Source organism: Diuraphis noxia, unplaced genomic scaffold (genome assembly GCF_037042655.1).
Source record: "Diuraphis noxia isolate RWA-SAM2 unplaced genomic scaffold, SU_Dnox_SAM2 contig0001, whole genome shotgun sequence".
NCBI classification, from domain to species: Eukaryota; Metazoa; Arthropoda; class Insecta; order Hemiptera; family Aphididae; genus Diuraphis; species Diuraphis noxia.
In genome coordinates this window covers 8662599-8734687 of record NW_028301711.1, presented here as the reverse complement: position 1 = coordinate 8734687, position 72089 = coordinate 8662599, and the positions used below count along the sequence as shown (strand labels likewise).

Here is a 72089-nt window from a genome sequence, read left to right as displayed (position 1 = left end):
TCAACGAAAATATTGATATTTAAAAAAATTGGAAAAAATCAGCCATTTGACTTAAATAAGTGTTTTTACCATATGAATTTTTCTAAAAATCAGATTTACAAATTGGTTATATTGAATATATCGACAACATTTTTTATCAATTTTTAAGTTTTAGATTCTGAACGAAGTGATGAATGTATTGAATTTACAATGATGTGTGTTTTTTTTTTTGTGTCTGTGTACAGCATAACTAGTCGAAATAATGTTTCAATTTCAAATTTTGGGGGTGGATGTAAAATTGAAGATCCTTGGTGCATTAAAAAGGTAAAAAGTATACATTTTTCAACAGTTTTCAAAAAAATCAAGAAAATCAAAAGGAAAAATGGGAATTTTTACGCAAAATCAGTTTTCGACTAAATCGATTTTTTTATATGGTTTTAATTCAAAAACTAATCACTGAAAATACTTGAAATTTTGACTCTTTTTGAGTTATTTAAAGACCACTGAAATTTTCAACTTTTTTGAGAATTTTTTTTTGAAGTGCCCGTAAAAAATATTGGACGACCAAAAAAACTTGAAAATTTAATACAAGGTTCCTTATGAGTTGTTCTTATTGTAGCTAAAAAATTAAAAATCGTTAGTCACAATAATTTAAAACACCAGGTTTGCAGGTTTCGTTAATTAATTTTTCTTGGCTGTCTCGGATAGCTTACTTGGCTGATATGTTTGAATACTTGAATACACTAAATTTAAGTTTACAAGGAATTTATATTGATGTTTTTTAAGTTGAGGATAAAATCGAAGCAACTATAAAAAAGTTCGAAGTTTGAGCAATACGTGTAGAAAAGAACTCTTTCAGTAACTTTCTGACATTACTAGCTTTTTTGGAATCTTCGTGTGAATGTCTATCACAGAAGGTAAAGAGTGAAATACATAAACACTTGTTGAGCATGGCCAAAATATTGAGAAATAATATCTTCATCAACCTGACCCAAACAATACATGGGTAAGAAATCCAATTTCCTGTGATATTGAAAAAATAGGAAATCTCTCTGAACAGGAACAAGATGAATTAATTGATTTGGTAACTAATGGAACGATGAAAAATAATTTCAACGATAAAAAACTAATTGATTTTTGGTTAATTGTTCAAAATGATCAAAAGCAACTGACTGAGAAAGCTTTAAGACATTTGATCCCTTTTTGCACAACATATAGATGCAAACAAGCATTTTCTACCAACTGGCTACTATTACATGAAAAACAAATATCGTAATAGACTTAATATTGACATTGATTTAAGAGTTAAAATATCAAGAATGCAGCAAGAGAAAGATTTCACTTGTCTCATAAAGATTGAATCAAATAATTTTTTTTTAAATATATATATTTTATATATATATATATATATATATATTTTATATATATATATATATATTTTATATATATATATATATTTTATATATATATATATATATATATATATATATATATTTTGTTTCTATTATATTACGAAAATGTTTATAAAATTAAAAATTAAATCATATTGAAAATAAATCGTAAAAATTTATTTTTCATTTTCTTAATTAAATAAAATTGAAAAATAAGTATTTACAAAAAAGGGGTCCGCGGACCAATTTAAGTTATAGCTAGGGGTCCGTGGCTTCACAATAATTGGGAACTGCTGCGCTAAACAATATGCTATACATAAATGTATACACTAACCTGGCATGTTATAGGTTGAATAATATAGGTATCTACCACACTGATAAGTAGGCCGCGCAAGGAATACAAATCATGACAAACCGGTACCTACGTTAATGTAAAAAGGTAATTCGAACAAAATCGGATTCCATTAGTAACAACATTTTTCTCTTATCACTTTTCTTTAGCGTTACAAATTGTATACTACAAAACTTGATGTCTCCGGCGCCACGTTGACCGATATTCCTTCGTAGTTAATATATTATTATAACGACTTGTGAGCTTGGTTCTATCACCAAATGTATTAAGTATAGTCATTAGTCATTACTCATTAGCAGGTATCAGCGTGGGAATGGCTGGCGATAGAAAACTCCATTAGCGTACCGGTTAGATAAAAAAAGGTCTAATGCTAGCTAATCCTACAGTTTTATTTTCTTACCTGTATATTGGGCATATGGAAACTACACTATCGTCAATAAGGCATTGATTTTGTAGAACTTAATAGTAAATCTTAACCAAATGAGTTCAAAAATTCATAAGGAAAAATAAAATTATAGTGCTAGAGAATAGTTATAATAATGTATATATTTAAAACTTATTATAGAAGTTAGAATATCTACAAATTACTTAACACTAACACATTTCAGTTCACAATTCATGTTATGAAATGACTAACATAATACCTACGTCCGAGATATTTGATGATTACTATATATTTTCATTAGCTATTATGATTTTTTGAAGTATGTAACACACATAACAATTTGCTTGGTTTTATTGGACAATCAGAAAATTATTATTTTATAAATTTTAAGTTTTGCATATTTTTTGAATATCCCTAGCATACCTAACTGTTATTAAATGAGGAAGATTATTAGTTATTATTATTATTACCATATAAATATTATGATTTTATATTCTACCAATTTATGCCATAATTAAGTCAGTAATTTTAAATGTGTGGCTTATTGAGTCACAGTCGTACACCCAATCTGAACTTACGTACCGACTGCAGTTGCAAGCTCCCGGTGGCGTATTACCAAACCCCTTAGTGCCCCAGCGCCATGTATAAATATCCCACGCTCATTGGTTCATTTGAAAACCGCGCGTAAATAATGTAATACTATTCATTATCAACTACCTATTATCAAAAATATATAATTATATATTATTCCGTATGCTGTGCATATTATTTAGATGGTACCTATATACTATATTAATACTATATACTATACTATTTAACACTAAGTACCTCTTAATAAGTCACAATTATAGGTAGAATAATATAATATATATGTATTATAATATTATCAATACCTACCTAATATTTTATTATTAACAATTAAGTAGGTACTTAGATGGTAGTTACTCACCTAGGTATTAGCAATTTATTAATTCTTTAAAAATTATTTTGTATGTGTCAAGCAAACCAATGTCTTACATACATTTTGTGCACACTTTGACTATCACATTTTGTAGTCTATTAGTTAACTATCATTGATGTGTTACTGAAATTACAGTATTACATACTTTAATCCAACACAACATATACATACTCAACACTTTACAGTCCCATACATCTATTTTATAATTAATTTTCATATTTTGCAACATGTCTGCAAAAAATATTAATACTCTATTAAGTTATTTATAATTTATATTGATATTTTTGTCTTTGTTAAACATAATGAATAATGATATTAAACAGATTCTCCATATCAAAATAATATTATGTACATTTATTAATCTTATTGTGTGTACTATTTAACTGTAGCTCAAAATATATTAATCATCATTATACTTTTATGTTTTTATTATGTAGTGTACCTCATGCCTTATCATATTATGTTTTTCAATTATTATAATTTACTACAGCATACTATTATTAGAATTTAGAATCATAAATAATGTTACATATTTTTCATTGTTTAAATGACATACTATACTGTCAGTCCAACTTTAATTTGACCATCAATAATACTAGGGAACTTAAAGATAGTTTGGTATCTAAAATTCTTAACAGCCATCTTCTGTCAACAGTTGAGTACTTATTAAATTAATATTTTATTAATTTAAACTTGTATTATTGATTAAAAATAGGTAAGAATTGATTATTATAATAGATATCTAAGTAATAAGACCCTAAAAAATTGACTTTTTATAAACAAATGAAAAGTACCAAATACACACTAAATTACATAATTTGGAAAAACATTTTTTATTTCATTCTTCTAAAAAAATGGAAATTATTGAATCTTATAAAATTATAATTAATAAGCATTATTAAATAATTGTTTAATATTTTACAATCTACAAATATTTTAAATTATTATTGTATTAAAATTAAACTTATACTAGATTCTAATGACTTTTGGCATTCATTTGATTTTGAGCTACATTGTATCTCAGGTTATGAGGTCTCTTTTGAATAATGTTTTTTCCCTGACTAGATGGTCTTCTACCAGCATTTATTTTTTCCGAGATCCATGTGTAACTCCTGTTTTACGACGACTTATTGATGTTGGCTGTACTTTAATTTGACCTTTCCTCCTGTTTATATTGGAAGATGCTCTACTCATCGAACACATTAAGTTAGCAAATTGTGATGCATTTTTTACATGGCTTAATCTGTTTCCTATTTTTTTAAGTATTGATGGTGGTAACGTTGGTATCATATTCTGTAATCTATTCCATTCATTTTGGACATATGCTACTTCTTGAGGAGACTTTTCATTCATGTGACATTCTATATTACTCTGTAAATCATTTGATGTTTCAATAGATGTTAAGTCATTTGATGTTTCTTCCAATTTTTGTACATCTTTATCAATATTTTCTATATCTTCTGACTTAGATGCAGTTGATACATTTTCTTTTAATCCTAAAAAAAACGTTGGTTTTGGGCACTTACTACTTCCCAAAGCTAACATAGCAAGTGTATGGCGTTCTTCTAATGTGACAGCCGGTGCGTTTGGAAGTTGTGTTTTTATGTTTTTATGTATCCATGCTTGGTGTTTACAAAATGATCCAGTATGTCCCATTTTGCAAGTACAAACTCCATTGTCTATATTCACTAAATATGTCTCACTTGTATTGCTTACACTTGGAATAACATAGGTGGATTCATTAATTTTTTTTACATCACTCACATTAATATCAATCATTTTAGAACATAACTTTGTATATAATCTTTGGGTTTCTAAATGCCTACCATGTGCATGATTAAGTATACGAAGAGTGAAATACTCTTCACCAACTGACATAATAAAATCTAGAAGAGCAACAACATTGTATGCTTTAGTTCTATTTAATAATATATCCTTCATAATTCGAATTGATGCTTCGGCATAATTATTTATATCATGATTCCGATAAATAATGTTTGATCTATGATAACGAACCCACTGTTTCTGTCTTTTACAGTTATTCTCAAATCTCTTAATAAAATTAACTGGTGCTTCTTTTTTAATACGAGCTTCAATTATCTGAAAGTCATTTTTCGATTCAGAATACATTGCCTAAAAATTTTAATGTCTATGATTAGGATAGTATAATTTAAACTAGGTATATAATGTAAAGTAATTATTAATTACTATGAACTTGTACAACTTTTATTGATTGGTTTGTCGTATTGTAATTTAATAAGCTAACTGAATTGTGTTCATCAAAATTAAATATTACCGATTGAAATAGCTTCATCAATGGCATACGATCAGAAAGATTAATTCCATTTTTGGAATCATGAAGCCATCGCCATTCTGCTTGGGCCATGTGAAAATTACAAAGAAATTGATTGGCCTTCGGCCATAGTCTAAGTAATGCATTTTTTTCGGCAGTGGAATCATCAGTCATAAATACTTGGGGATTGTATTTGTGCTCTGTGTATTGTACTGTATTGTATTGTGCTCTCTTCATAATTGGCGTAACAATAGTAACAGCCCATGGGTTATCATGTTTTATTGAAACATGAACTCCTGAAATATAGGGAAGTAAAATCATCTTAGGTACTTATCCTACATATAATATTGTATATTATATTATTATGGACTTTATTTCATGATAAAACAAAGTTAATACTTATTTAAAATGTTCATGTTCATGTTAAGTGTTAACTAACAATTGAATGCAATATGTGTATCTGATTGTGATGTTTTAGGATTTAAAAAAGCATCACATACAAACACTTAAATAACATAGTATTTAATTTATTATAAAAATGTCATTGTCCGCCATGGACTTAACAGAAAGAGAAACATGAGACGTAACGACATAACGCATACAAAAGATTTGTGTATAATAATAATTATTGAACGTTATTGAATAACCTTAAACTAGTAAAAGAGGCGCTCTCTAGTGTAGTAATACCAACTCATACACTACACTGATGTAGGTACCTATTCATAATTTAATGATTTCCAAAAGTTATATAGCAAAAATATTGATTAAAACAATATTTTATAAATAATTAGAGTTTCAATATGGGTATCTCTCAATCTATAATAAACTTATAAAACACTAAATTATATAAGTAGGTACCTAGCTATTAATAAATGCATAGATACTAATATACTATTACACCAAAAATTCCTTATATTTTCTAATATAATAAGCATCTAAAATTAAAGAAGCATAATTTAAAAGTATTTAAATATATTAGGTATGCATTGGTATATATTTCATTTCACTTACCCTTTTCATTGTAAAGTCCAAGTTTTTCTTCCAATTTTGAAAGTGGTGCATGCACAGGTCCAAAATTTATTTTCCTCCACTCGTCATGTAGGTAGTATACATGCCTCATTGTCGGATTTATACTACCATTAGCAAGAAGCATACATGAATTGTCTTGTAAAAGCAATTTGCTTTCGTGCAAACTTCTAGCTTCACTGGGCGATAAGCCATTTTCAAAGTACTCAATAAATATATTGTCAGTCTACAAAAGATGATAGTTTAAATTTAAAAAAATAAAAACAATCAAATCAAATTTGTTATACAGTCTATATTATTTATACTGAATACCACATTTTACATAACAAAATAATATAAAAATTAGGGATCTACATTATTATGGAGTTCATGAGGAAGTTATTTATAAAATGGATATTACTTAATAAATAAATAATTACCTCATTATTTGTTCTCAAATATTTTAAAGCATCGCATGAATCCACTGGATGGTTATGATTCCAAAATATTTTCACTTTAGCCGAAAGTGAAGGAGTATATTTTAAGTAAGGATCATTCTTCCGTGTATTTTTATTATTTTTTTTTATTAGTATATCTAAAGATGAATTACAGTTAGTATTACGTTCTGTGGTTTTAGTAGTACTTTTATTTTTTGATGAGTGATGACAAATAAAATATTTGTGAAAAATAACCCTAGAACAGTTTAATTTTGTAAATTACCTACACAATACACTTTACATAGATATTATATTAATTGGTATTCTTACTTTGTAGGATTTTTTAATTCTGATTGAAATATATATGATGTATTAGTCAATGTAGAAAGTAAATCTATAAACTTTTGGCAGCACTACTATCATAAATATTAGTTCTAATTACAAACTTTTGTGATTCGACACAAGACTCGTTAACATCAATAACACAAACAAATTCATCACCCAATTTACTGAGGTAATCTTTTAATGAATCAATGTTCATTTTAAAGTTTAATGAGATACTTTTATAAAATTTAAAAATTATATTGTCCAAATTCCAATAGTCATTTCATATCGCAGGTAATATGTAACATTATTTATGATTCTAAATTCTAATAATAGTATGCTGTAGTAAATGATAATAATTGAAAAACATAATATGATAAGGCATGAGGTACACTACATAATAAAAACATAAAAGTATAATGATGATTAATATATTTTGAGCTACAGTTAAATAGTACACACAATAAGATTAATAAATGTACACAAATGTACACATCAATGATAGTTAACTAATAGACTACAAAATGTGATAGTCAAAGTGTGCACAAAATGTATGTAAGACATTGGTTTGCTTGACACATACAAAATAATTTTTAAAGAATTAATAAATTGCTAATACCTAGGTGAGTAACTACCATCTAAGTACCTACTTAATTGTTAATAATAAAATATTAGGTAGGTATTGATAATATTATAATACATATATATTATATTATTCTACCTATAATTGTGACTTATTAAGAGGTACTTAGTGTTAAATAGTATAGTATATAGTATTAATATAGTATATAGGTACCATCTAAATAATATGCACAGCATACGGAATAATATATAATTATATATTTTTGATAATAGGTAGTTGATAATGAATAGTATTACATTATTTACGCGCGGTTTTCAAATGAACCAATGAGCGTGGGATATTTATACATGGCGCTGGGGCACTAAGGGGTTTGGTAATACGCCTCCCGGTGACCATCAGAGATTTTTTAGCAACATATCCTTACACACATACACAAACATGTGTTGCAATTTGCAACCCTACCAACTTAAAAAATACAAATAAAAATAAACATAAATAACCCCAATCGTTCCAACGCACACCCAATGCAGGCCTGGTTTGCCCTAATAAAAAAAAATTAATGTTTGTTTTATAATTTTGATGGTATATTACGAATAAATATTTTTTAATCGGGAAATTATTATTATTAAAATTATGATTATAATTTTTTTAACTAATAATCTGTTACATAAAATTTTACACTGCAAGCTGATTATCTTAACTGAGTTTTCGGCCAAAAAGGAGATACTGTTTTCATCCAATGTCCATTTCTTCCAAAAAAATAAAAAATAATTCTTGTACATTTTCCTCCAATAAATAATAAATAAAATTATAAAATAGTCATTAAAAATAATTTATACATATCAATAAATGTATTATAATATTATATTCTGACTATATAATATAAATTGTACTTTTTGAATTTAAAATTTTTTAATGCGGAGTCCATAAAGATTGCCGATGACTGACACAAATGATTGTGAATTTAATGACAGTTTTAAAAAGTATGCACAGAATAAAATGATTATTCCAAAATGTACAAACAAATATATGTATATAAAGTACCGTGTGTAGTTTTTAGGTACATATCCAATAACGACTGCAATATGACACATTTCAAATTATTTTTTTTATTTTCGCTATCACTTAAATAATTATAATTTTCTACTAATTTACTGCCCGATGCCTAATTATTAGATGAACGGGTGATACAGTATTTAATCAACAAAAATTACTCCACCGGAATGTTTCTCAGGCATTATAGAATTGTCAGATTTTTGATAACTATTTTTTTCATATGAAAAAAGCTTTTTTACTGGAAATATTAAGCTTAATTTTTTTATTTTATTTCAAATAATAGTAAAAATTAGTTTATAAAAAAAGCTTAAAATAGTATGTTAACGAAATTCTTATTAAAATATAGAAAAACGGAGTTCAATGTGGTCTGTAGACTATTGCTAATTGCCATGTATCAATTTGTAAAAAAAAAATTTTAAAAATTGGGTTAATTCTACCGGACAGGATCATTGCTCCGGTACCTAAAGTGTATGTTTGTGAAAAAAATTTAGCCCGTTGGAGAGGTAGCTGCTGACTCGAGCATTGCCCATTTGTGTAAGAGAAATTAATTCGTTTTGAGTATACCCCATTTGCGCCAAATTCACATATTTTAATTATAATTAAGTAATATACTTCTTTCTCAAATAATAACCTATTAAATAATAAAATAGAATTAATACAATCTTATTTAAACACTTTAAACCATAGACAATTGTACAAATCATTCTACGCTTTAAAATTTATAGTCATATAAAAATAACTTTATTATTCGTTGCATACACGTTTTTAAAATATATAATTTAACCAAATGTTCATTAATATAAAATGTTTACGTAGGTGAATTTGGTGCAAATGGGTGGTCGGAAAAACATGCCTTTTTTATTTTGACACTAATATGTAATACCCGCTGACGCTGTCCCTTCCATGCGAAAACTTGTGTCCGTTTTAGATAGGGTCGGTACGATAGTTTCAACATTACACCAACAACTATCCTATTAAACGCTAAAATATTTCATGGCATTAATGCTTCGTTATAAACTACCCTGTATAATAAAATCTTTAATATTTCTCCAATCAGATAAAACCACGGCAGCAATAATGGAATGATACCTATTTACATTATGTAGGTACTCGGACGAAAATATGTTACACAGTCGTATGATTATTGCAAACCATGCAAAAATATTCATCATATATTCTGCTATGTACTGACGTCCCGCTAAGACATCTAAATGCGCATATACACGTAGATGTAACTAAGTGTCCCTGGGGCATATGATTTCGCCAACCAATTACGTTGTGTAGAACCTCAATAGCTGAGTAGAAGGTGGCCAAACTAAGAGACTATTCCAAATTATCGTAACAATTGAGATTAATTATATCACCTAATAGGGGCATCGGTTGAGTCCAAAATTGCAGTATTGGCAGGAACGCATGGATATCATTAATTATTATAACCTAATATGGGCATCGGTTCATGGAGATTATGTGTGTCGCGAATAACAGGATGTGAACCGAATGGCCGCACGAGCGTGAGATGATGCGGTATCCTAATGATACGCACGTACGCATTTACGCGATTCGACCATGAACACATACCTATCTTATCGATAGGAGAAGAAACGCAGAGAGTAGGCCTATATAGGAGAGCCCCGAATAGACCAAAATCAGCGTGAGCCATCAGAGTCAGTGCAAGCACCTTTACGCCAGTCACCATTCCAAATTAATCATTTGGACTTAAATATTTTCAATTAAATCATTCTTGTACCAGTAATAGTGTTTTATTTACATCACAAGCAAATAAATATAGGGATGACATTGATAATGACGGGTGACTTTGATAATGTTGTTTTATTTCATTAAATTGTACATTATGGATGGCTACACTGTTCGAAAAAAAAATTTTATTGTATATATTGATAAAGAAACGATGTATCATCAATTATTTGAAATGTGTGTTATCTTCAATCTCAACGTTATTTTAAATGTAAAAAAACAACGTTTTAAAATTAGCTGCGCAAAGTAAGTACAAATGTTATTTAATTATAATTTTGTAAGTTAATTCATATATACATAGTATTATTGGGGCGACTTTGATAATCTTATTTATGTTTATATTTCATGTATTTAAATTATTTTAGTGGTTCGTGTGTACAAAAAAAAAGTGAGCAGTCGCTCATATGCTAATAGAAGAGATGAAGTTGTGGAAGAAGCTCTTCAAAAAGTTGCCGAAGTCTCCCCTGCTACAATAAATTCATATTTTGATAATTTGTCTTCAGTATTAAAAGATATACCTGCTAATAATATTTTCAATTATGATGAGACCAACCTCCAGGATGACCCAGGTAAAAAAAATTTTTATTCAAGCTTGGTACAAAATATCCAGTACAAGTTCAAAACCACTCTAAAAGTGCCACCACAATAATGGTATGTGGGTCAGCAAGTGTTATCAAGAATATTGTGAATAATGTTTATATACTCAATGGTCTTAAATCATTAGATGACATGAAACATGTTGATATAATACATATTATTGCAATTTTAAATACACCAAAACTGACTAAAGAAGCAAATTATATATTTTCACAGCCACTCTTTGATGTCAGAGAGGCATAGGTAAATGAAGACTATTACCTATGACTATAAGCATATTATGACTGGACTGTTAAACTGTACGTTCAGTCTGTTACCAATATATTTTAAACTCAAGATTGCCTAGTAAGTTCCTAGCTAAGTCATTTTAAACATATTTAAATAAATGTAGCTATTGATATTTTATTTTGTTTTATTTTTAACTTAGAAATCATTATGTTTAAACTGTTATACTTGTTAAGACTAATATTTACATATATTTTGTTTTGTTTTGTTTTTAACTTAGAAATTATTATGTTTAAACTGTTATACTTGTCAAGACTAATATTTATATATATTTAGTTTTGTTTCTTATTTTTATTTAAAAATTGTTATATTATCCTGTGTGTTCAAACAATTGACAGCGTATTGTACCTAATCTCAAGACTTCCTAGTAATTAGTTAAGCCAATATAATTAAGTAATTATATAAATATAATTAAATAAGGGTATCAAAGTCACCCCGAATTCCGTTTGACTTTTATAGGTACTTTAAAAAAATTATAAAAAAAAAAACTATCCATTATATATACAAAAAAAAATAAAAAATTTGGAATATTGGTTAAATAGTACTTGATACGACGACATTATTTTGAGATCTACAGCATGAGTATTAAAAAAAACTATACGAAAAACAAAAAAAAAATCAACAAACTTTATCAAAGTCGCCCCAATTAATAACTAATCACAAGTCGAGTTGTTATACTTATTTCTCCCAAGCCATCTACCTCAACACAAGTCGTTCGTCCTCCTATATGCTGAGACGCTACAATTCTATGGGTGGCCACAACGAGGCTCGTGAACCACAAGCGGATTTTGATACAAAGTTTAATGTAAAATTAATTAATATAATATAAAAAGTACTTTTCTAAAGAAAAATCTCATTCCTTGATATGAACCTGAATAGTAATCTGAGTGGTCTATGTAGTGTAAAAATAAAGGTGTCTTTATTTTATAAACATATCTTAACAATGTGAATCGCTTCGAATTATCTTTCATAATTTGTGGCACTCAAAATTTAGTTTAGTGGCCACCCAGTGGTGGTTATATACATTCATATTAATGCATTTGCTCTGTAGTCGCGCTATATATCAGAAATTGACTACTCCATTTTTGAGTGTTTTAAAGATATTTAAACTAGTAAAAATATACTGATAAAAGATGGAAGTATATTTCGTTACTATTTATGTTATGTTCTAGTTGAAGAGCATATGAATAATCTCCACCCTAGCTAAGTGTAATCAAAAGATTATCATACGTAGTTGTAGATGTACCATGAGTATACTATGTTCACGAGTTATTTCATATTCTAAATAACAATTAAAAACTAATAATATGCATATATTCTAATCGTAGAAATTTGAACTGCTAACAAACAACCTTTGCAGTAGAATAAAATGTAAAAATGCAGTAGTTTATCCATATCTTGAGTAAAGTAATAGTAAATAACAGTAAATTCTTTTTTAGTTTCAAGTGTTCTCGGCTGTTAATCGTTCAAATATTATCTTGAATGACGAAATTATGCAGCCAAATAATACTTACTAACCGTAAACATGGAAAAATTACAATAATTGTGGTACATACATGAAGATGATGAAAATTATAACGTAATAAATTACCTATTTATACAAAAGCTATAATAATAATGAACTAATCTTAAGTCCTTATAATATAATTCATTGTTCAATGGAAATTATTATTTTTAACCAATGATCATTATTATTAATGGTTCATAATTGTAAAACTGTTGACTAGGTTAAGTAAACATGTATATAATAAGTAACAATGTTTAGTAGTAAGTCTTAGTCAGTAAGTTTTTAGCACATGTAGCAAAATAGAATTAGGTTAAACAATAATGCAATATTATATAAGTAAAGAAAATAGAAAAACGGGGGTCCTTCAATGGTTAGGTGTTGGACAATATTATTAATAAAGTATTATACCATTAAATTATTGTGAATTTTTAAATGGTGTACCTACGTCAGAAGCTGTATTATAATCAGAATGTTGGTCATGAGACTAGATTGTCAATAGAGACGTCTGTGTGGAATAAGGTAACATTATTATATCAAAAGTAGAATTGAAGGGTCCGGTGCAACAACCAGATAACTCCATTTTGGAAAAATGTTCAGGATGAAGGTATAACACTTTCCTCAATTTTGCATTGAAGATAGGATTAATCTGTCGGTATATTTAAGTTGAGGACATAACAATAAATAATTATATCTAAATATCAAAATCCTAGTTTTAAATTTTGTAACCGAAAATATTTTTCAAAGTTGAACATAGCATGGAGTTATCTGGTTCTTCAGGTTCTTGATCAGAAAATAGCTAAATTTAAAAATTAAAAAATATATATATTTTTTTTTTCATGATAAAACAGTTTATTTTTACAAAATTTCTTTGATTACATATGAAGATTATAGTTTTTTCATAAAAATAACAAATGGGGAAGCATGGGAAAAAAATTGTTTTTCGGAAATATTATGTTTTTAATTTTTTAATTTTTATATAAGTTTCATAATAATAACTTATTTAGAGCAAACAAATTTAAAAAAACAAATAAAATATTTAGTAGGTACCTTCCTAAAAGTTAAATAATAAATAATAATAACCCAAATATTCATCTTGAATAGGTGAATTAAAAAAAATAATTATTATAATCGTGTTAATGTGTGACTCGATTTCCACTAGAAGTCTGTGTACTTTTGAATTTAATCGGTGAATACGACAAAAGTAGTAAGTGCATTTAACATTTTGACTACTACAACACGACTAGACAGGGGAGACTACGAGAAGATACAACACTCACACCTCTGAATAATTCATTTAATTCTGCTATAGTGTTACGTCCCGACTGAACGTCGATTCATACATCAACGTAGAGATGAAATACTGATGTTTACAATGTAATAATGTCTTTATTTTCACAAATTATTAATAATTAATACAAAAATACAGTTTATATGCTATAAAGGTGTTGGTGAGCGGTATTACGACCTTACTCTGAAATATTGTTTTAAATGACAATGAGTGGTTTTACGCCCTGCCTCTAAGTGTCTTAAATGTCCCTAACCGTCTGATTCAAATTTAAGAACCGTTTGGCTCACATTTTAGAAAAACCCGTCTGGCTCACATTTTAAAAACCGTCTGACGAGCTCTTGTCGTGGTCTCTTTTATCCGTAGGAGTAGATGATCGTACGTGGTGGTGAAATCTGACACAAGGCAGAATTTGAGTCTCCTGGTGTAATTGGTTATTCTAGTCGATTCACATCCTTTCTTAGTAACAGTGACTTTCCGAGAAGAGACGTGTGACAATGCTTTTGTAGTTTAATTATCTACGCCTTTTTTACGATGACCTCAGCATGTTATTTTATATTAACTGCCTACTTAGTTATATCACTACTCATAGTAGAAACTTACACTATGTTTTGAATATTGATAGGGTACGTAACAATAGTATTTAATTTAGAGTAAAATAAGTAAATTGACATATCTCCAATCTTAGAATTACTATAGCATCTCGTTAATCCAAACGAGATTGACAGGGGCGTAGCCAGTAGGCAGGCCTGGTAGGCCCGGGCCTACCCAGATTGTCTCTAGAAATAAACCAATAATATTAAAAATAATATATTCAGACACGTATACACGTTTTTACAACAGTATAATATTAATATAACACTATAATAATTTGTCTCATTGTCTGTATCAAGACGGAGACATCATTAAAATGCCATTAGGACTATCGTACTAGTCGATAGACGATACGTAAAAATAATATTGAAAAATAGGTAATCGATAAATTCGATACTTACAAAATTATCGAGATAAAGTTTTGTTGGAAATTTAGAATTTTTACTTTGAAAATAATAAGTATATTATAAATTACAACTTTACGAGTATATAAATTAATATTTATAATTGTATTTTGTAAAAATATTAGTATTTAGGTACTTAAATAAAAATTTCATCTTTTGAAACTATATGCTTTTTTTTGGTTCAATTTGTTTTAATTTTTAAGAAATTAATTATTCATTTATTTATAAGAATAATCATTTAAAACTTAGATAACTTGATAACTGAAATTATAGTAGGCTATAATCAGAGTCCCCATTACCGTCGGTGAGTAAAAGTTTTATAGTGGGCCTATCCTAAAAGAAATCCTAGCTACGCCCCTGGAGATTGAGGGAAAAGAGGTCATTTGGATTACAATTTTTTTCGGATTCTTTTACCTTTGACTTATAAAAATCAATTTTATTGCAATCTAAATTTTGAAATGTATGTATTTGTAATGTATTTTCATCCATACATTTTTTTTTTTCATCCATACATACGGGTGGCCGGGGGTGTGTGCTGTACCTTCTCGTGGTCCCCCCTGTCTAGTAGTGTTGATAATACCTGTAATTCTAAACGCGTATGCCTTAAGATATCACTAGTATGTCAACACGAAGCCAAACAGCACAAACCAGGCGGCCGAACGTCGAAAGACCTCCCGGCCTTATTGGTGAAAAAAGCCCTTTTCAGTGCTACCCCTATGACAAAAATCCATACATACTATATTAATTCGTATCAAAATTATAATTATGTATACTGGGTGATATACCAAGCATGATCACCTCCTTTTTTTCTTTTATAATGAAGTTAATCAAAATCTGATTTTTTGAATCTTTAAATATATTCAAAGACCATACTTTCAAATTCTTGAGATTCTTTATACCACTAAAAGAGTGTCCTGTGGCGATTCAAACTTTTGTTTTTCATCACTGTTAGCTATTTAGTAGATAATTTTTTGAGAATTTTGATGTATCAAAATCAAAATTCAAATGAGTAGTTTCCTAATAATTAAAATGTTTGAACCATACCAAGGGGACGGTTAATTAAATATAAGAACAATATTAGATTATGGGACACATAGGAAGGTGAGACAATACTTAATAATCACAAAAGAAAGCGATTCGTAGAAATAGACAACATTATAAAAGCTATAAGCGTGTAAGCTTAAGCTAACGGATATGAAGGGTATTATAGATAGGCGTTGTGCATACACAAGACGCGGGACCACGCACTGTTAATAGATAAGAGTTCCGGGAAACAATGGCAGAATATGAATAATTTGACATAATGATTAGTCAGAGATTTTAAATAACCTAGATAACTAACTATCAATATCACATATCACATAACCTGAATCCAGCTGTTGTAAACGTCCGCCATTTGTAAAGAGGTCAAGATATTATGCCGCTGGATATAGTAAAACATAATATTATTATAGTTACTGATTTTTTTATTATTTAGATTAAAAATGTCCTTAATTATTTTTTATACAGATTAGGTATAAATGTATAGTTCATATAGAATATCGTACTACACATAGTAAATTATAAATTATACACAATACAAATTATAAAATATACATTCCACAAATTATACATTTGTTACCTTCATGTTATAAATTATTGGTTTAAAAACAAGACAAGTTTATTGAATTTATTTCTTTTACTAGTACAATTTATAGCCAAAGAATGATTTTTTGCAAATGCATGAAATCTTATTTTTAAGTACATGCTAACAACTAATTTAATTATTTCTAATTTATGTGGGCTTGCCAACATATTTTCATTTTCACAATCTAATTCACCAAATATTTGAGAATTCTGAGAAAAATAGTTTTTAACTATTATTATAATTTTTGTTGATATTTTTGTAATATTCATATTGCCTAAGTTATTAGTTAAAATAAAAATTATTTTCTCAGTCTCTTTAATTATTTCAAAAACACTAGATGATGGCATGATGCAGAAACGAAACCACCATAATTTTTAATATCAACAAATTTTGTATAAAAATCATTATGAACATAGTTATGATCTGTTTGTTTTTGTAATAAGCTTTTTTTGCAGGAAATACAGAAGACTTTTTGTGAAATTGTTCTTACAACAAAGCCTGCTATATAATATAATATATTTAATTTTTGATCATATAAATTAGAGCTATTATTCATAGTTGATATTTTATTTAATAACATCTCATCGCCTAGCTCATCACAATTGTTTTCTATACTCTCAATGCCTTGATCACTAACATCTGACTCAGTAAGGTGTACATGTAAGGTTATCCCAAATAATTTATTTTCTAATTGACATCCCGTCGAGAACCAAATTACAATCTTTGTCTTCTGTTGGAAAAGACTGAAGAGCTTCAAAAACTTCTTTAAAAAACCAGGTTCAGCGTTGACTGTAAATGTCCAATTAGAAATCGATGATGGGTGTGGCAATGTTATTATACTTCTAAAATAAATAATAATACAAAAAAAAACAAGTATTACTTATTTTAAATTATAAAATAAATAAATATTTTTTAAGTGGTTTTTACCAATATACCAGTATAAATTAACCATTGTATAATTCATATAAGCATAATACAAGCATAAAAATATATAGAGTTGTAATTGTTTTTAATTATTAGGTACTTAAAATAATAAGAAAGCAAAAAATAGCGTGTATTTACCTACAAAAGTTATAAGCCTTAGGGGAATTATAATGCAATGTTAAAGCAAACCGTTTAAACTCATCAGTATATCTACGTCCATGCGAAAGCTTTTTAGCATTTTTAAGCTGGTTCTTAAAAAGTTCTAATGTCATACCATCAAATTGATCAAGTAATACATTTTCAACTGAATCATCAACAATACCTTTCTTTTTTAAGGATCTTGTTAAATCTTTCAAATTTGATATTCTTAACTGTTGCCTCCTAACTTTTTGTTGTAAAATTTTTACTTTGTGTCTCAAAGCAATAACAGAGTGATCTAGAGGGTTTTCTTCAGTTTTAACACATTTATCAATTTTAAGATTTTCATTTTCATTTGATACACTTGTACAATTTTCAACTTCAGTGTTATTTTCATAACTTGATGGTTCTCATTACTTCTCAATACAGTGACTTCTTTTGGTATTGTACGTTGAACTATACGTCTAGGCTTTTTAGGAATTGGTTGGTAATATGAAGGCATAGCAGGGAATACAGTCGGAACAGCATCTGGTTTTAAATGTTTTTTGTACGTACCAGGTCTATCTAAAATGTCACTAGATAAAAAATGTTCACTACAAATTTTGGAATATTGTGAAGGAGTATATTGTTTTCTTTTCATTGCCTGTAACCACTGTTTTGATAGCTCAGGATTGCGGTGTCACGTAAATACATCGCGGTAAATTTGTCATGGTAATTTGGGCGCGGCAAGTTGGGCGCCGGTGTAATATCGTCGCACGTAATTTCGGCGAGTGACGATACATGCCTTACGTACAATATTTTATACTTTATTATAAATACCTAGTTTAAAAACAATATGCATAACTTATTGGCAAGTTTAAATATAATTTAAGTCAAATAAGTCAAAATAGTTTTAAATTTTAAAAATATAAATTAAATTGTGCCACAAATAGTATAATACAATAGTCAAAATAATATAATAATTAATAAATACCTAGTTTAAATACAATATGCATAACTTAATAATAATAAAAAAAAAAATGTATACAAATAAAGTTCTAAATTATAATTGCTACTGGAAATTAACAGTTATCCCACGTAAATAATTTTGAATATTAGTAATATTTGGGTCAAATGTTGAGGTTAATTTTCGAATACGAATTGCAGAATCTTTATATTTTTTTTTTTTTTAGGTAATGATTTAAAGGCATTTTGTTTCAAAAATTGTTATTATATAAATAATTAAAATACACGGCACTGTATAATTGTATAAATCGTAACAAATCGGTAACAAGCGTTGACGATATACTGACGGTAAAATACAAAGTCCAAAAGTAAACATAACATATTATAGGATTTATAATCACAAATCATCGAATCACGAGCCTATCATTTTACCTATAATTTAGATAGGTACCGCAATATAGACATAACGATCATAATTTAGATATCCGACGATATCATTAAATTGAAGCGAACTAATACAAAACGACTATATGACGCGCGATAATATTACACCGCGGTCCGCGACCAATTTATTGCGCCTAAATTCCCGCGCCCAATTTATGGCGCCCAACTTACTGCGACCAAATCACATGGAACCCAGGATTGCCCAAAGGAAACCTGTAAAATAAATATTTAATAATTAACAAAAAATATTAAATAATTAAAACATAACAAAATCACACAATTTTTCCATTAATCACTCCTTATTTATTAGTACAATTATTAATATAATATAACATTACTAACTCACCCAAAAAATGACAACTCGCCATCAGGTTTACGCCTATTACTACAGCCATAAGCTGCACAGGCAACTGGCATGATTGAAATCGAAACTAAATTATTTTGTTTTCACTTTTCACTAGTACACAAAGATTTTAAATTATTTATTACTTAAATTTAAAGTCAGTCTCTGACAGTAGGTACATCATTATTCATTACATGATATTGACATATTGACCTTTTTGCAAATGGCGGCATTATCAGTTGGCCGGTATGTTGTGGCTTCAATGATAACGGCGAGTTAGTTATCTAGGTTATTTAAAATCTCTGGTAGTAGTAAAGTAACCATTGATAATGCAGCTGCACCCTGCACGGGATGCGCACTTGCTTCGAGTGTGGGTAGTCAGTATTTCCGTCTGTAGTTGGTGGTTACCAGCATCCGTAGAAACAGAAATGATATCACAGGGGCATTGAGGAGTAGAGGGTAGTACTATATAAGATACCCTCCAAATGAGCACCTCTATAGCACCATCACGCTAGTTTGTTTTCTGATAAATTAATTTGGACTTAGAATAATAAAATTCGTGCAGCATAATATTTGGGTTTAGAAAATAAACGAGTTTAATCGAATATTTTCTAGACACTTGGAATATTTTCAATGATCGAAATATTTAATTATTTTGTTTTTAATAAAATAATTTTAATTTAAAATTGTGTTAACAATTTAAAGTACATTTATATCAACCTAAACAACTGTTCGAGTCATTACAAAAGTCACCTTATTAATCATTCTTGGTTCCTGACACCTGTAAACGACGATATCACTGCAGGATAATAGTCTTTAAAAATCAATTCATAAAAGTATAAAATATACTGGATTGGAACTAGTTTTCAGGATACATAGGTCATTTTTACAAATTATTTATGTTGATAGATTAATATTAATGACTAATATTTTCAAATCCACCATAGACCATATATCTTATAAACCTAAACCATGGGACCTTTTATCTTTAGAACACAAAGTTAATTAACTCAAAAACTAATCATTAGAATTTTGATTTTAATACCTACATCAAAATTCTCAAAAAAACATTATATGCTTAATATTTTATAGTAAAAAGGGAGGGGGATTTTCATTTGAAAACAAAAGTTTATATCACCTCAGGAAACTTCTTTAGTGGTACAAAAAATCTCAAGAATTTGAAAATATGGTCTTTGAGTACTTATATATAAAAATTCCAAAAACCAGATTTTAAATAACTTCATTATAAAAGAAAAAAAGAGGGTGAGCATGCTTGGTGGATTACCCTGTATATAGCCAGTTACCAATAATTTGTAACTATTCATTTAAAAAATATTGATTTATTATTATCATATTTTTTTTTTTTAAATACTATTTCATATAATAAGCCAATTAAATAATGCCTTGTTCCGCAAACATCTAATGTACATTATAGTATTTATAGTTCATTGCAGTTTCCAACGTTTTCTTTAACCTATTGGATGGCTGTTTTCTACGCTTTTGTAACTTCTGCAGCAGAAACCACGAAATATTATTACAATAAGCATTTAAGGTATACATACATACATGTGCGATTATAAAATAATTTTCAAGCCCGTTCGGACTATCAAGTCTTTAGGATTAGCCCGCGTTCGGATTAATGAGACTTGATTACTGTAAGAATATTGTCTAGTCAATGAAAAACTGAAATACGTTTTTCAAAGTTTTATTTTTTTTTATTCGTGTTAAAATTTTAAAGTGTGTTATGAGCATTTTAAAATATTAAATCGTTTGTAAAATGAAGTCAACTAATCTATAATAGGGATCTCGCACACGATGTAATAAATTAACCTAACCTAACTTAACCTAAAATTAGGTAGTAAATTATTTTATTGTTTGCAATATAAAATTTATAAATTTGTTTTCTATAAAATAAAAATTAAATTAACGTTATAAATTTGGGTGTGCCCAGTTTACATGGTAAGAGAGGGGCTCCGAATAAGCGACCGTTAAATCCGCCACCTGAAATCTATTGTTAAATATCATAGGAAATACCTTTATAATATTATACATTTTAATACCTACCTGTGTGCCTTTAAAAAAATATTATTTTTATATTTAATAATATTTTTAATACGATATCTACAACAGAAACGTGTAACATATTATGATGATTGTTGATATTGTTTACCACTAATTAGATGTCATACTTAGCAATAAATCTAATCAGCCAAAAAAATATTTAACTTTCTAATATAACTGACTAAGGTTAAGGACTCATAGGAGTTCACATGTTTTCTAATATCCATTTAAAAAAATACCATATCGTAATAGAAATCTGTTTACAGGAGTTAGGTAACTATTTTTTTTATATATTTTCAGATTTTACTTTTATTCACGCGTTTGCATATATTTATTTTATATATTCTCATTTTAAAATTTAAATATATTATTGAATTAATATTCAATTTTTCTTTGAATTGGTTAAAAAATATATTTAATGTAAGTAAAGTTACATATAAGAATATGTATCGAAAGAAATTAGATGAGTGGGTTATATTTGCCTCGTCTGTGGGGCCTTTTATAGTTGAAGTTATGAACTACCAATATGCTTTTATCAATTTTAATCACCCTATAATAATTTGATTAGTAATTAATATATATTTTAGATCCTTAGCGGAGCGATAAATGTGTTGGTTTTACAATGATGTGTGTTTTATTATTATTATTTTTTTGTGTCTGTTACACAATAAATAGTTGAAATAATACTTCGATTTTAGGTAAGGTTAGGATTTCCGGTAACTTTTCCGGTGGGAAAATTAATCTAGTTGGTGCATAGAAAAAATAAAAATTCCCAATATTTTTCGAAAGCACCGGAAAAAAATATTAATTTTAGTTGGTGTAACACTAAAACAATAACTTACATGTATATGTGACATTTTCATAAAATGTTTATATCAGCATTTTGCTATATACACCATAACATTTTGATTTGGTTTAAGCTGCTTACGAACTCATTCATTTTCCAATTTTTTTCTGCTATAAATTTCAATTAAATTTTATTCGTTGGATAAAAAACTTGAGAATGTAATACAAGGCTTCAAAAAATATTAAAAACACAGTCAAACATTTTTGTTATAAGCATAGTATACGTAAAATCACAAAAATGTGCGAATTATATTGAGTTAGAAATTCATAAAAATGTATCCATTTGAATCTAAGATTTGAAAATTTATCACAAGATTCTTTATAAGTTTTCCTAACCAGAAAGTCAAATTAATGTGTTATAAAGGTTTAAATTTCAAATTTTCAAAACATTGGATATTCACTCAATTTTTCTTGTACCAATATTCTTATTTTGTTGTTAATCAAAAACGAATAAGTGTAGAAACTTAAAATTTGTACCATATGTTACACTATCATTATATTATAATTATTTAATATACATTTTTCAAAATATTTTAACTGTTTTTTAGTTTTTTATGAACATTTTAATTTAAAATTTTAAAATTTTAAAATTGTAATTTTTTTTAGTTTTTTATTCTATAGTTGTCAATATAATTTTATTCGTTGAGTCAAAAAGCTTGAAAATATGATAATATGATATAGGTACTAGGTTCCCTATAAGTTGATATAATAGCAGTTGAAAAGTATTAAAATAAATCGCCACGTTTTTGTTTTATAATTGTTTAAAGTTCAAATACTTACAACATTTATTAAATTGAAAATTTAGAAATCCTAAATGATTTATAATATCCTAAGAAAATATCCTAGACTGACAAATCGTCTTCACTCAGAATTTGTTTTTTATATAAAATGATATTATATTATCATTGAATTCAAATAATAAATACAATGTCAGACTTAATACTTCAGGATTTAATAGTATAAAAAAAAATAAATATTTATATAATATATTGTATTGTTTATTCAATAAAAACTCATTTAAAAAAAAAAAAAAACATATAATAATTAGCCTATTATTTTACTTTTGATTGTACGGCGTCCTGGGTCTTGTAGCATCGTATCAAATATTGACTGCATGGTCTGATTCAAGCTAACATTCAATGTCTGGTCTTTTGACTTTTCGTTTGTATACAACTTAACACCAGCTTCACTAAACTTCCACCAATAATTATATATTTTTTTTTAAATCATGAAATGAAGTGATATTAAAATACCTATTGAAAAAGATAAACAATAGTTTAAAAAAAGTAAATTAATGATAAATTATTTACCTTAACTGGAACATTTTCAATATTTGAACATTTATAATGTGTTATAACCCAGTAATCAGTTGGCTTTTCCTCAAAATGTAGTTTTTATCGTAATTAAACCGTCACCTTGTCGAAAAGTTAGCGAATTGAAAACGAGGCTATTATCTACTGATGCACAAAGTATATTTAATACATTATGTGAAGTCATTGAACAATATGACATTCAATGGCAATTAGTTTCATCAGTTTGTTTTGATGGTGCTGCTTCAATGTCAGGTAGTTTTAATGGAGTGCAGGCCAAATTTAAAGAAAAAAATGATAAAACAGTTTTTGTGCATTGTTATGGACACTGCCTCAATCTTGTTTTATTTGATTCATTGGGGAGACAAAATAGAGTAACATTTGATTTTTTTGGCACTGTACAATTAATTTACAACTTTATAGAAAGTAGTTGTACAATACATTCAACACTTGAAAAAGTAGCTAACTCTGCAAATATAAAATTAAAAACATTAAAATCTGTATCAAATACACGTTGGGCTTGTCGTGCTGAGGCTGTCTCTGCTGTAAAATCAGACTATGGTCCTATATTGATTGCAATAAAAGAAATTGGTGATACTACGAAACAACCAGATGTTAGAGCCAAAGCACTTGGATTAATTCATCAGATGAAAACTTTTGATTTTATATTCGCTCAACAGATGTTACATCCAATCTTGACTCTTATTTTAAAGGTGAGTATGGCTTTACAAAGTTCAAATTTGGATCTTATAACCGCAGTTTCTCTCGTAAATTCATTAAAACTATCTTTAGAGTCTCTGAGAAATGAAGAAGATTCATTTTCAAATATATACAATGAGACTCTAGAAATGTGCAAAGATAATAACATTTCCATTCCTGATGTGAAAAAAAGACGAGTGTCTTCTAAAATTGATTGTAATGAAACACAGTACATTATATCAACAAAAAAAGATGAAATGAGGATAAATGTGTATTTTGCCACATTAGATGTAATGATTTCAAGTATAAGTGTGCGCTTCAAACAAGAAACATTAAATTTAATTAAAAGTGTTGGTAGTATGCTCAAATTAGAAACTAATAATGAAGATACAAAAATAATTGCTTCAGCTTTTAATTTGGATTTTCATGAGTTAGAATCAGAAATTATTTTGCTGAAAAAAATGGAAAATACACCTAAAAGAAGTAATCAAAAAGCATGTGAGGAATGGATACAATGGTTGACAAATTATAATTCTGATAGAGCAGCCATATTTAATAATTCTTTCAAAACTATTAAATCATTTGTAGTTATACTAGTGACAAGTTGCTCATGTGAGCGTTCTTTCTCAAAGCTGAGTATTGTAAAATCAAAATTGCGAAGCACAATGGGGCAAGATCGGTTAGATGGACTTCTGACTATGTTCATCGATCAATATATGGCTTATAATATAGATGTAGACGAAGTTATCGAATATTTCAAAATCAACACTCCAGCCAAGAGGCGTATGGAGTTATACATTTATAATAAAAACATGTATAATATGTTTATTATATAAAATAGTGTTGTTAAATTTTTACTTATTAACTAATTTAGGGATATTACATTATATTATTTCTTATAAAATAATTTTTCACTATGATAAATGCAGTTAAATAAAGTTACCTATCAAAATTTTTTTATTCATGTTAAATGTCATGTGTAATGTATCATGTATGACTACCCTGCCAGTAATGTCTGCGCACGCTTATGATAATAGTATAATTTATATATATATAATATTAACATTTATTAGAATCAAAAAAATAATTAGTATGTATATACATCTCTCATGAGAACCGGATTTCAGATTTAAAAACGTTAAAGGTTAATAGCAATTAACTGAAAAAAAAAATGATTATATATGAACATGACATTATATGAACTGGTTAAAATATCAAATATAATCTAAAATAAATTAGAATGTATATATTATATTCAAATAGACTTCTCATATAATAATGTAATAAGAATTTGCATGAAAGACTACAAACATGTTCTTACATGGACAAAAGAGAATGGTATATACCATCCATTACAGTTACCCGCTTGTATCCACTTACCCGCTTTTTTTTTATTTAGGATAAAACATTTTTGGTGTAAATTACAATTGTGATGATTCTTGAATATTTTATACGGTATTTAGTATGGCTTGAATAATACGGCGTTAATGGAATTGATGTTTTAAATTCATGATAGTATTTTTCTTAATAGCTTTTTACTATAAATTCCTCAGTTATCATGAAATTATTGATGGGTAATTACTACGATCCGGATCGATTCCGGTACCCAAGGGTAAATATAACAATTATGTACCTATATTATAATCGAAGTCGTTGGCGTTCTAATAGATATTTAATTTCCGTACAAGAATACCGTGCATATTTAAGGGCATCATGCGATATCAAATTACAATAATATAATACCTATACAAAAAGAAATTTAATTCTATTATAAAATTCCTATCTCCTAATTACCATCGCGTCGTCTCCATGGGTGTGTCACCAGCCACCTAAGTGGCATATGCCTCTTAGCTAAGTACCTATAACCTATGCATTATAAATTATATAATGACGGAGGACGCATGTATAAGCTCGGAAAGTATTCTCACGGACTGTAGAATTCCGGAATGTAAATTGGAGGACCGTATTTTCACGGACCGTATAAATCTGGAAAGTATACTCCCGGACCGTATAGTCGCGGACCGTAGAAATGCGGAATAAAATATTCTTCAAAACTTCATTAGTATATATGTATAATAATCTTTTTGTATAAATTTACGTTTTACGATGTATTTACCTAAAATATAATTTTTTTAATACATACGTACACATACATAAATTCTTGAAACATTTTTTTTTACCTCTCTAAGACGGAAAACTCTTTATAACGGAAAAATTGTTGGTCCCAAGCGATTCCGTTATAGAGAGGTTTTACTGTAAGTTACTTTAGTTTATAATTAGTAGTATATATTTGTATGTTCACAGCCAGCTTTTCCACGGTAAAAATTTTTTTTCAAGCGGAAAATTCTCGCTTGGAGCACACTGATTTACCGCGTAACACAATACGGTGATTACACAAGATTGTCCTCCTATTTGCCGCTTGCACAAAAATATTTACCGTATCAACTATTTTTTTATTAGATTTTCAGTTTTTTTTAAAGTTTTATAAAAAAGTTTATTAAATAATTTGTTCTTTACTTGAAATATTATTTTTATGAAAAATAGCGATATTTGATTGAAAAAATTTTAAAAAATAGTTGATGCGGTAAATATTTTTGTGTAAGTGGCAAATAGACGGACAATTTTATGTAATCACAGCCAGCTTTTACGCGGTAAAAATAATTGTTTAAGCGGAAATGTTCTCCTCCGAGAACACCGATTTACCGCGTAACACAATACGGTGATTACATAAAATTGTCCGTCTATTTGCCTTTTACACAAAAATATTTACCGTAGGTAGGTATCAACTATTTTTTTCCGTTTTTTTTTGTTTTTTTCAATCAAAATCGCTAATTTTTATAAAAATTACAGGGAGATTGCTTTTATGTTTTTAATCACGTTGGTTACACTGTTCTAGTTTTTAAAAATTTATATATTTAATTTCTACTATTTAGTTGCAAGTTAATAATTTTACATTTAGTTAATGTTGATCCGTCGTGTATTCGAGTTGTGTTTTTTCAAGTTATTATTTCAATTAATTAAATAAATGAATTTACCAAAACTTTCAAGCGATTTTCAATCATTAGTTCATCGTATACGAAATAATTCAGTTCCAACCCATCCAGGATATACTTCAATTTATTCAAGGTTAAGATCTTTCGAAAATTTTCCTTTAAATTGTGGGTTAAAATATACAGGAGTAGAAGATATCGTCGAATGCTTTTGCTGTGGACTTATTCTTTATCGTTGGAAACGAGAAGATGACGTTTGGATTGAACATTGCAGATATAATCCAAAGTGTATATATATATATTATTAATGAAGGGAAATCAGTTTGTTCAAAAAGTATTAAATAAATATTGTAACAATGAATATATTTGTAATTGTGAAACTAGGTCATACGACACCGTTTGTTAAATCATGTTCTTTCATTATATGTTGTAATAAATAAAAAAAAAATATTATAAACACTTATATGTGTTAGTTTTTAAAATAATATCTCGTGGACGTATAGCTCAGTGGATTAGTGCGTTAAGTTAATTTCATGTTTCAGGTAAGTAAGTATAAATAATTCCCTCTACTAAGGGAGTAGACTACTCACCACTACACAATAATCTACTGAACTGTACGTTCACATTTGTTTTACCTTTTTTTTTTGCAACAGATTTAGTATAATATACTTAAATTATAATATGTTTACTGATGAAAAAAAACCTCAGTTCAAAGTATATGTTCCATCAGTTACATTATACTAGATTTTTTTCATATTGATAGTCTGAAACATTATTATAAATATTATTCATCATGGTTCTACCTATAATTGTTTCAAAATCAACCTTCGACATTCGTCCGTATAGTAAAAAGAGCGTTAAAATCGGATTATTAATTAATAAACAAATTTCGATTATTGTGTTATTAGAATGTAAATTATCAAAGAAAATAATTACTTTAAACTTAGAACAATGGTTTACACTCGTGTCTGAATCTAATTACATTTCAATTACTAATAATTTACACACCAGATGTAGACGAACAAAAATATCTGATAACTTTACATATTCAACTAATGTTAAGCAGAGTTGAATTACTTTACATATCAATGATGATTATATTACTTTATCACATATAGATTTATGTAGACTTAAACAGCTTCAACATTGTGTAGACCTCTACATTGCAGAAAAACAGAAACGTCTACCGAGTTACCAGTCCACATTTAACACAGCTTACGATCTAATAAAAAACGACGTCCGTGGTCTAACTATCAGTTGTCAGAGAAATGAATTCACAAACCAGTAGGTATATACAAAACTATGATTTTAGTTATTACACTCATCTGCAAAACGATGACACATCATTCCTATATGAAATATTACAATACCATTTTAATACAATGTCAGACTTAATACTTCAGGATTTAATAGTATAAAAAAAATAAATATTTATATAATATATTGTATTGTTTATTCAATAAAAACTCATTAAAAAAAAAAAAAAAAAACATAATAATTAGCCTATTATTTTACTTTTGATTGTACGGCGTCCTGGGTCTTGTAGCATCGTATCAAATATTGACTGCATGGTCTGATTCAAGCTAACATTCAATGTCTGGTCTTTTGACTTTTCGTTTGTATACAACTTAACACCAGCTTCACTAAACTTCCACCAATAATTATATATTTTTTTTTAAATCATGAAATGAAGTGATATTAAAATACCTATTGAAAAAGATAAACAATAGTTTAAAAAAAGTAAATTAATGATAAATTATTTACCTTAACTGGAACATTTTCAATATTTGAACATTTATAATGTATTATAACCCAGTAATCAGTTGGCTTTTCCTCAAAATGTAGTTTTTATCGTAATTAAACCGTCACCTTGTCGAAAAGTTAGCGAATTGAAAACTTCATCATATTCTTCTGATCTTAAACGATCACCAACATTGTCTCTGTATGATGCATTCTATAAAAGAAAAATATAATTTATATATATTTTATTTATAATAAAAATAATTTGACCAACCATTTTCATCTGCTTCTTATTTGTAGATTTTTTTTCATTCGTCTTCTCAACACCACGTTTTAAAGTGGTTTTTATTTTAGATGTTGATGCTAACGGTTTAACTTTAGAGTCAACGGATTCACTGAAATGTTCATTCTATGAAACATAAAAAATAATATATTTTTTTTATTTAAAAATGTACAAGTGGTTTTATAACCGATATCTAAAAGAAATATTTTTTATTTTTTATGTATGTTTCTTATTAATTATAACCATAACGTTGAGTAGTGTTACGACTGACCTCCAATTTGTTATTTGTTTTTTTTTAAAAACTTTACTTACCTCTGATTCTGAAGAAATAATTGATATTCTATAAGACATTTTTGAGCTGCGTTGTAGACTTTGTTGAGGACTGAATTGAAATCTTGAAGACTGATGAACGTTAATGATTTTACACTGGCTTTTTATACACAGATATTAGCCACTACCACAATAATTTGATATGTAAAATGCTAATGTTAATAGCAATGACTTGAAAAACCTTTCTACAAACTTGTTTTACACGAACACAAGTCAATGGCATTAAATGAACTATTAAAGAAACAGGATCTAAAATAATCACCCACCGACCACCTTGAAAATCAGATTTTATATAGAAACGTTAGTGACTTCAAATATGATATGAGCAATAATAATAGTATAATTTATATATATATAATATTAACATTTATTAGAATCAAAAAAATAATTAGTATGTATATACATCTCTCATGAGAACCGGATTTCAGATTTAAAAACGTTAAAGGTTAATAGCAATTAACTGAAAAAAAAAATGATTATATATGAACATGACATTATATGAACTGGTTAAAATATCAAATATAATCTAAAATAAATTAGAATGTATATTATTGATTAAATTCATGTGATTGGTCAAAAAGACCTAGTCCTACAACGTATATTACAACTATTGAAGCGATGTATGGTGAATTATTTATATTATACTAATATTTGATTTGAAATTGTAAATGTATTAAATTGAAATTGTAAACATAAAAAAAAATGTTGTTTATACTTAATATTAAATTAGTTCAGAGTATTGTATTTCCAGATTTGTAATAAACATATGTACCATAGTGTTATGTACTTGTCTAACTTCTTTATTCAATGTGCATGTGCTCAAATGATACTTTATATGAGAAGAGGTACAATATTTGATTTGTTAAAAAACAAAATTATCATTAAAAAACTTAAATCCTAATAGGCATTTACATGTTCAAAGTATCCATATGGTAAACAGCATTAAATAGATATATTAAATCTATAATAATAATTAACACATTATTTTGTATTAGTTAAATCTACCAAAGCTATACACAGTTATATGTATATTATATGTATAAAAAAATAAATTAAGTTACCTATTAAGTTAATTTATTGTTAATATTATGCCATTAAGGTCCATTATTAGATATGGTTATTATATAATATATTGTACATTTATTATTAATTGTTATTGCACTCATTTATCATTGAAAATACCATCGGTTATTACTTTTGATAATACCATAGAATACCTAAATAACTAAAATTAATTTTGCCAATAGTGTGTGTAGGATGGTAGGATGGTAGGATTAATAAGTTTGAAGTCGTATTCAGTGCTTACTGTTTAGATTTTTGTTTTTATTATTAATTTAAAAATCTTAAAATTAATGAACTAAGCAAGTTCGTTGGGGTGTGAATGTTTGGTGTGGGATTATTGATGAGTATTTAATTGGTCCATATTTTTTTGAGGAAAATCTTAATGGCAATAAGTATCTTGGTTTTTTGAAAGATGGTATACCCATACTATTGGAAAATATTTCACTTCAACAGCGCTTGAATTTGATTTGGCAGCAAGATGGTGCACCAGCACATAATACCTTGGCTGAACGTGCATACCTCAATAAGATGTATGGAGACGATAACTGGTTTGGAACTCACAGCCCCATTATTCAATGGCCACCTCGTTCCCCCGATTTGAGTGTTCTTGACTTCTTTTTTTGGGGCCATCTAAAAAATGAAGTGTATAAAGAAAAATGCAATAGTGTGGAGGAACTTAAACAAAGAATAAGAGATTGTTGCAACAAAATTGAAAACTCAATATTGAAAAAATCTACTTCCTCTGAAGTATTAAAACATTTTTGTTTAACTGAAGATGGCAAGCAATTTGAACATAAGCTAAAATATAAATAACATGTATTTTTTATTCAAATTGTATACAAATACATACATGTATATTTATGTATGTATGTTACATTTTTTCCATTCTTAACCAAAGTTTGTTAAAATTTATATTTAATATGAATTCTTATACTTACGAACGAATGAATTTTTGGTAGGCACATGTACATCAAGTTAATAAATTGGTCTTGGAATTTTATTGAAAATAACAAAATAAGTAAGTTGATAAATTAAACATATTTAAATATTTAACTAGAGCTCCAGTTAACTAGATCAGCTAGTTCGTTAAAACTACAAAGGCACAGAATATTATTTATTATGATAATATTATTGTGAAAATGTGAAATTTATTAAGTTTACTACTGTAGACTGTAGTACACAAGTAATTAGTACTTGGTAGTATCGGTCGCTGACGCCATAGCACCATGCTATAAATTATACTGACCAGTAACGAGTAACAGACAACGGAAAATAAATTACTGTACACTACAGCAGTGATTTAAAACAGTTAACAGTTGTTACAACTGTAGTACAGGCTGTCTACTAGAGTAACAAAAACGGGATTTTATTTGTGACAAATAAACAGTAAGTTACTATTTATTTTGTAAATACACATATTGGTAACACTGTATTTTCTTTATGATAGACAGTTGTATTAGTTGTAATAATAAACCATGGACAACAGTAACTTTTATGGACTAAACACTAAAATAATTCTGTATTTCCGTATGTTATTCTATGGTGTGTTGGAGCATAGAATAGAGGTGAGATCGTGATCGAAGCTACAAACAGAAGCAGACCAATAATAATAGTAATATTATGATCGTGTGTTATTGTATGTAGGTATTATCGGCGATCAGGTACAAAGATTATCGCCGCTATATCTTGGGTTGAACGATATCGAATTTATTACTTATAACTTCTGGTCTTTATAATTGATAATAATTATTACGACCACTGACCATTGACGTAATCACCTTCGTGGGGTGAACTTCGTGTCTCCCTGCAAAATGGGCATAATAAAATACATTTAGGGGCTCTAAGTACTTTATGAACTGATTTGAAAAGTGTGATATCTTTTGCACTGGGACATAAAAATCCTGATAGCTGCGGTATCTGCTGACGAGGTATAACACATTTACATATTACGATAACTATCTCCCAAAACCACCTAACTTTGAGGAGCAATATCTCATCAACGGATTAACGAAAAATGAAAATTAGAACGTATTAATTAATGAAAAAAATAGTTTTATTCAATTATGAAATTTTAAGTATAGGTTACCATTTGAAAATCAAAAGTTGACAGTGGTTTACCTAATAAATATAAGGGTGAAAAATATAAAAAAGATATACAATTCTAGAACAGCATAAATCTACAATTTTGAAAAAAAAAAATTTGAAAAAAGTCAATACTTTTTCAAATAATGAGTGTTGTTTGATAAAAGAATCACCCTGTATAGTATTATAGCGCGCCGCGTTTAACATTATAAGACATGGTTAAATTTTGCTCTTAACCTATTCAAGCTACAAAAAAAAAAAAAAAACCATATTTGTTTAAAATTGTATAGCTACATTTTTGTATAGACGTATTTTTGATATAAAATTAGTATTTTCAAAGATAATTTGAAAAAACTGAAAAATCGCACTTAAAATCCAAGATGGCGGACACTTCCGGACCTCGGAGGAATGGTGACTTTTTTTTGGTTAATCAGGAGCCTATAACCAAACTTTTTGCAAAGTTTCAAAACTTTCCGATTTAATTCCTCAACAAATCGTTAAAAGACTGGACTATAAGTACAAAGTACATAATTTAATATCACACAATACAATATTTAATACATAATGAAAATGAGTTATGTATTCAGTTAGTACGGGCCTTTTTTACCGTATTTTTATATGGGGGCTTTTTTTCAGAACACCCATTTTATAGTATGGTACACTACACATATCATAGCCAATGTTAACTTAATATTGTTATATTTGAAGGCAAATGTATATGATTTTAGTCCAAAAATTATTTAGAGAAAAATACCCCGCATGCCCGTATCATTATTATATTGCTCGTTGGATATTGGATAGTTTGATAGGTACTTTATATGTCTAGTATCGATGTATATTGTGATATAATTGTAGGTATATTACCTTATACATTTACTGTATTGAAGAAGTACTCTTTTGGACTTTTGGGGTATTATTTGCAATATTGTTATAATAAGTTATTGCACGTTACACGTAACGAAATAGTACAATACTGGGTCTCGGATATTACGTACTTACCACCTATCTTTTTTACACCTTTCTACAATAATTCACTACATAATATTTCATTTTCAATTATTATTTATGAATTTTGTAGCAATCGAAGTGTTAGTTATATATTTGAATATTCTCATCCATTTCCCTATATTATCCGCAATAATTCTCTAGCTAATGTTATAATGTATATTATGTTACGGGCAATGTGGAATACCGGGCAATGTGAACCACGCTGTTTTTTTTTTACCAACCAATAATATTGACCGAATAAACAATAATTTTTTATATTCATGTATCATATTAATATTACTATTATAAATATTTTGATGAAATAACAAAAAAAATATCAAATATTATAATTTTATTTAGGTTAGTCGAAAATATAAAATAAATGATTGCTCATAATATATCGTTTACTGATTTTATCAAGACAGCTAATCATTTTATCATTCCGATATGGCCATATCCGTATAGAAAATTTATGATTCTTAAATAGGTTACGATAGCATACAAAAACAAGTTTTTACAGTGTGTTTCAAAAATTTCGTAGTTTATTGTGATTGAACTTATTATAAATTACCTAAATTATTTAATAATTATTATAGTTATTATAATTGTTTTAAATTATTCATTATATGATAAGATTTAATAAAATTAATAATAGTATTAAACTTTAAAATACTATAAACTATTACAAAAAAAAAACATCGTTGTTTATTCAGTCAATATTATTAGTTGGTAAAAAAAAACATCGTGGTTCACATTGCCCGGGCAGGACCACATTGACACGGCAATGTACACATTGCCCGGTATTCCACATTGTCCGTAACATATACATCAGAGTTGGGCAAAGTTTTATCTAGATAATTATTTAAATATAAAATTGTTCGATTTTTCACAACTATTCGAATAAAAAAAAAATAGTCGACTTTTAAAATGTAGTAATAACTAAAAGTATATTTTTATTTGTCTATATTTGAATTATAATTATAATTATAATTATAATTAGTTACCATCACTATTATTTAGTAGCTTAGTAGTAGCTTAGTACCTACTATTTATTATGTTATTGTATTATTGTAATTGTTATTTATTAGGAAATAATATTATTTTTAATTATAAATGATATATATGTATTCTATTATAAAATTATTATTAATACTAAAATAATACGATTATTAAAAAAAATTAATTTTATGTTCATTTAAGTTTGAAATTTAGTAGAATAATCTTAGTTGAAAAATTGTCCAGTATATTTTTATTCGAATAAAATTTTATCTAAATAACATTTTATTCGAATAATGCCTTACTCTGGGGCATGTCCAAGATGGTACATTTTTATTTTTATCGCAGTTTTTTGATTTAAATTAAATTTTTTTAGAAATCCATCAATTCAGTTGCAGTCAATTTTGGTTTTTCGTATTTAGTTAAGGTAATTTTGTGTTATTAATATTATTATCATTTTTTTTGTGTGTTTCTTGATTTTAAACTGTTATTGTTTGTTTTTTTTAGGTTGACTGCAGAAGTGTTATATTTCTATTTCATAGTATAAGGTAATATAGTTTTTTTAGTAGTTAAGTTAGGTTCTTATTAAATATTTTGTTTTTTGTTTTTTATTTATTTATTTATTTATTTTATTTTAATCTTGTTCTTTACTTTTTTAAAATGGGACGAGTATCAAAACGTGCACTAAAGAATAAAGAATCTAAGGCACGATCCCGTGAAAATGAAAGCTTTCGTGTACAAGAACTTGAAGATAATAAAATAAGAAAAAAATTATGTCTTGTATCTCAAGATGTTATGAATCAAAAAAAAATTCTTAATTTGAAATGTACAAAAAAACGACTGCTAGATCCGGAGAAAAAGAAAAAAAATCAGATTACCAGTCGTAAGAGCATGAACAAACGATTGCAAGATCCGGTTAATAAATTAAAAAACCAGATCACCAGTCGTAAAAGCATGGACAAACGATTGCAAGATCCGGTTAATAAATTAAAAAACCAGATCACCAGTCGTAAAAGCATGAACAAACGATTGCAAGATCCAGTGAATAAATTAAAAAACCAGATCGCCAGTCGTAAAAGCATGTTGAAACGATTGCAAGATCCAGTTATTAAAAAAAAAAACCAGATCACCAGTCTTAAGAGCATGTTGATGCGTCTGAAAAATTTTGATACAAAAGAAGCGGGTAAGTCGTGTATGTCACTCTGCTGTACAGTAGGTTACAAGTGGATTACTGTAATGGATAGAATTAAATTTGAATCCAATGATCTTATATCATAGTATACGAAAAACGATTCTGAGCGAAGACGGTTTATCTGTCTAGGATATATTATAGATTATTAAAAATTTTCAAATCTTAGTTTTAAAAAGAAAAATTTTTATGAATTTCTAGTTTGAAATAATTTGCGAATTTTCGTGATTTTTACATATGTTGTCAAAATTCAAACTTTGAATGCTTGTAAAAAAAAATTGTGGCTACGCATTTCTTTTATTTTTCAATTTTTATTGTGAAAATATATTATGAGCCTTGTATTAAATTTTCAAATCTTAGATATAAAAAGAAAATTTTTTATGAATTTCTAGCTTAAAATAATTTCTGTATTTTCGTGATTTTTACATAATATGTTGTCAAAACTCAAACTTTGAATGCTTAAAAAAAAATTAGAATTAAATAGAACCTTAGAATTAAAAATAAAAACTTTTATGAATTTCTATCTAAGATAATTTGAACATTGCCGTAATTTTTACGTATTTAGTCAAAATTTGAACTTTAAATGGTTATAAAAAAAAATTGTGCCTACGAATTTTTAATATTTTTTAGCTTCTAATGTTACAATGTGTTAGAAGCCTTGTATTAAATTTTCAAGCTTTTCAACCGAACAAATAAATTTTTATCGATATTTATAGAAAAAAAAACTAATAAAGTTGAAAAATTAAAATGTCAGTAAACAGCTCAAAACCAATCTAAATATTTTGAAAATTTTATCAAATATATAACACGCCTATATAAACATTCAGTCAAAATTTCAAGTATCTGTGGTAATTTGTTTTAGAGTTACACCAAAATAAGGAAATCGCTAAAAGTGAAAATCCGATGTTGTAAAAATTTAAATTTCAAATGCTCATAAAAATTTAATTTGAATTTCAGGTGGAATTTTTATTTGTGATAAAGATTGAAAAACTTGTAAGGAATCTTGTATTAAATTTTTAAATCTTAGATTTAAAAAAAAATTTTTTTATGAATTTCTAGCTTAAAATAATTTGTGAATTTTCGTGATTTTTACGTATTTTGTCAAAATTCAAACTTTGAATGCTTATAAAAAAAAATTGTGACTATGAATTTCTTTTATTTTTCAACTGCTATTGTAACAATATGTTAAGAGCCTTGTATTAAATTTTCAAGGTTTTCTGTCTGACAAATACATTTTTATCAATATTAATTTAAAAAAAACTAATAATGATCGAAAATTTGAAATTCCTATGAATAGTTCAACTTAAGTCGAAATTTTTTAAAAATTTCATGGTGGATAGAATATACTTATATAAATATTAGGTGAAAATTTCATGTATCTATGGTCATTTGTTTTAAAGTTACATCAAAAACCAAAATCGATTTTGTCGAAAAATGAGTGTGCGTAAAATTTCCCGTTTTTCCCTTAATTTTTAGTTTGTTTTTCTCAATTATTTAGAAAAGTATTAAGAATTTTTTACTTTTGACCCCCCAAAGTACCAACTAGATTCACTTTCTGATCGAACGAGATACTGAAGTCAAAAATCGAAGCATTTTTACTGCCCCAAAACGTGATGACAGACACAAAAAAAAAAAAAAAAAAAAAAAAAAACACACATCTTGGTAAAATCAATACATTCATCGCTCCGCTCAGAATCTACCTCGCTGACCCGTCCTTTAATACGTCTAATAAAATCGACATGATTATAGGCTCGGAAATATTTTTCGAATTAATCTGCGCTGATCAAATTAAACTTACATATTACGGCCCTACGTTTCAAAACACCCTTTTCGGTTGGGTTGTTGCTGGTCCGATATCTAGTTCTAAAGAACGCGCACAAGTCAACGACAACGTTATATCGTTATACTGTAGTACGAGTCCGTCATTAACGAGTCTTGAAGAACAAATAGCGAAATTTTGGCGTTTAGAAGAAATACAATGTAAGACTTATTCTTTAGATGAAAAAACATGTAAAAACCATTTCGATGAAAACGTGAAACGTGCTAACGACGGTCGATTAATCGTATCGTTACCGTTTCGTGAAGCGTCAATACTAGGAAAATCGTACGACATCGCATTGCGACGTTTTTTATCGTTGGAGAGACGTTTTCAAACTCAACCTAAACTCAAAGAAGACTATAAAAAATGTATGGATGAATATATAGCACTCGGACATATGGAAGTTGTTACAGCCGAAGAACGAAGTGTTTATATAAAAAAAAATTATTTACCACATCATGCGGTCACGAAAGAAAGTAGTAGTACGACAAAGCTGAGAGTGGTATTCGATGCGTCTTGCAAAACTGACACAGGTGTAAGCTTAAATGACACCTTATACAAAGGTCCTAGTATTCAGGAAGAACTCGTATGTATTATGGCCCGGTTTCGTACGCATAAATACGTAATTTCAGCGGACATCATCAAAATGTATAGGCAGATCTGGATCGCACAGCATCATCAAGACTACCAAAGGATTTTATGGCGTTCCAGTCCCGACCTACCTATTCAAATTTATCGCTTAAAAACCATTACATACGGAGTGTTGACAGCGTCCTTTTTAGCCACCGGCTGTCTCCAAAAATTAGCTGAAGAAGAACATAAAAATTACGCTAACGCATGCAGAGCAATCCGTCAAGATTTTTATATGGACGATCTATTAACCGGTGCGGACACGATAGAAAACACGTTAAAATTACGAAACGACATTATTACGGTATTGAAAACAGCTGGATTAGAATTACGTAAATGGTCCAGTAACGTGACGGAACTATTACGCGACGTATCTAAAATAGACATAGTCCACGAAAACAGCAATTGTAACAGTAATAATTACGAAGGAAAGGTTACGAAGCTATTAGGTCTATTTTGGAATCAAGAAAACGACTCTTACCAATATATGGTAGAGTCATACAATAGCACTTCTCGAATTACAAAACGTAATGTCTTATCGGAAATAGCCTCGGTTTTCGATCCTCTAGGCCTGATAAGTCCAATTGTCGTACGTTTAAAATTAATTATGCAAAAATTATGGCAATTGAATATAAATTGGGACGAGGTACTACCGTCAGAAATTTGTTGCGAATGGCGGAAAAATCGAATCGATTTAGAACAAATAAATTCATTAACAATTAATCGTTTTATCATTAATTCTGGAAAGATATGTAATGTACAAATACACGGTTTCGCGGATGCCTCTATAAGCGCGTATGGCGCGTGTTTATATTTACGTACGACGAACGATAACGGAAATATAAAAACCAGTTTAATATGCGCGAAATCACGAGTGGCGCCGTTAAAGGTCGTAACACTGCCGCGTTTAGAATTACTAGCCGCTTTATTATTAGCACGTTCATCGGCAAAATATATTCCATGTCTACAATTACGCATAGACGAAACTTATTATTGGACCGACTCCACAATTGTACTTGCTTGGATTTCATCACCGTCGTCGAGATGGAAAACTTTCGTAGGTCATCGAGTGAGTGAAATACAAGAGCTATCATCCGTATCACAATGGAAACACGTAAATACGAATGAAAATCCCGCAGATATTGTTTCTCGTGGATGCTCATCATTGCAAATAATCGACTCAAGATTATGGTGGAACGGTCCAGAATGGTTACAAGCCGAAAAATCAGATTGGCCGAAAACAAATTGCAGTCTGAGTGAGGATAATATATTAGAAGAAAAACCCGTAACTAAAATAATTATGTTGACCACACGTGATACTTCATTTTTGAACAAATATTCTACACTGTCCAAGCTAGTAAGAGTTATCGCCTATTGTTTGCGATTCAAAAATAATGCAAAGCCGAACTCCAAGAAGGTTAGTGGAAATCTTCTTTTCGACGAACTTGAATATGCTACTACTGCCATAGTTAAATTGGTACAATCGAACGCATGGTACAATGAATTAAAATGTTTAGCGAATTCGTTACCAATAAAAAATAATAGTCCATTAATACGTCTTAAACCGTTTTTAGATGAAAATCACGTCATTCGCGTGGGTGGTAGGCTAAGAAATTCAAGTACACTAGACATTTTTCAAAAACACCCCGTAGTACTACCAGCTAACAGTCCGTTTACACGTTTAATATTTTCCAATGAACACGACAAGTCTATGCACGGCGGACCGCAATCGATATTAGCACGTATACGTCTTAGGTATTGGCCTTTGAACGGACGCAATATTGCCAGAGCGGTTGTTCAACGATGTGTAAAATGTTTCAAGTACAAACCAATAGTCGTTCAACCAATTATGGGCGACCTACCTAAAGATCGTGTGGAACCTGCTAGAGCCTTTGCAAAATGCGGTGTAGACTTTGCTGGACTTGTATACGTGAAATCGAGTTTACGTCGCAAGGCGGCAACTAATAAGGCATATATTTGCGTGTGGGTGTGTTTTGTAACTAAAGCTATTCATATCGAATTAGTAGGTGACCTAACTACGGAAGCCTTTTTAAACGCGCTTAACCGATTTTTTGATCGACGTGGTGTTTGTAGCGACATATACTCCGATAATGCGACAAATTTTGTCGGCGCTAATCGACACTTACAAGAGTTAAAACAGCTATTTTTATCTGTTGATCATCAAAATAAAATGCAAACTGCACTTAACAAGATCGGAGTAAACTGGCATTTTATTCCGCCCCGGTCGCCCCATTTTGGTGGACTTTGGGAAGCCTCAGTTAAGTCCGTTAAATCGCACTTATATAAGACATTAGGCAACGCAGCTCTAACATATGAAGAGCTATATACTGTGCTTGTACGCGTAGAGGCAATCTTAAATTCCCGTCCTCTCACTCCGATATCCACCGATCCTACAGATCTCACGGTTCTCACACCTAGTCATTTTTTGATTGGTGATAATTTATCCGCGTTACCCGAACGTGATGTATCTACCACGCCCCCGAACAGATTGACAAGGTGGAAAAGGGTAACTCAGCTCACACAACAACTTTGGCGACGTTGGAAGCACGAGTACCTAAATCAACTACAAGTACGGGACAAATGGTGCCATTCGAAGGGTCCCTCTCTCTCCACTAATACCATTGTTCTGCTCCGTGATGACAAACACCCTCCACTACATTGGAAGATTGGTCGAGTCATAGAAACCCACAAGGATTCAGATGGAGTCATACGAGTAGCCACCGTCCGTACTAGCGAAGGTGTTTTCAAACGTGCGGTAAGGATACTGTGTCCTTTACCTTTCGAGGGCAATGTTAAGTTGACGTGACCTGTTCCACAATCGTAATATTTACCATTTATATTTTATATACTTATTCAGTTTCAGATTTTATATATATTGTTCAATCTTTAATCGCTAAATTACTTAATTATTTATTAATTGTTTTAATTGTTTGTAAAATTTAAATTTATATTTCTACTGTGAATACTTATATTTATTATCTATCTACGCTGTAATTATGTATATTTTAACATTTGGTTTACCAGTCCACGCGTAAAGACCGGGAGTTATTATTATATCATGTGTTTATTATTATTATTATTATTATTATTATTATTATTATTACCATGTAAAATTATATTTTTTATATTGAAACAGCACAATGTGTGATTTCAAGGTGGGCGGTATGTTCGATCCTATCGCGATAGATATTCGTCGCAATAATCATCGACGATTTAAAATAAGATAGTATTATTATTTATTATGATATCTGTATGTGGAGGTACCTACCGCCATATTTTTCAGAAAAATTTTAAATTTCAGTTGTCTATAGATATCTCAAAAAAGTTAAAATATTTTGAAAATTAAATCTTGTAAAAAAAATGCCAATCTAAATAACTGGTAAAATTCTCAAGTATCTACGACTTATAATTTTTAAATAATAACATATATTTAAAATCGTTTGAGAATAAATCGTTATATCATTATGCTATTTCGTAAAAATTTTAAATTCAAACGCGATTAACATTTTTTATAATGATGCTTCGAGTCTTCTTACTTGAAGGAAAACTTATGGAAAACTTGGTGTTGTATTTTTAGTCCTTAGTTATAAAAATAAAAAATTTTATAATTTTTCTAGAGGATACATGTCTATTTATGTTACATCCATAGATTAAACTATTTGAACTGATTTCCACCAGGAGAGATTAGTTAAGTTTTATATGCCTTTTCATGATCAATCGGCAAGTGCCATATTTTTTCGACCAGTTATATTATCATTTGTCAGTGTATCATTAATCATGCTTATATGTTAGAACTCAACAACTCATCATAAACTTCCGGAGAAAATTCTTATTTTAAAACATTAAATTACATAGGTAGTACAAAGTATATCAGATAAGGAATTAAAAATGCAGTTGTCACTAAAAATTATTTATAATAATTTATTTATAAAATCTTTTTTTATTAACAACTTAATATTAAATAAAACCAATCACTTTAATAGTTTTTGTTCTAGTCTTATGTTATATAGATAACTCGGTATAAATTCTTTTTAAACTGGCCATTATAATCATTGTTGGATTATGATATGTAATGCTAATCATCAGTTTCTAATCTTCATCAAGTAGTTGTACACTTGTACCAACATGTCGGAATCATCAGGTTGGTGCACTTTATTACTATCAATACCGTATAATTAAATATATTTTTATATATATAATATTAATATTCAATTGGTTTGAGTGTGTCACTATTGGTTTTGTTGTATTACCTATTAGTAGAATACATTAATTCCTCTGAGGTCAGTCAGTGTACACAATCATTTTAAATTGTTATAATAAAACTTACAATCTATGAAGATTTCTTTGTTTCTAATGCATTTATGCATGTGCCAGTGTGACATAAGCTACTTTCATATTTTAAATATCAAATAAATTTTAATAATAAACCCTAATTTTTAAAATATAAAACCCTCGAAGAATATAAATATAGATTAATATAATACTATTCAGTAAAATATTTTGAAATTTAAGTATGTCAATATTTAATTTTTCAGATAATTGACTTAATATTTTAATATTTTTGTTTATTGAGGAAGAAACCTTTGGTGACATGCGAAAAACCATCATTCAAACGTCTCATAAAAGCTTTATGTGTCCTTGACGATACAATCTCATTACCAGATCGTAGAGTCATTTCTATAGATTTAATTAAGAAGTACACATTATACATAACTATTTTAACTGATTAAATAGCCAAACAAAATGTTACATGCACAACGGCTGATATGTGGTTTTGTAATAACAAAAGTTACTTAAGTAGGTATGTCATGTCACTTTATAGATGAGCATACTTATGTTAGATATTCATACGTTCTTGGTTGTAGAAGAATTAAAGTCAATCATACTTTGTAATTTAGCAGAAGTAATGAATGAACTCATACATATAATATCTAGTACTCTAAAATATCACATACAAAAACTGATAATGCTAGCAATTTTGGCAAGGCGTTCAGAACATACTCATTGAAATCTATTGGTATGGAGTTTTCAAATAAGTTTAATGATAACTAGTTAGGTGATGAATCTATATGTGATGAACATAATTATATGGGGTAGTTTTGGCACAGATTTTGATACTGTAGATTTATCCACATTATTTTTAAATTCTGAAGATATGGAAAGTGGTGATATAGGTATTATGCTTACCAGATCATATAACTTGTTCTGCAAATACTCTTAGCTTGATTGCAACTGTTGATGTTGACAAAATTTCTGATAAGTGTTATAAAATAACCTCCAAAAATGTTTTTAATAAATTATGTAGTTTTTGGAATCTTTTAAGTAGTAGCACAGTAGCATCAGACAAAGTATATGAAATCTGCAAATGCAAATTTCCTTTACTTATTATATCAAGGTGAAATTATTCGTATGATGCTGTAAAAAAAATAATTGCACATAAGGAAACTGTAAAATCTTCATTTATTGAATTAAAACTTCAACAGCTAACAAAAAAAGATGGGTATTTTTAGAAGAATACTATTTTGTTATGGAACCGCTTGCCATTTCTTTTGATAAGTTACAATCTGAATAATCTTTTTTTTGGGTTATGTCGCACCTACCATAATTTCGTTAAGACTTATATTAATTCAAAAGACAAATTTAATATATTGCAGACATTTAGCACTATCAATTATTAAAAGCTTGAAACAAGATTTAGTTTTATATTTGATTTAGAAAACATTTAAAGTAAGCCATATATAATTCCTTCAATATCTCATCCTAGGTTTAAACTTTCACGGGTACCTAATTAATAGATATTTAACTTATAATAAAAATTTATTTTTGTCTGAATGCAATTTTATGAATTCATTAACCAATTCAGATTCTAATTCCATTGAAAATGATTCTGCTGGTAGTGATGACAAATGTTATGGTATTTTAACACAAAGTAAATATTCAATTGATTGTTCGGCTGCAGTTAGTGTACAGTTAAATGTAGATAGTACTAATTGAGTAACTATACAAGCATTATCTTATGTAGATTCCAAAAATAAAGACTTTAAGTTGATCATGGTTAACATATTCCCAATTGTCAAAAAACTATTTTTCAAATATAATACTACCACTCTCCCTTCTTCAGCACCAGTTGAGACTATTTAGTAGTGGATACCAAATCTTAAACCCATGAAGAAACGGGCTTCAGGATAAGACTTCTGAAATGTTACTGTGTTGTAGGTGCTTAATGAAAGAATTTAATAGTTGTTAATAATATTATGTAAAATATATCGTAACTTTTTTTTTATACTTTATGAAGTTTTTTTTTTTTTTAAATATTTTATTATGATATATATTTACTATATTTTTATAATTTACTTATTAACCATTATTTGTATAACTAGTTAAATTTTTTATATATACATTTTAATAATTAATTGCTATAAAAAAGTTGTATTATTGCAATATATATTAAGTTATATTATAAGTATTATTTTTGACGTATTGTTTAATATTTTATTAATAAGTCTATTCAGTTAATGCATTTTAGTGACTTACAATACTTGATTAAAAAAAAAAAGAATAAAGTACAGATAATAAATGAACTACTTTTTAATATTTTTACTATAAATATTACTCCATGAGTATCATATAAAATGGAATATATTGCTTTTTACAATTCAAATTTACATACAAAGAATGCATTTTATTAAAACAAATCATTTATTACTTATTTCCCAATTTCCCATACATAAATGTACATGTTTTTTGTTGTTCATTATTTATATTGGAGGTACCTACATTGTTTTTCTTTTAATACAATCTTACTTAATTATAAACTTTTGTTATACCTAATTAATCAAATTAATACTGAAGTTAAACATAATATTATAAATGATGATAAAATCTACACGTTGCACACTTGTACCTAACCTTCAAAAATAAAGATACAATTGACTTTATGACAAAAACAAATAAAAATAATTATGAATCAATGAAAATGAATCTTAAAATTTGATAAAAATTATATATTATAACTATGAAATACCATATTTTAGTTATAACATAATAGGATAAAAGTTAAATTTATTTTATTTTATTTGCTGAGTATAAATTGATAAACAAAAAAAGTGTAGATTAATATTATAATTTAAAAAATTTATCATTTTATTATCCAGATAAATTTTTAGTTATCTTCGCACAAAACTGCCTCCCAGACAACTGTAGTACTAAACAGATTTTTATGAAATTTTTTGTACATAACATTTCATCTTCAACATCTGGTTACTAATTTTTATTACAATAAAAATAGGCTTTTCATCTTTTTTTGAATAAAAACATCACTTTTTTTTTAAATTTATGAGAAGCCTTTTATAATAAACATGTTTATTGAAATGAAAATTGACATTATACATAATAGTTAAAACTTGAGCCTTTTCATTCTTGATATAAGGATTTTAAATTCTTAAATCACATTATCTGTGTCAATTTCAATAGAAATTTGTTATTCTATGAATACCAAGTTAATTCATCCAAGAACTGTGGGGTCATCGCTGCAATTTGATTACAAAGATAATGTAAAAATATTTTTTAAGTGTTCACTGGTCTGCAATCATGCTGACGATTATTTTAGTTCAGAATAGAAAAATTTTGTTTGGTATCAACTATTCAACTATTATAATAAACAATAAACTTTTCCGTATTTAGACATTGTCAAGTAAAAAATGTAACCATCGACATTTGTAAAAAAATATAAATAGTTAATACCTACACTAAAAATAAAACCCATATTTCTTTACTGAGTATTGAGAACCATCTACTATAAATTTAATAACAAGTCCATACTCTAAATTTATATTGCATTACTATTTTTTAATCAATTACTAACCAGTAGAAATTATGAACTGAGGCATTGTTCATGTGCTCTTAAACGTCTGCTTGCATACTTCATAGTCCACTTATGCTTACCGTTTACAGATTATTATAATAATTAAGACAATTCAGGTGACTAGTAGAAATTAGTATTTTTTTTATGTATATAATTGGTTGTCATTGGTGGATACTGGCTTAGGTAAGGTAAAAGTATGCCTCACATTATCACATTTATGGTTACAAATAAAGAAATTATATCTTAAAAAAAATATGAGAGTTAAATGTATACTTGTAAGTTGTAGTATTGTAAGGTACTCAAAAACCAGTGGCGTAAAATGGCCTTAATTTCTGTTGGTGCAAAGAAATATTTTACTTTCCATACATAACCACCAATACTCTAAATCCATAGGAAATTCATGCTGTGAATTTGTTTACCTATCTATAATTATCTAGTGTCCTAATTGTACTTAGAAATTAGTTTAACAAATATAAGGAGATATTGTTATTTTTCAAGTACTGTTTTTGAAAAGAAAAAATTTAGAAATTGTATTCATTTGTGTTATGTTTAATTAATTAATATAGATACATCATATTTGTTATAACTGTGTGAAAATCTTCAATATTTATATTATTTAACACTAAACTAGATAGTAAGGTACCTACCAAGGAAATTATTATGATTTTTTAATTGTAGGCAAAGTGATAGTTTAGGTATTTAAATAATAGTGTTTGTGAATGCTGATTTAATTTTGAAAACCTATTTAACTTCTTGTCATTATAATTATATTTGAATAAACTATCTTAGATTCCTAGTAGTTCTTAAGTAGATAGTGCCATGAAAATGAAATCGAAATCGATATTCAAAATCGAAATCGTTAGTCAGAATCGAAATCGATAGTCAAAATCGACATTGTTATCAATATTGATAAGAGTTATCAAACTTGATAAGAAGATTGATAACATTGTTTACAATAACAATCAACAATAACGGAGCAATATTCGAAACCCACTACCTGTAGTGGTCCCCGCGCCAGCTGTTTCGGGGCAAGCAAACGTCCATTCCACAAGAGCTGTCGAAGAGGATTTACGTCGTTTATGATTCTTTTCACTGAGAGCCAAGCAGAATCATTTACACACTTCCAACGGCAACACTCATGGCGGCGTCAATGCAGTTTGCGGTGTTGTGAGTAACAGAACATTTACTAACATACTAACAATTTAAATTAGTTATCGAATTTTTTTTTATTATTTTTTTTTATTATTGTCATAAAAACCAGTAGTGATAACTCTTAATAATCTATTTTAACTGTTTAGCAACAGTACTAGTTTTTTTTTGGCATAGATCATTACTGCTTAATACTTAGTTGATGAGTGACACAGTAGATAATAATAGTAGGTCCCCTACCCCTGAATTGGAAGATAGTGAGGAAACTTTCGAGGACCCTGTCCCTGCTCCACGTCTCAGTCTTCCTGTTAGGTTTTCAAATCCACAATTTCCAGAATCTGAACGACCTGTTGCAGAAATTTCGGGGGATAATCTTTTTATAAACCAGAGCATTGAAGTTATAGAATCTAACGAGACGTTATTGCAAAACGTTAACCAAACAATAGCTGCCGTAGATAGCGTGCTTGTTCATACGAACCATACCTTGCAAACAAATATTCTAGATCAGACCATTGTGATGACCGACGACGAATCCATTCTACAACCATTAAATTCCGAAGCAGGAAATTCTCAACCAGCCGAAAATCTAGTAACAAATACATCAACACAGAACAACCCACAACAACTTCTATCGCAGTCAGGCAAATCCGTAGACACCATAGGGCTAGAAGCAGCCTTAAAACTATTACCAGCGACATTCAGTGGGGCGAACCAAGAGGATCTCGAGCTGTTCCTAGAACAATGTGAATTCGCAATTATGTGTGCCAATGAGAAAGCTAAGCAGCGACTACTCCAAGGCATTATTATCCGGCTTACGGGAAAGGCCCGGGCCGCCGTAAAATTCCGTTCGATTCAATCCTGGACCGAACTCAAAGATACATTAAAAACGTCATTAGAACCTCAGCGAACCACGACACATCTATATTTAGAACTCTATTCGAGTAAGCAGAAAAGTGATGAGGACGTCATGTCATATTCTTCGAGAATTGAGTCCTTACAGACCCTCATACTAGAACAGGAAACCAACGGAAAATCTGTAGAAGTCGCCACAGCATTGGAGGACAGTTTGAAAGCTCAGACCATTCAAGTTTTCATAGAAGGATTGGGGAAATTGAAAGATTTCATTAAGGCCCGAAATCCACCAACCCTTGAAAAAGCAATTCAAGCTGCACGAGAAGAGGAAAGGGTGAGAAAATCACTCGACGAGTCCAAGCGTTTTTATGAATCTTCTGTCAAACAAAACAATGGAAAAACGCACACAAAGAAACCTAGTACTCCTTGTTTCCATTGTGGGAAAATGGGACATTGGGCCAGAGACTGCAGGTCTCTCCAAGCTAAGCCCAATAATGTTCAAAAACCTCAGAATCCCCAAAAAGCGACCGTTAGTACGATTACTTGCCGTTATTGCAAGAAACCAGGTCACACCAAGGAGGAGTGTAGGAAATTAAAATACGTAACTTCAAAGCGATCCGCAGAATCTACATCGACTACCTCACAAAACTCGAAAAACTCTTCACAGTCGGGAGCCGACGGCGGGCGCTCGGCAGGAAGCATGAAAACAGCCGCAATCTCATTCGCAGGACTATCTTAAATAATACAGCTCGTCAGAAAATTGAACAAGATCATGTACAGTGTCAAAGCCCTCAGACCATTCCAACAGATCCCAAATTTTTAATTGACTCTGGCAGTGACTTAAATTTAATCAAACTCTCAGCATTGCGCGATGAAGTAATGGTATACGACCATACCGTGTACGAACTCAAGGGAATAACAGATACTTTTGTGATGACTCTAGGATCCGTCACTATCGAACTTCAAATTGGAGGTGAACGAAGACGTGTTGAATTCGAAGTGGTTAAACCCGATTTCCCAGTACCAAATGAAGGAATCTTAGGCAAACCATTTATTATCGGACAAGGAACCATAATCAACTACCAATCAAAAGAATTAATCCTTCCTCCTCTTTGTAACTTAACAATACTACCAAGAACACAAACTCTCGTTGCCATTCCAGCTCCCAACAAAACAGAGGATTCAACTATTTTAATTTCTAGTCAAAGCATTACGAATGCCATCACCTGTGGAAATTGTGTCACCACAGTAAGAAATCATCTTATATACGTTCCACTTATTAATCCAACAGACAGTCAAGTTCAATTTCAAATTCCTGAGCTAGAGCAACTCGAGCATGAAGATTTCAACGAAGCTAATGTGCACTTATCACAAATCTCAGATAATACGGAACCTTGTGTTGATGGAAACAGAATTTCTCGCTTACACTCAGCCCTACGAACAGATCATTTAAACTCCGAAGAAAAATCTTCATTGCTTACCATTTGTGAGGAATACTCTGATGTGTTTCAATTGGAAGGGGATAAAATCACTGCGACAAACGCCGTGACTCACGAAATCAAAACTTCTGGAGCCGTTCATCCAATTCATGAAAAACCATACCGATTACCCCAGCGACATCGGCAAGAAATAACAGAACAAATGGAGATTTTAGAACGAGAAGGTGTAATTGCTCCTAGTGATTCTCCATGGAACGCGCCTCTTTTGGTTGTTCCAAAGAAACCGGATGTTAACGGTGTTGAAAAATATCGAGTATGCGTTGATTTTCGACGACTCAATCAAGTTACAGTGGGGGATGCTTTTCCACTTCCCAATATTACGGACATCCTGGACCAATTAGGAAAGTCCAAATACTATAGTACGCTCGATTTAGCTCAAGGATATCATCAGGTACCAATGAACCCGGCTGACCGCGAAAAGACAAAGATAAAGGCCATTTCGAATTTTTGCGGATGCCGTTTGGTCTAAAAGGTGCCCCCGGAACATTCCAGAGGATGATGAACAAAGTACTCTCAGGCCTGAATGGGTTAAAAGCATTAGTATATCTTGATGACATCATTATTTATGCTAAGGACCTCCCAGATCATTCACAAAAACTTACAGAAATTTTGGAAAGGCTTAGACAATTCAATTTAAAACTACAGCCCTTGAAATGCGAATTTCTGAGGAAAGAGGTCACTTATTTAGGACATCAAATTACTGACGAAGGCGTTAAGCCTGACCCGAAATTGGTTGAGTGTGTTCAGAATTTTCCAGTACCCCAAAACGTAAAAGGTATTAAATCGTTCTTGGGACTCTCTGGGTATTATAGACGTTTCATTCAAAATTATGGACAGATAGCTAAACCACTAACTTCGTTACTAAAGAGGGATGTGCCATTCAAGTGGAGTGATCTATGTCAACAGTCATTCGAAAAACTGAAAACCCTTCTAATAAATTATCCGATCCTTCAGTACCCAGATTTCACTAGACCGTTCAATCTTACCTGTGACGCCAGCAACTACGCAATTGGTTGTGTACTTTCTCAGGGACCCATTGGGAAGGACCTACCAATTGCTTATGCATCCAGAACATTGAATAAAGCTGAAATAAACTACAATACGACCGAAAAAGAATTAGCAAGCATAGTATGGGGAGTTAAAACTTTTTGGCCGTACCTTTTTGGCCAACAGTTCAACATTATAACAGACCATCGGGCATTGGTGTGGCTGTTCAACCTAAAGGACCCAGGTTCACGGCTAACGCGGTGGCGTTTAAAATTGGAGGAACACCAATACACCATTCATTACAAACCTGGCGCTAATAACACAAATGCAGATGCTTTAAGTCGAATAAATCAAGTCGTCACCAGATCCTCGAAAGCTGCAGAGAATTCAAAATATCCAGACAATTCAGAACCATCAGAAATTTCCGATACTCCGAATGCTCAAAACGCTCATCAAGCTAGTTCTTCGGGAGAAATACAAATTTCCGAAAATTATCAGGAATTTCTGCAAGCAGATTCCAGTCTTAAGAAACCAACTAAAAAGATTAGCGAAGTATCAGGGAATATATTCGAAATGGATCATAACATTTCCTTGGTATGTGGCGTTTCGGCGGATTTCGAGATGACACACGGAATAGCCGTACAAATGAGAAGAAAATTTGGCAACCTAGCACAGCTACGTAGACTACAGAAAAAGGTTACCGAGGTAGCATCACTAGAAATAGCAGACAGAAACATATTCTACCTCATTACTAAAGAAAAGTTCTGACAAAAGCCGACCTGCGCAGATATTTTTCAAAGTCTTCAGAATCTCAAGAAAATTTGCCAAGAGCGGAAAGTCACGCGACTTGCTTGTCCGCGTTTAGTGATAGATCGGGACGGCATTAAATGGGAAACCGTCCGGAGCATGTTATACTACACGTTCCGAAATTCGGAAATAGAAATACAAATCGTGACACAAGAACGGTTAACGGAAGAAGACCAGTTACGAATCATTCGAGAATTCCACGAAACTCCTTTGGGGGGACATCAAGGAATAAATCGGACATATCAAAGAATATTACAACAGCATCACTGGAAGGGAATGAGACAGATGATCAAAACATATATCCTTTCCTGCGAAACTTGCCAACGTCAGAAAATACCAAATCGATCAGTAAAAGAACCAATGGTTATTACCACAACCGCTTCCAGACCCTTTGAGAAAATTTTCATGGATATTGTAGGACCATTCCCTAAATCTCATAAAGGAAATATATATTCATCTTAACTCTTCAAGATGACCTTTCTAAATTTGCATGGGCAGTCCCCATGATAAATCATGAAGCAAACACGGTAGCATACCATTTTGTAACCCAATTTGTGTGCTTACATGGACTTACGAAAAGTCTTGTCACAGACTGTGGAACGGAATTTCTGAGCCACGTATTCAGAGAAGTATGTCAACTCCTAAAGATCAAACAAACTTCAACCACACCATATCATCCTCAAAGCAATGGCTCTCTAGAGCGTAGCCACAGAACATTAGGGGATTACTTACGAAGTTTTGTTGACAAAGATCCTCAAAATTGGGACACTTATGTTCCATTCGCGATGTTCTGTCATAATTCGACCGTACATACAGCAACCAAATTTCAACCATATCAATTAGTTTATGGTAATGAAATAACAGTTCCTCATTCATTCACTCGAGACCCAGAACCTCAATACAACTATGAAGATTATCACTTTGAGATGAAGAAACAAATTAGATATCCAACCAGATTCACCAAATGTTACGATACTTAAGAGAAACAAACCTGTAAAGGTACACCGGAACCTTTTAAAACAATTTCATGAAAGAACATAACTATGTTTCAGACTCAGCCTAATTTCAATAAGCACCACAGAACCTTCTATCAATGATTTAGACCATAAAAATCATTACCAAGTATTCAATCTAACGTCATTCAAGAACCAACAAGGGATCTATTATGAGTCAAATGGAGTAGCCAGATTGTCACATGTTAATTGGGAATTGGTAATCTCCTTGGATGTACAATTATTAATTTCAAAATACCATGTCATCATGGCTCACTATGAAGCAACTACGACCATTTGTAAAAATATGAACAACAGATTTGGTAGTGTGGAAATTGAGGAGATTTGCTCTCTGTTTATACAACAATTTTCTAGAGCGACTTTGCCATATTTAAACGAGATCGAAGCTAATCACAGAAGTCTCATGTTAGCAATTGGTAATGATGGTAATAAAGTTCGACGGGGATTGGGGCAAACCTTCAGGCGTGTGGCCAACGTTCTGTACGGTGTATGCTCAAAGATTGATGTTGAATTCATTATAAATCAAATAACAGAACTAAACAGAAGCAAAGTACTTAGCAAAAAAAATATATTCCAGAGAAAATCAGGTTCCTACAAGCAGAAGTAAATCACTCTACACAACAATTAGAACTTCAACAACAAAAGGTAGAACAAAACCTCCAGTACCTACAAGCACAAGCAAATACTACTATCCAAAACCTTAATAAATTGGCGTTCAGAACCAAAGTATTAGAACAATCATTACTATTTGAACTAGTATTAAATAAGTACGCTCATGAAACACAGAACCTTATCTCTATAATAAACACAGCCTTAGATGGAAAAATTCACACTAGTGTCTTTACCCCACAGCATATTATTAAAGAACTTCTTGAAATTAAGGCAGACTTGCCGATTGGAAATACTTTTCCATTGGAAGTAAATACAGAATCTCTTAATGATATTCTCCGAATCTCTGAAAAAACTATATTCTTTAAAGACAACTATCTTATCTATGTAATAGAAATTCCACTAATTTCCAGTGAAGAATACAATATATACCACCCGATACCTTTACCTATAATCCACAGTGAACAAAATATTTTCTTAGTTGACCCTGAAATAGATTATTTAGGTGTAAGCAGTGACAATGAGAATTTTATTGTTTTAGATAACGTAAAATGGGGAGAATGTATAACATTAAATCCCTATAGAGTTTGTAGAGGTAATCAACATATCCAACATTGTGCAGAATCGGATGTATGTGTAGTTTCATTACTAGTGAATAACCAATTTAATCCAGACAATTGCAAGTTCAAATTCATTTCCTTAAAAACCCCTATATGGCATCAGTTGGTGCAAACTAATTCATGGATCTATTACACCCAACTGGAAGTAGGTACCGTCACTTGCACAAATCCAATAAGAAATTCCAAGATAGAAATTGAGGGCGTGGGCAGAATAACTATACCCCCATCTTGTAAAATCAATCTCAGAAACTCTATATTATTTTCTAATAACAAACCTAGTAGGGAAGTTCATTCAGACATTATACCAGTAAATTCTAGGAATGAACTGTTACACACATTGACAGATAAAGTCAAAACAATTATTCCTCAAAACCTTACAAATAAAATCCTAATTCAAAATTTGAACCAACTAACTAATAAAGCAGTTGAGTTAAATAAACTTTCTCATACATTGGCTGAACCTTCATTAATTTTTAATATTAACATTCATGTTATTTTCATTTATATTATTGTAATACTAACAATATTAACAACTAGTATATTAGGTCTTAGATTAAGAAAAAATGTCACAAAACTATACAACCCTGAAATACCAGAAGTAGAATAATCTAATGGTATTCAGGAGATCCAAGTATAAATTATTTTCTTTTATTATTTTTTTTTTATTATTTTTATTATTTTATTGTCAAACTGTGCTGACCCCCAAATAACAGAAAATTCGAAACTTTACAGAAACTTTTAATTTGAGTGAAACACTGTGGTCATTGGACCCCCGTGTCTCATTTAGTCTGGGGGGTGTTAAGAACCCCTGAATGGTACATATTTTAGTTTTATATATCTATATATTATGTTATTAACATATATTAACACATATTTTATTACAACGATAATGCAGAGTGTGTGTCGTACGACGTTGCTACCGTGGGAACCGCTGAATAAGGGTTTTCTTTATGTGAGACGGAGCACCGTCACGACAACACACAGGGGAGTCAGACAGTCGTAGAATAACCAGTGTCCGATTAACAATTTGTAGCTATACTTAAGATTTTTACTACCAATTTTAATAAAAATACATTCATTATTTTAATCTTCAATTGGTGCGTACATTTTATTTTGTGTTGTGTGTAAAATCCATAACACACACTCTTTTTCATATATTTGTAAACAAGCATTTCTAAATGCATCCATAGCCATTTGCTTTCTTACATCATTTTAAAATAACTTTAAAATAAGGATTACTCACTGATGCAATAATTAAAAACTTATTTTGTAATAAATCCCCAAATCTTTTATTAATGCCTGAAAGATAAATTATTTTGGTATTAACTTAGTATAGAAACTAACTTAAACTAACTTTACTGTTAAAATTAAACATACCAGTAAGCAAAGCAGACACAAGAGGTTGTATACTTTTAGAAATGGTATCATCTCGAGACATAAGTGTAAATTTTGAAGAGAGTTCTTCAATTGTTGGCAGTAAAAATCCAAAGTTCATATGTTTGTCTCCTTGAAGCATGTCCAGACTTATGGAAATTGGTTGTAATACTTTTTCATAATTTCCCAAAAACTCAATATCGTTTTTGTTAAACCTAGGTATTAAAATATATTAAATATATATTATTATGAGAAATAACAATTAAAATTATTTAATTTCTAACCTGACAATATCTAATTCGTCCATAGCTAATCTGAACTTAGATTCATTTTTGTTGAGATACTTGTATAAAAATGACACAGAATCATACCACGAGTTCCAACGTGTTTCACATGGTGTTTTCAAATAAACACCACAGTGCTTTTTTATCAAATCTGCTGATTTTGTAGAACGTCCTTGTTTATTCCAGAGACTTACACATTTTCCAAATGTAATCCTCGACTGTTTTTTATATACAGGGTCTAATAATGCAACTTTTGCATCCTAAAACAAAATTAAATACAGAATATTATATTATTATACTAAAATACTATTTGTCAATTTACAAATAATGAATATGTGTAACTTTTAGTAACACTATTAAGTAGGTAGATAGTTACCGTTGACATTATTAAGTTCAGTGTATGAGCTGCACATCTATGATGTCTGGGTAGTGAATATGGTAAATCATTATTTATATTTTTATTCAATTCATCATTCAACTCTAACATTTCAATGCCATCATCATTTTCACAATCATCTACATTTTCAATACCAATATCTTCATCATAATAATCTTCAAAAATACAGCCATACACACTTTAAAAGTTTCAAATTTATTAATAATTTTGTAACAAATAATTATATCTTAAATTAATTATGTTTAAAATAATATACTTAAATAAATAAAATTATTTAAGGTTCAACATTGCTTACTTGAAACTTTTTACAAAGTTAGAACCATTATCAGTAGTTGTATATGCTATTTTATCTGATATTTCAAATTCATTATATACATTATCCATATACTTGGCCAACATTTCAAACGTGTGACTTCCTTCTAACCTGCGAATAGCAAGAAGACTTGTGTTTCTTTGTAAATCCTCATCGTACCAAGATGCTGTTATACCAATGTATGACCTAAAAATTAAAAAATAATCATAATATACAATAAAATGATTGTATAAATTACATGTTATACGTCATAATTCAAATCAATAATATAATTTACTTTTTAAATATTGACCAACAATCTGCTGTTGTTGCAACATGTACAATTTTTGACAATTTTAATTTGTGTTTAGCTACTGATGATTCAAATTCAGACTCAATTTGCTTCATTAAAGTTGGACGACTCAAAAATTTTCTGTTTGGAAATCCTCTTTCGATTATTTCTTTGAAAGCAGAGTTTTCCACAATTGCAAAAGATATATTAGCACTTATAATAAACCTCTGAACAAGTTGATTTAACGTAGCTAAAAAAATAGTTGCCTATACGGTATATTAACAGATATAAATTAATAATTTGATCTACGCATTACGTTTGCCAATACAATAATAATAATTTAATCCACATCACGTTTTGTTCAGCAATCTTATTTTAAAATTCTGCTATTGTTAACTCATTATTAACAATTTTTATACATAAATATTGTAATTTTACAATTTTTCCTGATTCATGTTTATTTTTTTGTTCTTACGGGTTCCATATTATGTAAAGGTATTTTAGTTTTACCTACATCCACTTCCTCAATTTTATTAATCAGCTTCCAAGTTGTTGAATGACTATGCCCGATTAAATGCGAAAACCTATTGTTCCAGCTTTCACAAATATTATTTTAACGATTGTACGGTGCCTAGAGTGTAATATAACCTCGTGTACGTTCCATGTCTCAGGGGGATACAATGGTATTTTTCAGACCAAATATGCAAGGTACCGTCGTCATGAAGGCGCCCGCCACGCAGACGCCTGAACGTTCTATATATATTTTTTTCTTTTGTAAGCAATTTCAAGGGTCGTATTTAATGCCATATATAAATCAGAGGTTGACAGCTACATTTTGATTTCTACACGTGTTAAAGGCTTTGTAGAAAAATAACAATAGTCGGCATGCCGCTGGCGGCGACGACCAACCCAAGAGTGTATATATATATATATATTATTTCCAGTTTATTTCATTCCGAAAATGACCAGTCATGGTTTGTAATTCGTAGAAGGTTAATTCTATATCTGAAATATCAATAGCACATAAATAATATAAATGTATAAGAATATGTGACATAATTTTCAGACCAAAGGTGCAGGGTACCGTCGTCATGAAGACGCCCGCCACGGAGACGCCTACACCTTCTGTTGAAATTTTTTTTTGCTTTTGTAAGCAATGTCAATGGTCGTTGCCAGGGCCAGAAGCATATAATGTTAATATTCGCACTCCGGACACCTTTTTTGCTCACCACTAACACCTAGGTCTTAAATATGCGAGGACTAGCGGGGTGGGTAATGGGAAAAAAGGCAATTGAAAAAAAAGCAACGGAAAAAAAAGCAGTGAAAAAAAAGCAAAAGGAAAAAAAAGCAAATGAAAAAAAAACAAAAGGAAAACAATGCAAGACCCATTTTTATTTTTTCAAAAATATTTAAAACTCAACTAACTTTATTTAATCAGTGAGAAGCCTAATGATTATTTTTTTAAATCATTTGGTACTAGCAAACTATTTAAAAAGGGTTCCGCCTTTAAGTATAATATGTATTATGTAGTAGTTGCCTATTTAAAAACAATTCAATTAAAACCTTGGATTTGTGATTTATTATTATTGTGTTAAAGCCTGTCTTCCTTTATAAACTGTGGATGCTCGTCGAAACTCGTGCGGATTTCCCCGACAACCGACTCGAAACCACGAGACACTAATCAAGTGATTATTTGCGATTAAATACCTCCTATATATGTGGGACTATAATAAAAATGTCAAAATCATATTTCAAACTTATCTTATAATGATTCAAGGACAGATGATGGATAAATAGGTAATTTAGGTTTTCGGGTTTTCAATAATTGATAAAATATCAACAATAATATTATATTGGAATTTTGATATAATATGTTAGTACGCCTTGTTATGCTGTGTTCTCGACTGTTCTCTTATTTTACCAGAAACAATGGAAATAATTAAATCTAACAAAAAAAAATAAAAAAATTTGTCTTGATGGTCATATGTATACATTATACTATGAAACTAGTGAATTAATTAAATGGCGATGTTCAAAAATGTCTTCGTTAAAGTGTCCAGCAGTTTTGAGTACGAATAAACAAATTACTAAATATGAAAAAATATGTGAAGAATATAGAGATGAGCAGCGTGATCTACCAAATTTTTTATTAGCTATATCTCATACCATAAGGCTTATATTATAAATTTTATTATGATACATTATCTATGTTTTATATTGACGCAATATTGATGCAATATGCATTTAGTTTTAATTTTTTAGTTAAATTTTAAATTATTAGTTTATATTTTTTCATTTGTTTTTTTTTCATTGCTTTTTTTTCTGTTGCTTTTTTTCCTAGATTCAGTTGGGTGTGTAGTGGTGTAATAGCTCGATCAGCAGTGGTCGGGATTGCCGGGCAAATACTGTCGAGCTACGTAATGCTTGTTGTGGATTATTTGTATTTTTTGTGTGTTATGTGTGTATATAATATGTGGGTGTGTAGAATAAAACAAATAATAATAAAATGGTAACAAGATTTCTAGTAATAGTTGCTGTTGCTGTATAATACACAATAATAATAATAATACAAATATATAATAAAATCACAGCAATACAAATGTATAAAAATATAATATTAATAAATCACAGGCCTTATGGCTAAGTAATATAAATATAATAATGCAGATGTGCAGCCCTTGTGGTTGACAATACAAAGATAATAAATTGGCCCTTCTGGCCCAACAGAGTAGGTATAAGAGTATATGATCGGCCCTTATGGTACGAACCAAACCAAATAAAGATAAGCACAGCTATCAGAGCTGATGCTCGTGTAAAAATAATTCTGGCTTAACAATTAAATAAATATAATCCTTATATATATAAAAGAACAGGCCTTTTTTATGTACCAATTTTGTGACGACGCTATTTAACTTTTTTCCAATTTTTTTTCACAAAGTTGTTCCAAATACCTTCGTGAGTGTCACCACATCGCCCGATTTTCAAAATTTTGATTTTAAAGGGTTGAAATTGGCAAAAATAATTTTTTACGTGTAATTTGTAATAATGTATAATAATAATAATAACAATAGCAGTCGGCCGATAACGGGAAATACGGTACGGCACGGCGGTCCGAAGGTTTCCGTCTACCTGTACTCTGACCTTTTTTTTTGTGTGTTTATGAATTGTTCCGAGGCTATATAATATTTAATGAGTTGTATAGAAAACACTGACTAAAAATAATAATACATTTCTTATCGAAATGTAAAAAAAACTAGCAGTATCGACAAATTCGTTGGAACAACTGATACAAAGTGTGTACCAAGAATCAAGATATTGGGAATTTGAAAAATCTGAATAGTGAATGGTTATGCGAACGCGTTATTTTAACAACTACAAATAACCGAGCTGACACAATAAACTCACTAATAGTTAGTGGATTTCAAGCACTATAAATGGATTACTTTTCTATCGATACAGTTATTGATAGTGAAGAATCGGTACATTTTCCTACAGAGTTCTTAAATTCACAAACACCATCTGGTATGCCTCCTCATAAAATATCACTGAAGGTGGGGGTTCCAATCATATTATTGAGAAATTTGAATTCTCCTAGATTATGTAACGGGACTAGGCTTCGTGTCACTTCTCTTACAAAAAATGTAATCGAAGCTGAAATTTTGACCGGATGTGCTAAGGGAGAACAAATATTTTTACCGAAAATACCATTATACCCCAACGATTTTCCAGTTAAGTTTAGAAGAGTTCAGTTTCCAATAAAAGTCTGTTTTGCAATGACAATAAACAAAGCTCAAGGTCAGACTTTAACTTATTGTGGTGTAGATTTAGAAAATAACTGTTTCTCACACGGACAATTGTATGTGGCATTTTCTAGAGTTGGAAGACCTGACCATTTGTACGTTTATGCACCACAAAATAAAATTCTAAATGTGGTATACCAAGAGGTTTTGACTTAAACCATATTAGAATTGAGCAACTACGTATCATTTGTAAATATCCATAAAAAAAGTATTTGTATTTGTATAGTATTTGTAAATACTATTATTATTATTGTTGTTGTCTTTATAATTCAGCAACTACTACCTTTTTAGCACTTGATAGCATTAAGTAAAATACATATTTTTTCTTCTTTAAAACACAACAGTTTGTGTTGATTTAAGAATTTAATTTTGATAAAACAAAAACTACACACGGGCGAAGCCGGGTAATTCAGCTAGTAAATATATATAGCCCTTATGGCATTATAGAATATAATAGTACAAAATAATGTACGGCCCTTGTGGCACGACAGAACAATAATAAATATGTATAGCCCTTATGGCTCAATAAAATACTAATAATAAATAAATGGCCCTTTTGGCCTAACAACTAAATAATATGTATTATAGCATAAATAATAATATAAATAAAACTCACAGGTTGTCGGTGCACTGTTGGCCAGCCGCTGCCTAACTTGATAAATGTAATAATTACGTACAATCATGGTTTTTCGTATGATTTTATTATCGGGGACTTTTTTCCGGGGAATTTTTTACCGGGGGTTTTTTTCCGGGGACTTTTTTTCCGTTTACCGCCTAACTATACAATAATAACATAAACACAAAAACGCGCAAAATGGTATTAACACACAAATGTAATAAAATAGGCGATTCGCGCCGACACAAAGGTAATTTGTATCACAATATAATAAGTAGGCCCTTCTGAAGCTAATGATTATAATAAAACCAAATTTTCACTATTTTGAGATGAAATTATTATATAATAAAATATTTTGGCACACGCCGTGTTAACGCGACTACGTACGATGCGAGACAAAAAGTCGCGACGGCCGTGTTAATTAGTATCCGCGTAGCCGGTGCGGCGGCATACGATAACGGGGATATCTACATATTATATAATTCACACGGGACAGAAATAAGAACATACAAAAATAAAACAATAATTACAACGGTGATGATGTGTGTGGGTGTGCGACCAGCTATTCTCCGTGCCCGATATATTAATTTACGTAAGTGTAACGCTCTGGCCTCAACAGTCGTATTTAACGCCATATATAAATCAATGGTTGACAGCTACATTTTGAGTTCTACACGTGTTAAAGGCTTTGTAGAAAAATAACAATTGTCATGGCATGCCGCTGGCGGCGACGACTAACCCAAGAATGTATATTATTTATATTATTTCCAGTTTATTTCATTCCAAAAACAACCAGTCATTGCCTGCACGTTCTATTGACCTAACTATTAAAATATTATCTCGATCACACAGTTAGATTACGTAAAAATAAAAATAATTATTATGATAACAATGAACAATATTACGAATATAAAATATCATATTGCGCGTAAAATAGCTGGACACTTAAACGAACTATATTTTGAAAATCTCCATCTAATAAAAAATGTACTATCTTTTTGACGTACGTAAGTAAAATCTTTAAAACAAATTTTTTCATTTCTTTGAGTGGATTTAATTATTTCCATAATTACACAGTCACAGAAATATAAAATTACTTAGAGACAAGGTACTCTATACTGTAGGTAGTAGGTACTATGTAGTATCATCTAAGGTTTAACCGTAATAACTTATCGTTAGCAATATAATGAATCGCAGAAAAAAAACCTGACGGAAAAAAGTATAACAAATATAGACAATTTTATATCCGGATTACGGCTACTCAAATACAAAATTGGTAGGTACATAATATATTCATATAAATTCAGTGGCGTGGTGATGGGGGTAATCGAGAGGCGGCCGCCTCTTAGTTTTTTTTGGTGGGTGATGGGTAACACTGTTGGATGGGAAATAATTTGAATTCATAATAATGAATTTAGGAAAATAACACATAAATTATATTTTAATATTGTCTTATATTGATATAAACGAAAGCTAGTATCTAGTAGGCAGTGGTTACTAACCATTAGTTGGTAATATTACCTGTATAATAAGTACAATTGTCTGTAAAAAGCAATCCCCCCCCCCAAACTCTATTTCCAATTGAGAGACAAAATTATGGTTGATTGGTGGGTGGGTGGGCGGTTGTCGCAAAATATACTTGCCTCTGAAAATATTCGAGTTCGCCACGCCACTGCATATAATAATAATAATAAAAGTCACCGCAGGTCAGTTGACTGTAAAAATAAAACAATAATTATGGTATTAATATTTTGTTGGATATAGTGTAATATGATATTAAGTATATTATAATGAAATTATATGTGTTGTCATTCCAAAAAGTAAAAACTTAAAAAATTATAAGGATAAAATATTAAAATGGTAAAACGGTATATACATAAGTGTTCACATTTATATTTTTGGGCTTATTTTCCGTTAAGTTTTTTTTTCTGGGCTTTTTCCCGTGAACATTTGTCTGCCTACCTAATAGAGGTGGCTCAAGGAGGGGTAATATAAATGGTAATCGGTCAAAATATCCAAGGATAAAATATCCACGGAAAAAATATCCAAATTTTACGTAAATTAATATATTACACTTTACTTTCTATTAAATACCACACCTGCATGTGTTATTATCTCCGTCTTACTAATGAAAGATGTAAGAACTAAAGTTTGAATGCTCTATTTAAAATCGTTTTTGACGTTCAATTTTTTGAATTTCCAGTAGAGACAATTTCATTTTATTATTATTCTAACCTCAGGTTTTTGTATTTCAAAATAATATATTATAATATACTTAGCATTTTGTCTAATTATAATAGCCAATACAGGAAGGTAGTTTTTAATTCTTGAAATGGCTAAGATGTATTTATAAAGATCATATTTTTTCAAGATTTTTGACCAAGCATACAATATATAACGACTAAAACATTAAAAAAAAAAAACCTAAACAAAGTAATATTTCATTCATTTTTATAATACCATAAAGAAACTCAAAAATATTTCCAATGCTTATACAGTTTTAATAGTTCTGAATTATTGATGATTTAAATTTTTTAAACATCGTCTCACGATTTTTAATTCAATTTATTTGACTGGTAATTAAAAACATTATTTTATTAATTAATATACATTTTTACACATTACAATTCACAATCAACGATTTTAATAAATTCTCAAATTTGAACGACCGCCTGTCATCTGCCAACATATTTTTGTACACCGAAAAGCTCCTCTCCACATCAACCGAAGAAATTGGTGCGTTGGCTGCGGTCTTGCGGTTATTTTATAATAGAATATTATATTGAGCAAGTTAAACACATTAAATTCGGCACGGGCGCGCTCGTCGATCGACGTAATAAGATAAAGCCGATAAAGCTAGCTGTGATTAAAATTTATAAATATATTATTAAACCAATTTGGGAAAAATATTGTTTTTAATGTCAAATGGAAATTTGAAAAATACGATATAAGGATATCTATTAAGTTGTCTCATTAAAAATGTATCTTTAATTATTAAATATGCTCTAAAAAATTGTAAACTTAAGAAATATGCTCTAAAATTCTAAAATCACTAAATATGCACTAAATGTAATAATTTATTACAATATAATATATTAAATTGTACCTATAGGTTCTTGTAATACAATAACAGTCAAATAAATAAAATAAATACAATACTGTATAAAAAGTAATTCAATAATTCATTTCAATATTAAAATAATTTATCATTGAATATAATAATTAATACAATACAATATTACAATATGTATGTCACAAAATAATACAAATTAAATTTGATAAAGTTTTGTATCAAGTATACATTAGTACATTACATACATTGCAGTACATATTATATACAATTTTATACAGGTATTTCATATTATGATACAATGGAACCTTTCTAAGTCAAATTTTCGGTAACTTGAAAGGAATGCCATATTGCCATGGCCCCTGCGTTACAATACATGATATGTGTGTTCTTCGGAAAGTCAAATTTTCGATACAAGGTTTTTATAAAAAGATTAAATATATAGGTACCTGAAAGAGAGATCAATATTTACTAGGAGAATGCAATTCACGTACAACTATGTTCTTATAATCTATACCATACGTATTGTACAAAAATATTATATTTCAATAAATTTTTTTTTTTAAATGTTTTTTGTGCATTCCCACAAAATCCACAATACAGGCTTATGCGCAAGCTTTTTATGAGTTAGCAACGAAAAAGATCATTTAATTTACTATTTTAATTCTTGTATGACCACAGCAGCTGTAGCAGCAAAACCCGAATTAAAACATGTAATTTATTGTATACAAATCAATTACAATGAACCTGATTATATAATTCAGTGAAAATACTATGTTATATGCATGGAAATATTCACTAAAAATATAATTAAAAAAAAAAATTACGAAAAATGTATGGTATAATGAAATTTACTAACGAAAAGTAATTTATTATATTACATTTATGTGTATTTATTTATAGTACTCGTAATTATTTCAGGAGGTACGGGAATGTACCAACCATGTAGTATGTGTTTTAAGACATAAAATATGTCTGTGTTTAAAAATGTGTGTTTCTTGTATTAAAATACGATTATAATATTACATTTTTTTTCCATATTAATTTTCAACTTATCGAGTTAAATTCATAATTCGTTAACTGTTAACTCGAGTTAATTAATTTCATTAACTTGCTCAACTTTGAGAAAAATACGATTATATGCCGTTTATATCACGAATCGATGAAATATGCATTCTTGGTAAAAAAAAAAAAAAAGGCGATTATATGTAATTGCATACGCAGATATAAAAATGATTATAATCCGAAGTCTACAATGATTTCATATATAAATATATTATATAAAATAAATATATATGCGTGTAGGTGTGGATGTGTGTGTACCTGTCAAATATCGACACGATTTATTTAGGATTTTTGGGTACAGACAACAGACTGATTTTACACGCCCGATGCAATACAATGAATAATGATATAATGCCGGTACCTACCATATTTGGGCTAATCTGACGCTTCGCCAGAAAATAATCTTGTGTATTGTAGAAAAATAAAGCGTAATATCGTTGTACTACGCAGTAGGTTTACGATATAGAAACTGCGTAGTACCACGAAACAAAAACGGTCTGTCCTGCACATTCATATTATCATAATACGTAGTATAATTTATAAACCCGCGGTGGAGCGCCCCCGGCCAAGGTACACTTGGGTACATTGCGAGACGCTGTTGAGCATTGTTTGCGAAATCCATACTTAGAAAATATTTTGTGTTGTTGGAAATACATTTTTATGTTGTTGATAATGTAATAATGATAATATTTTGGGTAAGGAGGTTGGTGAAATGCTTCAAAAATTTTATTTTTAAAAAGCCACCGACGTCATAATCTTATGGGAATTATGCGTATTTGAATGAAGTGATTTTCAAACTTTAAATATTAAACGATTTAAACGTTATATCTTATCGGTACTTGCTTAAACCAAACATAGACATAATTACCATGGACTTGTAAACATGTATGATTTAGCTAGGATCATGAATATTGTATAATACACTATTTATATGCGAATTAAATATAACATAATAATATTGATGCAGGACTTGTGAATTGCGGAAATAAATCCCAAGCACATTTTATGTATAAGATATAATAGAATTAATGCTTTCAATATTGCATATTATTTTATAGAAAATGACGTGATTATATTATCTAGTCAGCTACGAACTTATAATAGGTAATAATAATAGTAAATTAAAATGTTATGTGATTATGATACCTACTATCTACTATGTTTTTTTCAATTATTATGAAAACTGTATATTCACTGGATATTCACTTTTACATCAGAAACCACCCCCCAAAGTTTGAAATTGAAGCATTATTTCGACTAGTTATGCTGTACACAGACACAAAAACAAAAAAGACACATCATTGAAAAATCAATACATTTATCACTTCGTTCAGAATCTAAAACTACCTATATTTAATGAAATAAATTTTATTCTTATTTATTATTTTATAAATTATAGCATATTAGGTATGTGTTAATATATGTGTTTGTTTTCATTAAGATAGTGTTTAATATATTTTATTACTAAGGTTTTTCACTAAGTGGTATCTTACTATCTTATTATTTTATCAAAAAATAGAAACTAATGAATACCTTAGAATAATAATAATCATTATTTATTATAATATAAAACAAAGTCCTAATTCCTAACCAAAATTATATCAAAATAATAATTTCGAATGACTGGGGGCTGAGTTATATCATATTCCCTAATTTATAAAAATTCCCGTTTTTTTTTTTGTTTTTTTTCGATATTTTTGAAAACTGTTGGAAAATGTTTACTTTTGAAGCATTATTTCGACTAGTTATGATGAACACAGACACAAAAACAAAAAACAAAAAAAAAACACACATCATTGTAAAACAGAGCTTGCGCTAATGGGTAGTTCTAACCAATGTGGGTAGTTCTAAATTGAAATGGGCAACTCTAAAAACCAATTTGGTCAGTACCAAAAATCGTGAATTTTCTGTACTATTGGAATATGTAATATTGTTTAATTTAAGTAGGTATGTATTTTATTTAATATTTTTTACACAAATGTTATCAATCCATTCCATAACATCTTAGTGGTTATCTTGTTACACGTAAGAGACAAGGAGGAGGATCAAAAGGTACCGACGTGGTTGTTGTTGCCAAATGCTGTTGAAAGTGTTTCTCATTCGTAGCTATTAAATATTTCTACGAATTGTAATAAATTCGAAGTGGTAATTAAATTACAAGACTGAAGATGCGTATTAAAATATAATATTAAAAATAATAAAACGATTCTGCCGTTTTTTTATAACGATGCCACGAAAATATGAAATAGTAATAAAACAAGTGTTTTTTTTATGATATTGAATATGCGCATTGGCTTCGGTTATTTGTCACTAATGTATATTAGCAATATCAGTTATATAATAGTAAATTAATAAATTGACTCCGTCGGTTTACTACAGTGCTTGCGGCAAATGTCGACACTATTTTTATGATATTTCGGAGTGTTAGGAACAGACTATGGATACACAACCGACATAATAATACAACGTTTTAATACCGGTCCCATATATTATATGGGCAAATCTGACGCTTCTGTAGAAATTAATCTTTTGGATCGTAAAAAATTAATGCATAGTATGCGTTGTAGTACGCAGTGGTTTATTAATATAGAAACTGCACAGTACAACGATATAAGTGATATAACAATATTTCACCCAGCACAATTATTATAATATCGTACACATAAATTTACAATTTTGAGTATTTACTATTTAGACTACTTCGTAATATTCTTCTACGCCAGCGGGCAAGTTCATTGGCTCATTGCTTCGTTGTCGGTCCCGACTCAAGGGGTAGGTTACGTCATTGCACTCCAGGGACGGCACATAAGTATAGGAGTGGTATTTTTCAAACCGTGATTTATATTATTTCGATTATGGGCAAGAAAATGTGTACAAAATTCTTATGTGTCTTAACGATCACCCCTCCCTTAAATAAAATGTGAGGAATTAGATACTCCCTTTGTCACGCCCTTGCTCGGACCGACCAGCGCTATTAGGTACGATTGTACGAATAAACACATTACATTACTGTAATATAAATTGTTTGGTGGGCGGGAGTATTAATCGGTAAAAGCCTGTGGTATATTGTCACTTTTATTTACAGCCGGTGGAAGGGATGGCCATGGCTACCGCCACCACTAGCGATGAGGCGGCATATAAAATAGCTTGCGAATGGTGTTTCACTACCATATAGCAATCAGAATAGGTACCAACTTCTTACAGTTCACCAGTTCATCCGTCTCGTTTCTCTCACTCATCTAGATAATATAATATTTTTCAACTGTTAGTTCGATTCCGTCAATTTTCTTCGTCGTATTGAACCTTACCTAAATATAAAAAGGCAAAACCACAATGACGTCGATAGTAGTAGTGATTATGTCATTTTTCGGTATTTTCATTATTCCCAGAGAGGCAGTCAGCATGCAATTAACTTTTCCCATTTCGTTATTTGTTAAATTGAATTTATAATACCATTAACCTTATTATATACTGTAGATATTAAATTTTATGAACAATTTTTTTATTTTGTATAAATATTGTCTTTATTTTAAATATAACTTCGCTACTCATACAGATAGAGAAGGTCCAATTACCCGTGAGAGATGCCCCATAATTGAAACAAGAAATTTTGATGTCATTTCTTATGATCAATATTCGTCAAAGGTTGAAAGTTGTGCCACCATCGAATTCGAAATTCAGACTAAGTACGATACGGAAATGTCATTTTTCGTAATATTTGGAAGTTTGAATAACCTTGGACAACGTATGTGTAAGCCAGGTACGTGTTACAAATTATTATTTTAGTTTTTAATATAGTACAATACATATATTAAACAGGCAGGACCAATTATGCATCGCATTTTTCGAAAAATGTGATACATTTAAATGTTATGAAAGTCGATATGTTATATAGCAAATATACCAAAAATAACGCTTTTCTTATTTTTAATACAAAAGAAAAACATTGATAATAATTATCACACAAAATATAACCATAACAATGTTACTGCAAACTACAATTTATGCCTCTTATAATCTTAGTATGCCTTTCCGCCCTCCCCCCATCATCAAACTACTAAACACATTAATTTAGTGTATTTTATTGAAATTGATATTAATATGATCAAAAGTATAGAATTCAAAAAGGTTGGGTATACATTAATTGCGATTGTGTACGAAAAATTATATTTTAAATAAATTATTCTACAGTATTAGGTACTTATTTTAATATATAAATATGATACAATTTTTGAAATTACAATTTGTATACATTATGTTATTCTTCTATACCTGCTTTATTGTATTTGAGCATTAATAATTTAATTTCATTCAATTCTTAATTAGCATTTTTACCGTTTCTAATAGTAATTTATAATGTACACGTTTAATTAATATTGTAATATGAATATGATTTAATAATGTACCTAATATCATAACACTTTCATTGAACATGTGTATTATAATTCTGTTTTATTCTGCAGATATTGATCCACCAGTAATGGTATTTACCTGTACTCCACAATCGGCTTCGACACCAGTAAATCCATACACCGATGGAAGTTTGATCATGAGACTATACGGCCGATTCATCGAATCGAATGACGAATACGATGTCAGATGTGCCGTAAGTATTTTGTGCTTACAATAGTTTAGGATTTTCCAACCAGTCCATTTGTAAACATATTTAAATTCGTTATTAAAATGTGATTCAAAAAAATCATTTCATATTTTGAATTCAAAATTATTATAATCAAATAAGACGGAGAGATTCTGCGCCGCAAAGCAACGTAAAGTTCGATCATATAATAACATATTGCATTAAGAGTGTGCAACACCCGTATTCGTTGTCTCAGTCTTACAAACGCGTATCAAAGAAAATTTACGCTCAGCCGTTCACGTTTTACTCTGTTAGCTTAAAAATTAGAGTGAATTGACTTATTATGAAACTTGATGATAGTACAATTATCTGTGATTTGTTGGATATATTTTTACGATAGTCCAGTTTTTAAGTGAATTATGCTTGTATGATAAATTGTAAAAGAAAATTTGTCATAATTCGCTCAAAAAATGAAGTATCGTAAAAATACTTACAACAAAACATAGATAATGTTCTTATTATCAAATTTCATAGTAGGTCTATTCACTATAATTTTTAAGCTAACTGAGTAATACGTGAACTTCTGACTATAGTGCTGAGCGAGAATTTGCTATGTTACACGCTTGTAACACCGAGACAACATATACGGATGTTGCGCCCTCTTAATATACGGGATAAACATAGGAATCATACAGCATAATATTGCTATAGTGGTGTGACTGAATTAGATTGAATAAGATCTTTTGCCCCTAGATATACGTGCTTCCACCAAATTTCTTTTGTTATTTTCCTCACATAATATGTTTAAGTTGATTAAGTTTTTTCTATTTATTTTGTTCTTGCTTATTCAAGATGTACAAAAACGTCGAAGGCATGATGTACCTGATGGCGATTAGCGCTAATAAATCGTGCGATGGCTTGCCGCATATGTTGGCCAATTCACAGGCGAGTTTCCCCGAAGGGTACGCGTTGCTGCAGTCGAATATATCCAGATACAGTCAAAGACGCAAGCGCTCGACATCGGACACAAAAAATACCATTAAAAATCACTCTGGTTCCAGATTTTTCTGGCGCACAGGCTAACATTTTTTTTTATATTTTTACATAAATAAATATTGCCTGATTCTAGTTTTTACATCATTTATTATTAAAAACATTTAATTTTGTACCTAATTTATCTTAAATTTATCTTGGCAGTGGCCAATGTTTAACAGACAAAAGCATTTAAATTTTCTGTAAAATAAGTGATCAAGGGTACTTTACTTTTCATTTATCAATATTGTTTTCATTAATTGTATTTTATAAAATTATATTACATAATAAAGAAATATTCATACCAAGTATTTGAAGTTATGACATTATTATCAACCAATATTATAAACATATTTTTATTTATATGTAAAATTCTATCAACCGAAACTTATAGCCTATAGGTGTAGGAGTGCTTAAATTTTAACACAATGGATAGCACTGTGTGTGTGTATGTGAGCATAGGACTAATTATGAAAAGACAAATAATTCATAAATATGAACTCAAATTTTAAAAAATGTGTGATATCTAAAATGTGGTTGTGTATGTCATGCACGCAAAAGCTTGACATAAAATAAAGATATTTTTCGGTTTTCGATCTGATCCAAGGTCTGTCTGACGAACCAATTTTGAAACTTTCTATAAATACATATTTTACATTTATTTTTTAATATACTCGAAAATAAATAATATTCGTTGGGTACTTGACAATTTTTCTCAATGTTTGTTATTTAATAGTTTTCTGTAAACTCAAATTTTTTCAAAACATATTCAAATATTCGATATACCAAATCAATATCATTATTATCAATATTTTTGTCCGTATCTGTAATAATGTAATACGCTAATACCTAATAATAAATAATAATAATGGAATATTAAGTATAAAATTGTGTAGTTTAATTTAAATTTATGATGCTTTACTGCTAAAATCATTATGAATTCCAAATTTAATATTTTACATTGGATTTATTTAAAATAATTTATATTGCTAAACAAATAACAATTGCCTGGTCATTTAGTAACAAATAATATTTCAATAATTTTATGCATTATTTGTTAGACATAGATATATTTTGTATATTTTGAGTTTAAATTTTTTTAAATATGGTGGAACTAATAGGTATTTTGAGTCATTGATTAGAATATTTTTTGATGATATATGTTGACTTATTTTTTAATGGATCTAGCTTTTATATTGTATTGTCGGTTTAGATACAGATTTGCAATA

At 29.4% G+C, this 72089-nt stretch overlaps 3 protein-coding genes and 1 pseudogene across 3 annotated transcripts; all 4 read left to right on the top strand.

Annotated features, from left to right (window-relative positions):
* The first annotated feature begins 19837 nt into the window (after positions 1-19837).
* Positions 19838-28808, top strand: LOC149059433 (zinc finger MYM-type protein 1-like). Its single transcript, XM_089224184.1, has 3 exons — positions 19838-19860; positions 23884-25313; positions 28639-28808. Exons 1-3 carry the CDS (start codon positions 19838-19840, stop codon positions 28806-28808), a joined length of 1623 nt encoding a protein of 540 aa, XP_089080310.1.
* A 6852-nt stretch (positions 28809-35660) lies between these two features.
* Positions 35661-41465, top strand: LOC149059432 (uncharacterized). Its single transcript, XM_089224175.1, has 2 exons — positions 35661-36153; positions 37939-41465. Exons 1-2 carry the CDS (start codon positions 35661-35663, stop codon positions 41463-41465), a joined length of 4020 nt encoding a protein of 1339 aa, XP_089080301.1.
* Positions 41466-52919: 11454 nt separating this feature from the next.
* LOC149059431 (uncharacterized) lies at positions 52920-54696 on the top strand (annotated as a pseudogene).
* A 5436-nt stretch (positions 54697-60132) lies between these two features.
* Positions 60133-60654, top strand: LOC149059430 (ATP-dependent DNA helicase PIF6-like). Its single transcript, XM_089224156.1, has one exon. It carries the CDS (start codon positions 60133-60135, stop codon positions 60652-60654), a length of 522 nt encoding a protein of 173 aa, XP_089080282.1.
* Positions 60655-72089: the final 11435 nt, after the last annotated feature.

Excerpts from the sequence above, each read along its gene's own strand:
- LOC149059430 (XM_089224156.1), top strand. The coding sequence starts at position 60,133 with ATGGATTACTTTTCTATCGATACAGTTATTGATAGTGAAGAATCGGTA.
- LOC149059432 (XM_089224175.1), top strand. The coding sequence starts at position 35,661 with ATGGGACGAGTATCAAAACGTGCACTAAAGAATAAAGAATCTAAGGCA. Across the intron at positions 36,154-37,938 it reads TCTTAAGAGCATGTTGATGC|GCTCGGAAATATTTTTCGAA; the intron begins GTCTGAAAAATT and ends ACATGATTATAG.
- LOC149059433 (XM_089224184.1), top strand. The coding sequence starts at position 19,838 with ATGGCGGCATTATCAGTTGGCCG. Across the intron at positions 19,861-23,883 it reads GCGGCATTATCAGTTGGCCG|TAATCAGTTGGCTTTTCCTC; the intron begins GTATGTTGTGGC and ends GTTATAACCCAG. Across the intron at positions 25,314-28,638 it reads CAACACTCCAGCCAAGAGGC|ATTTATGTAGACTTAAACAG; the intron begins GTATGGAGTTAT and ends TATCACATATAG.